The sequence below is a fragment of the Tupaia chinensis genome, unplaced genomic scaffold, assembly GCF_000334495.1.
Source record: "Tupaia chinensis unplaced genomic scaffold, TupChi_1.0 Scaffold146187_1, whole genome shotgun sequence".
NCBI lineage: Eukaryota > Metazoa > Chordata > Mammalia > Scandentia > Tupaiidae > Tupaia > Tupaia belangeri.
Genome location: NW_006206042.1, coordinates 2,021,450 through 2,093,538, shown reverse-complemented (window position 1 = coordinate 2,093,538; position 72,089 = coordinate 2,021,450). Strand labels below are relative to the sequence as shown.

General features: G+C 39.3%; 2 protein-coding genes and 1 pseudogene across 2 annotated transcripts; 1 reads left to right on the top strand and 2 right to left on the bottom strand.

The window, feature by feature from the left end:
* Nucleotides 1-26,887: 26,887 nt before the first annotated feature.
* On the top strand, nt 26,888-34,778 carry FCER1A (Fc epsilon receptor Ia). Its single transcript, XM_014584294.2, has 5 exons — nt 26,888-27,040; nt 27,463-27,483; nt 29,447-29,701; nt 32,402-32,689; nt 34,430-34,778. Exons 1-5 carry the CDS (start codon nt 26,986-26,988, stop codon nt 34,615-34,617), a joined length of 807 nt encoding a protein of 268 aa, XP_014439780.1. The 5' UTR covers nt 26,888-26,985; the 3' UTR covers nt 34,618-34,778.
* A 998-nt stretch (nt 34,779-35,776) lies between these two features.
* On the bottom strand, nt 35,777-37,041 carry LOC102467905 (nucleophosmin-like; annotated as a pseudogene).
* Nucleotides 37,042-42,269: 5,228 nt separating this feature from the next.
* Nucleotides 42,270-43,142, bottom strand: LOC102503252 (olfactory receptor 10J3). Its single transcript, XM_014584295.1, has one exon. It carries the CDS (start codon nt 43,140-43,142, stop codon nt 42,270-42,272), a length of 873 nt encoding a protein of 290 aa, XP_014439781.1.
* Between the last annotated feature and the right edge of the window lie 28,947 nt (nt 43,143-72,089).

Below are 72,089 nucleotides of genomic sequence, written 5' to 3'. Positions count from 1 at the left end.
AAGTTTCTTTCATCCATTATGATTGAGTTCAACTAATGAATTAGGAATGAGCAGAATTAGAATTCAAAACTGTATTCTCTAATTCTGAGTCGAGTGAGTTTTTTCTTACATCCAATGGGAAAAGAAAACACTGTGCACCTCTGACTGGTTTGTGGTATGTGGGTACAGTCAGGATCCGGCAAGCCTGCGCCTCGGAACAGCAGGGCTGTGAGACGGAAGGAGCAGGCCATTGGAGGGATGGTGCCAGTGAACTGCAGCAAATCTCTCCGTGATTTTCTAAGCAGAAAAAAAAAAAAAAAAAAAAACCTTAAATTCAAATTTAAATATTAAAAGCTAATTGAACAATATCTCAGGAGATAATAGCCTGATTCCCTATTCAAATTTATTCCTTCAAGCTTTTATTAGTATCACTTGATCATTTCTTTTGCTCTTCAGGTTTTTGCCATAGGATGTGCGCATTCACTGGAGAGACAGAGAGAAAGAAAGTGAGAAATCACCCCACATGAGGATGGCCACACTGCAAAACGTTCTCCTCATTCTCCTCTTGGGATTTTGGGCCAGATCCAGGACTCAAACCACAGTCAACCATGTGGGAGACCAGTGCCTACTTAGTGACTCCTTTACTTAATCATTTGATAAGTTTTGTCTAAGTCAATTTTTCATTAGAGGTTGAGAAACAGTGCTTTCTTAAACATATCATTTTTCTGTTCAATGGAATTCTTTTGTGCAGAAGTTTCTTTCATCCATTATGATTGAGTTCAACTAATGAATTAGGAATGAGCAGAATTAGAATTCAAAACTGTATTCTCTAATTCTGAGTCGAGTGAGTTTTTTCTTACATCCAATGGGAAAAGAAAACACTGTGCACCTCTGACTGGTTTGTGGTATGTGGGTACAGTCAGGATCCGGCAAGCCTGCGCCTCGGAACAGCAGGGCTGTGAGACGGAAGGAGCAGGCCATTGGAGGGATGGTGCCAGTGAACTGCAGCAAATCTCTCCGTGATTTTCTAAGCAGAAAAAAAAAAAAAAAAAAAAGCCTTAGAAATAGGGGCAAATGATGGTGCCTTGAAGAGAATACAGTAATAATGCACAATTTAAAACCTGCAACTGGCCACAAATTTTGAGTAACACATTTCGAAAAAATCCATGTAGCCACGTACACAGTCATGAATGTACTGTACAGAATCCAGTCATTGGTTATTTCTGAAAGACCTGGAGTTTTGTTCACAAAGACACTGTGAAAGGCAGGGCAGAGGAGATATCCTCCTCTTCAGTCATGCGAGTGATGTAAGGAGTACCTATAGATCAGAATATAAGAAATTTTTATAAGAAATTTAATAATATGAAATCATACTATACAAACTTTTTTTTTCTTTTTGCCAAAGGTGTGTACAATTACTGGAGAGATACAGAGAGAGAGAGAGGGAGAGAGAGAGTGGGAAAGTGATAAATCACTCCTTATGGGGTAAATATAAGAAATTTCAGTTCCTTTTCATTTTTTGACTTTACCATATGGTGTTTGCAGTTAATTTACGTGGTAGCACAGGAGAAAGGAGGTCAGAAGGCCCTATCTTTCTCATATTTTACATATTCTAGGAGGGCTGACAAGTCATCAGTCATAAAGAGAAAATATTCTATGATACTAATTACCATAGGAGTTAATCGAAGAGTATGTCCTGAGTGTGTTTTCCTAAGTGCAGGTGCAAAGACAAGGTTGGTGGTTCCCACGAAGGAGAAAGAAGTGGAGATAGAGTTGTCCAGGCCCATCCTGGTGGCAACCAGCAGCGAACTGAACTGCAGCACCGGAAGACACATGGCCTACCACATTTTCGCCAAGTTGACTTGAAAACATGCTGGGTATGTGGTCCTGTGCAAAGATCCTGACAAACTGAGGGGGCTGGGGAAGGGGGATTGTGGTGTGGTGAGACCCTGTCATTAGTGCTTCTCTCTCTCATATGCACATACATGCTATCACAAATAAAATTAATAAACTTAGTGACCAGCAGATGGCATAATGGCTATGTCGCTGGACTCCCATGTAGTCAACTGCGGTTTGAGTCCCAGACCCACTGACTTAAACTCATGCCAGATGCATGTGCGTGCGTGCCCAAGGTCCCGAGAGGAGAACGGAGGAGAAGGGATTGTGGCATGGCCATCCCCCTGGGGGGTGATTTCTCGCTTTCTCTCTCTCTCTGTCTTTCTGGCGAGCGCACGTGTCCTGTAGCAAAAACCTCTGCAAATAAATAAATAAATAAATAAATAAATAAATAAAATTAATAAACTTAAAAGGAAAAAGAGTTACTGAACATCCTTTAGTCCTCCTCAACAGAAAATTTTGTTTGTTCGAAATACTTGTCTCTAAGGAAGGGAATGATGACTTATGAGGCAGCAACATCCCGACAGAAGTAATTAATGAGTTAATACTCATCAATTTCTCTAGTAAATATATATTTTTTAAGATCTAAACATGCCCTGTCAAAGCACCAGGTAAAGGGAAGTTTATCAAATGCATGCAGTCACCAACTTCAGTGAGCATGGGATGAAAAGTCAAATAAGGGAAGATGCGGTTTTCTACATTGTGATGCATGCTCTGATAGCTTCAGAACAAGTAATACTGGGACAATAAATAACTTCCTGGCATGTATTTTATACACTAATTGCTTATATCCACCAGGAAGCAAAAGCCAAGTGGAGATGACTGGTCCAAAAAAATCTTTTCTTTTTTTTTTTGAAAGGATAGGGCGTGTGCACTCACCAGAAATAGAGAGAGAAATGGAGAGACAGTAAGTGAGAAATCACCCCCTGGGGGGATGGCCATGCCACAATCCCTTCTCCTCCATTCTCCTCTCGGGATCTCAGGTACACACGCACACGCGCCTGGCGTAAATTTAAGTCACCAGGTCCGGGACTCAACTACATGGGAGTCCAGCGACATAGCCATTATGCCAACTACTGGTCCCTGGTCTAAGAAATCTTTAGAGAGAAAAAAAATTCAACAGGAAAAATTAACAAATTAGGAAGGTTAGAATGTCTTTTCTGAATTTTCCATCAAAAAATTTAAATTCTATGAAATAACAGAGCTACTAAACTGCTTTATATTCTACTTAAAAATAGCTCCTAAAGATGTAGTCTTGTTTCATAGTGGTTGCACTATATCAAAGCTTTTTAAAGTGCAAACCAGTTCTTCTCTGTATAAAAAGGAAACGCTGTGTTCCTTAATGAACCGATTTGTACAGAGCCTTTGTTGCCAACTGTAATTCCAGCCATCACACATGATTCTGTTCCGGGGTGGCAACAGTCCCTGGGAAGGTAAACTTCTCCCTGCTAGTTGACCCCTTTTTCTTTGGCTGTAGCTGATGACAATATAAAATGTTCTTAATTTTTATGTTCTTTTTTTGGGGAAAAAAAAGAATTAGCACTCTGAGTTATTTTGTTAGTTTGACTAGTATCTCAGAGATTGATCTGGCTTAGTAGCTTTCTCTGAGATTTGGGGCTTATATGGCTGCAAGACAGGCCCTGGTCATGGGGGGATACACCAAGATTTTTCTAGTGGCTGGATTCATAGGTCTGGTCTTGGTTCATTCTGTTCCTATTGGGTAACTGATACATTCAACCTTGTTAATCATGCTTCATCCTGAAACTCTCTTTGGCATTGATTGTGTGACAATTTCCGTGATTTTTCTGGTATTTCTACTGGAGAGGTGCTTAGCAAGTGTGGTCCTTCAGCTGATAACGTGCCTCTGTCACCCTGCTCTTTCATGGGGGTGAGGAGTGTTGTCTAAACTGGAGACTTGTTGCAGAAATGTCGCAAAACACACTGCCATGAAACCAAGCAACACACTGCGAGTAGGAGGCCTCAAGTTTATTAGCCAGTGGACCCAGAGGAGTTCAGAATCCAGACATCTGGGCCCAAGTAGGGGAGGATAGGAGGTTATGTAGGAACTGGTTTGAAGGAGGGTAGGTACATGAATCTGGGGTGATGGGCGTGGCAAGGGAGGAGAGCCTGCAAAAGCTCGCTAGACAACTGGTTTTCTTAGTTTTGGGAACCTTCTCTAGTTCAAAGACCACATCACCACATCCTATAGAGACCGGCAGTCTGTCTTGCAAGCAGCTTTCAAACAATAAGTAGTGTCTAGTTAGATAGCAAAGAGGGTTCCATACCATGCCCCCCTTGATGCCCTTAGTTTCCTTTAGGGCATCACAGCAGTCACATTCTCTGGAATTTCCCAGCTCAGGCAGGAGCAGTCAATGGGCAGTTTTTCTTGTGGGTTCTCTGTAAGTAACACGAGGCCATGGAATGGTGTTTGTTGACTTATGATGATCTCAATGAGCCTTGGCACCAGGCTCCTGACACAGCATCCTACTGTGGTGAAGACCTCAGTCCCTATTATAAGGGAAGTTAAAATTGAGGCTGCCATGCTTTTCTATTTTCCAAACCTTCCTTCCAGCCAATCAGTGAGCAGATCGCTTACATCTGTATTTTTCCAACTTACATGCTAGGGTGTAAGCCCCTGCAAGGCCTTAATGATTGTGCCATCTGGGGCAGTACTGTTTGGAATAAAGATGCAGCATTTTCCCCCCAGCAGGATGCAAATTCTACCTTTTTCAGCTAACATCATATCTAAGGCCATTTGATTTTCCCAGGCCATCTGGCTTGTGGCATCTAATTGTGTAGCTAGTCCTTGGAGGGCATCTCTAGTATAGTTGATAAATCTCTGCTGACTGTAACAGATGCAATTGATCCACTCTACATTTTTATTGATTGTTGATCACCAAGAGAGTATTGATTCAAATCCAACAGCTATTTAATTTCTTTCTTTGAATTCATTAGGGACCCCAATTGAATCTATGTAGATATTTGAATCAAAATATCAAAGACGCTTCGAGAGCCCTCCTGCCATGTTTATAAATGCAATGAAAAGCTAGAGTGAATGGAACTGTCAATTGTACCAATACATAGGTCCCAGACCAATTGGATGGTAGCAACTTCTCAGATTTTTCTTTCTATAATACCACCAGACATTCTCCTAAGGAGAACAGGAAGTACCACCCCATATAATTAGTCAGACAGGATATGGTCCTTCACTGACAGCTGCCCAGGTTGCTACCCAGAGTGGCATCCAACTTTTCACAACCATTTCCCAAAGCACAGATATTGAATGGTGGTGAGTTCCGCCCTGTCCCCGTTTGCCCCCCCATGACAGGTAAAGGAGCATCAGTGGAAACTGTTTCCTATCCCCAGTTGTTTGGAGCCATAAAGGCCAGGCCCACAGCTAGAATTAAAGTAATTGTGGCAAGGGAGGCTATAATCAGAAGGCTTTTACAACTTATTTGGGTGTATGCTCTGTCTTGGAGCGGTGTACCCCCAATCTTCTGCCATGTGTGGCTCGGTCAGCCCCCAGAGTGACCAGACAGGGCCGTAGATTCCTCAGGCTTCTGCCGTGCATTGACTACTCAGCTTCCGGAGTGACTAGAGTAGGGCTGTTGTTTCCTTGTCTCTGAAGCATCATTTGGAGAGGCCTCTCTTGGTCAATTATATGGACCATGGCCCAGTGGGGTCCATGGAAGCAGTCCTGGATCTGATGTGGTGGAGACACAGGGTAACTTTAATGGAGTAGGAGTAACCAGCGCCATGTGAGGCCCCATCCAGACTGGTAGGAGGGGCTCTTCTTTTCCAATTTTTTGTACTCAGTGTTATCTATAATATATTTTTTCATGTATTTGCTCTAAAGCAGTTTACAAACATTTTCTACACTGGACTAACTACTCGTGACAAAAATGTACCCTCACAATTTAATTTTTTTTTTTTAACCAAAGTATCTTAATTTTTTCTGAATAGTTTGGATGCATTATTATTTCTCTCATTTTAACATTCATTTTTTAATATCCAGAAATATTTACTTATTTAAAAACACAGTTGTTTACGTTATCCTCCTTAAAACAAGATGTCAAAGTATATACACTTAAAATTCTACTTAATAACTAATGCTTCAATATTTAGAAATAACTCAAGTATTTCATTAATATTACTTCATTTTTCATTTAACAGACAAGTTCAATTACAAACCTTTACACCATTTTCATTTATCCAATTTTTAACCATTGCTTTGAGTTCCTTACAAAAGGCAAAGCTATTTATTTAAGGTGCTTCCTTTGAAGAAAAGCAAAACCAAGATAGTCCTATATTAGGGGGTTTCATATTATTTAAAGACTGAATTACCAGACACAGATTTCCCCAATGTTTCCCAAGTTTTTTGCACCCTAAGCTTCTACGGGGCACCCAGACTGGCCATGACGTGCGGCACTATATGTTGAAGAGCACGCCCCAGAGCGTGCCAGTATAGGGACAAGTCGACTCTCCTATTTGTCGAGAGTCTCCTTTCGGTTTAGAAATGACAAGGGGAGGACACGCAAGCAGAATTTCCAAAAGCAAGCAGCCAGATCATCCAGGACTGTGGCAGAGTCAGAAGTGAACCGAAGGTAACAAATCCAACCATTCTGTTCCTGCTTCCTGGTGTAGTTTAGCTAGGTTGGTCTTAATCCAGTTCATGTGCTCAATTTCCCCTGAACTCTGTGGATGGTAGGCAGTGTGGATTTTTCATTTAATTTCCAAGGTTTTCCCCACCATTGGAATGATTTCAGAGACAAAGTCAGATCGTATAGTTAGCAGCAGCCTGCTCTGGGGGATAATTTCCCTGAGCAATGCCTTGGCTACTTCCTGAACCTTTTCTGTTCTGTGGGGAATGCCTTAGCCCACTCTGAGAAGGTGCAGACTAGCATTAGCAGACGTTGGTAGCCTCGATATGGCCTGACTTTAGTGAAGTCTATGCCTAGGTTCTCATAAAGGGAGGTTCCTATAACCTGGACTCCAGGTGGCTGACTTGGCCTCTGCTGGGCATGGTCCCTGGTGCAGGTTACATATCTGCTGCAGATGGGGCTGCACAGGGTGGGGAGCTCTGGCACAACAGAACTCTAGTTGCTGGTACAGACGCCTCCCCTGGCCAGGTCTATTAATTTCCTCTCTTGCCACATGGTCAGCCAACCTGTTTGCTATTATTTTCCTTTTTTTCCCCTTATGAGTGTACTTTTAGAAACAACCTTAACCTCTGATTTAAACAGAAATTATTTAAGGTCAACTTAATTCTTATTAGTCACTTTAAGGGTTACCTGAGCCTTGTCTAGTGAGATCGTCAGATGTCTCAGGGGAGCCATTGGGGTCTCAAGTCCCATTAATCCTCAGTTTCAAAGGCTAGCATGGACTTTAGCAGCTCAGGGGCACAGGGTTCTTTTAGATATACAGAAAATCCTCCCTCCCAGTGTTTCCCTCCTTGCAACAGTGATGCAAGGCAGACATAGGGAGGGTATCCCCTCAAAGAGCCGACCACACAGACGTCTGTCTGTCTGGCTGTGTTCCTCTCGGAAGCTGTAAATGCCCTTTAGCTTTGGAAAGGCAGCATTAATCCCTAATCTGGACTCAGCACACAGAGAGAGACGAGGTCTCCCAGTGCCAAGCATTGCTGGGAGCCATAGGAGGTCACCATGGAACTGCAGGTGAGAAACCATTCAGACCCTATAGTCCACAGACCATGAATCTACAAACACTAACACACACACACACACACACACACACACACTCACATAGACAGACACTCTGTAATTTATGACAATATCCCCCCACACACACTCTAGGAAGTTCTAACTGGTGGTCTCTACTCAGAGACAGAGACTGTGGGAGGCCAGATAGTCTCTACTCAGAAACCTTAAGAGGTGATCAAGTTCTGCATCCATCCACATGGGATGGGCCCGCCTGGGGCCCGAGTCTCTAGGTATCTCACCTAGTGCCAGATGCCTCTGCCAGTGAGTTGGTCCATCTCTCTTTTGAGTCCAGTTGGAGTTGGTTGTCATGGGATGTCAGGGGCTCCCCCAGTGAAGAAGACCTGAGAAAAGATCAGGTGACACCGCCTCATTCTACTCTGGGACCCTTCCATCCCAGCAGGTCTCCTCCCCAGACCCAATGGCTCAAAGGGCCAGCACAGTTGGCTTCCTGGTCAGGGAACCAGAAATGTTGCAGAAATGTTGCAAAACAGAGCACTGAGAAACCAAGAGCCACTCTAAGAGTAGGAGAACTCAAGTTATTATGCTGGTGGACTGAGAGGAGTTCAGAATCCAAACATCTAGGCCCCAAGTAGGGGAGGGTAGGAGGTTATATAGGTACTGGGTTGAAGAAGGATAGGTACGTGAATCTGGGGTGATGTTTGTTGCAAAACAGGAAACACTGCAAAAGCTTGCTAGACAACTGGTTTTCTTAGTTTTTGGAACCTTCTCTAGCTCAAAGACCACATCACCACATCCTATAGTGAGAAAGCAACCCCCCACCCTCCTCACCAGGGTGGATGGCCACACTGCAATCCTTTCTCCTCCACTGTCCTCTCAGCAATCTGTCTTGCAAGCAGCTTTCAAACAATAAAGTAGTGTCTAGTTAGATAGCAAAGCAGGTTCCATATCAGACTCAGTGAGCCTGGGCTTGTCAAGAGAGCTTCTACTGCACTGTTATCATTTAGTATGTGATTAACCTAAATATCCAAATTAACTCCCACTCATTATCACATCACTCTGATTTAATTCTCTGCTTGTTATTAGCTGGTATGTTTTGTGCATTTGACTGTTCACTTCTTCTTTGGCTTTCTCCACACATTAGACTATATAATCCTTAAAGGCACTTGGTTGTGGTTCCTTTGCTCAGTCTTAAATCGTCAACCAAAGCAATAACAAGAACACAACAACAGGAGTGTCTTAATTTAGTTTTGTGTTTACCACTAGTTAATTACATGTATATATATATATATGTGTGTGTGTGTGTGTGTGTCTGTGTGTGTGTGTGTGTGTAACTTGCAGAAACTATTCTGGGGGTGCAGATGTCTCTACTCTAAAATGAAGAAATGTAAATAAGTCATACGTAAGGTTATTTGCTATCAATTGTTTAGATTTTTATTATATATTTCTATACTTTAGGACTTATGATAAAAACTGATCAGGAAACTGAAAAGAACACCTCTCTCCCAAGTCACTTCTAACAAATGTCCCATGGTCATCATCAATCCTACTATCCTTCCACTATTCTGCTTTCAACTCCTTTCTTTTTCTGACTTCCACTGTCCAATCTATCACCACCTCCTCCTGCTTTCCTTTTCACCTCTGTCAGCTTTGAGACTGAAGCACAGAAGGCGAATTTCTATATACCCTGAACTGTTAACCCAACAAGCCAGGTGGGAGCTGAAGGACTTATCAATCAGGCAGCAGGAGTCACTGTTCTTTGGGAACTGTCCAAGGCTGTACTGTCCCAGAAACTGAACTGATTCTACCTGAAGTCCTACAGTCCCTGTTCCAGAAAACAGGCAGATGTTAGACCTGAGAGGACCTTCGAGCACATGTAGTACAACCCTTTCATTTCACAGACACAACTGTTTTGAAGAATCCTAATAGGAGGTATAGACATAAGATTATGAATTGTTTTAAATAACTATTTCTGTGGTCCTGTTCTTCTTGGGCAGCAGGCTTCCTTAATGACATCTTAGACCAATTCATAACTTTTTCATTAAAAAAAAGTCTATAGGGAACATGTATTCAGTGTGCGGAGACAGAAAAAAGAGAGGAAAAGTGAGAAAGCAACCCCCACACTGCAATCGTTTCTTCTCCACTGTCCTCTCAGGATTTTGGGTATGCACGTATCTGTGACTGGCATGTTTTTCAAGCTGACATGTATGGGACATGAGCCATGCATTTAGCCATGTGGGATCCAGCTGCTTTAACCACCACATCACTGGCTGGCTCTAATTCACAATTTTTTAATCGCATTGTGTTACTATTGGGTCTTCAGAAATGTCATAACATATTCTTCTGTTTTTCTATGCAAAAATGTGTTATGACTTTTTGATGATCCAATACAACAGTCTCAATGCAATTATTTTCTTTTGTATTTATTTATTTATAACATTAGTGAGAGATAGAGAGACAAAGAGAGCACACTCAATAGGGTCTTGACACTGCCATCCACTTCCAATTTTATCCTACCCTGGATCACAGGCACCCATGTGCTCAGTATTCTCAATTGGTCTCCAGATGAAAACTCAGAACCTTCCCGTGTGGGTCAGCCTCACAGAGCGTAGTGTCTTATCTCTGTATCCCATCATTGGAGTTATTAAATACAAGCCTGGCCTCTTCAAAATTAAATTTATATTCTGTTTAAAATTCTCTCTGGACTCTAGTATTCCCTACTCCTCACGTGTCACCAAGCGTAGGATACGTTTATGACTCCAGTGGCTTGATATGTGTTGGGAGTTGAAGTATGGTGATCACATAACGCTTTGCCTTCCCAACATTGATCCTTTTCTCTTTTTTTTTCTTTTTTCTTTTTCTCCTTTTTTTATTTTATTTTTTTCCTTTTCTTTCTTTAGGTATTTGCCATAAGATGCATGCGCTTGTTGGGAAGAGAGACAGACAGAGGGAAGTGAGAAATCACCCCCAAGGGGCATGGTCATGCCACAATCCCTTCTTTCCCATTCCACTCTCCTCTCCGGATTTGGGGCATGCATGCGCATGTGTCCAGTGTGAGTTTCAAGTCAGCAGGTCTGGGAATCAAACCACAGTTGGATACGTGGGAGACCAACATCTCATCCACCACACCACTCGCCAGTCTAATCCTTTTCTTATTGGAAAGAGAGAGAATGAAGAATAAAGTGGCTCTCCACAGTTTAGCAGCTGTTAGTGCCTTGTGTTTTTCTCACTGCCATTCCTGTATGTGAATACCACCTCATAACTGGAGGTGAGGCTGTAGTGGTGATCCTTTTTTCTCTTGCCATTATTTCTCTAGTACTGTGGATTGTTCTTCTCATTTGTCAGTTGTTCAAATGTCGATGCTTTCATGGAACCTATGTCCTGTCCTGCACAGCTATAAGGAAGTCCTATCCATCTAAGGCTCCTTAAATGTGTGGCTCCTCAGCCCTCATTGCAGGTAGCTCACTCCACAGCATTTGCTGTTAGAGTCCCCATCACTTACAGAGACCTTTTAAAAGGGGAAAGGAAAAATGGCTTCAGCCTTTGTCACTTTTTTTTGTTACACCCACATGTGGGACACTTCTAATAAGTGCTACACAAAATGGTGACAATATAAGCTAACTCCTAACACCTCTCTCCCAGGCCATGACATCTTCCCTTTCTCTCCCTGCAAGCTCTAGTAGTATTAGATCCTCGGCCATTATGATGTCTCATAAATCTTAACACAAATAATGGCCATGAGTTCTCATCATATTGCAGGGAATGGTTCAATAATCCCAGCTCTGTGGCAGAAGTGTCGAGGCACCATGTCTAGGATCTTGGACGTTTATCTAAGTTTCGAATCCTGGCTTTGCCATTTCGTAGTTATATGATCTGAACCTTTCTGCTTCATGAAAAGCAAGGATGCTAATAGAACCAACTTCATAGGTTTCCTGTGACTATTAAATGGGATAATGCACCATGCCTGATATGGAGTAACCATCTGATATACACTAACAACGATTTTTGTTGCTGTTCTGTATTTATTAATCTTGTTGGAATACATCACACTTTCCCCACTATTATGTCTGTCTGTGGAAATCTAGTTTTTGAAAGTCAATGTGGTTAGAAAGAATCCCCTGTTGGTTTATCTTTGTATCTTACTCCGTATATTGTTATGCACATAGTGGCTTTTGTTTGGTTGGTTGGCTTTTGCTGTAGGGCATGTGTATACATTGGAGGGAAGGAGAAGGAAAGTGAGAAATAGCTCCCTGAAGGAGGATGATCATGCTGCAGTCCCTTCTCCTCCATTCTTCTCTCAGGATTTTGAGTAGGCACATACATGCATTGAGCATGATTTTCAAGCCACTGGTCTAGGATTTGAACCACACAGGAGGCCATGTGGAATCCATTGCCTTCTGCTGGCCACCGTAGTAGCTGTTTAACTACCATGTCATCTGCTGGCCACCATAGTAGCTGTTTAACAAGACAAGAAATGCACTACAATTTCTCTGACACAATGCAATTTTTGAAATGTAAATTAACCCATTTTGTATTGGAAAACCAAGGAATCATGTCAACGCAATGTAAAAGTCAGTTCAAACGAGATTTTTTTCCTAGCAAGTTAATGTTTTGTACTACCAAGGAACAGCAGCTGAACACAAATCATACTAACACAGTGGAACACATCAAGAAATAGAGAACCCTACAAAATGACCATTCGCTTCAAGGTTTTCTTCTTGGCTTTGCCTGTACTACAAATCTGTCTTGAGACTGTTCTTCATACATTTTTTTTTCTGACTTTTGTCTATTTTATCTTTGTCATCTTCTTTCATCAACCTTTCAAAAAGACCAAGTCCTGTATCTACTGTTGATTTTGTCCATTTATTAGAAATTTAGCACATCACTTTAACTGTTTAATTTAGTAGTAATGCTACTGGTTTTGTTTGTGCTCTGGTTGTAGATTTTGCACAATCTGCCACAAGCTTTTTTTTTTTTTTCTCAAGACTTGTTATTCTTAGCAAGTATTTTTGTAAAATGCAAGGACTTTTTAAAAAATACATATAACATGCTATGGTAGAAACACCTGTGTTATGCTCAAGGAATATTAATTAAAACAAATGAGTAGAAACCACTTTTTCCTTCTTGCTTACACAAAGACTTAACTCTTTCTGTTATCTAGCTTTTTCTCCCCTTATTCTCTCTCTGCTTACTGGTCTCTTCCCATTAACGAACCAATACAATCTGGAATCTCCAACAAAATACAAGCCCTCCTTCGTCCCCATCTTCCTATACTACCATCCTGTAGAGGAACTCCACAGTTGTCTGTCTACACATGGTGTCTCTTTTTTCTGATGTTTTACTCTCTTTTCAGCCCACTTCAGTCTGGCTTCCACACTCACCACTCCAATGAAATGGCCATGGTTAATGGTTGTTTAATTTTCTTTTCTTTTCCAAAGAAAAATTTTAATCCTATATTATCACTTCTCCCAACAAGATTTAATATAATCGACCATTCCCTCTATAATTTCAAACTTTCTTTTTGGTGTTAACACCAAACTTTCTTTTTGGTGTTATTTACACAATTATTCGTGATTCCTCCTACCCCTAGCTTTTTCTTCTTGTCTCCTGGATTTCTTTTCCCCTCCTTTTCCCCATCTTTAAAATATTGACATTTTCTTAGGGCTCTGTCCTAGGATTCTCTCAGTTATGTCTCCTCTCTGGGCTTCATTGTCATCTTTTGTTGTCTCATAACCATCTCTCAGTATCCACTCAAAATAATCTGTATCCCACATGACAATTTGCGTATACACATATCATTTATATATACATGAAAACCTTCAAACTGTTTTAAAGAAGGGGGTATATATTTACACCTGTGTGTGCATGTGTGTGTGTATATATACACAACATATATGTATATTTGTATATATATTCAAATACCTGTGTATGCATATATGTATATACACATATATTTTATACATATACAGATACACCTGTATATGTGTTTATGAATATATATGCATGTACATCTGTGGGTGTTTCTGTGAACTTTTTACTTAAAGCTAGTTGATTGCTTTTCATGACTCTTCACATAAAATCCTGACACTTTACCATGTTCTACCAGGCCCTAATGATCTGCTCCCATCTACATCTCCAGTCCCATTTTATGCCATTGTGTCTTTGCCCACTACATGGGAGTCTACTTTCTTCCCATAATTCCCAGAATTCTCCAAGCTTCTTCGTTATGGGAAACTTTGACTTCTTTGTTACAAGGACTATGAACTTCCCACGACTTGAAATATTCCTGTTCCAGCTTTTGGCCAGTCCATCCTATCTCATGCTTTAAGTCTCTGCTTAAACGTCATTGGAAGTCGTTCCTTAACCACCGTCTCTGTAATAGGTTGCTCTTGTACTTCAGTACAGTGACATCATTTCCTATTTTTCTTTTTCTTTTTGAGAGAGTATGTGTGCTCCTGAGAGAGAAACACACAGAGAGGGAAAGTTAAAAAGCACCCCCATGGGAGGTGGTCATGCCACATGTCTCTCTTATTCATTTCTGCCCCCTTTCTAGATTTTAGGCATGGGCTCCTGGAGTATTTTTCAAGCCACTGGATCTAGAACTTGATCCCTGTGGTTGGCCGTGTAGAATCCACCTGCCTTAACTACCAGGACACTGGCTTACCCTATTATTTACTTTTTATAAGCTTTGGCTACAAACTGTTACTATTTTAAATTGTTTTATTTATTTACTGACTATTTTTGAAATGGTTTTATTTGCTTACTTACTCATTTTCGATCTTTTCCAATAGTTTATTTCACCAGGAAAAAAGATCTTGTCTATCTAGTTCTTTTTTGTATCATCAGCAAGTAACAGAGTGCTTGGCCATAAATACTTGTTGAACAAGTAAAGAAATGAATCTATATGATGAATAATGTTCTTGGGTTGAAACTACATTTCCACACTGGGTCTAATGGTGGAAATATCAAGAATCAGATCTGTATCTATAGTTAAGCCATTTTTATATTTGACCATAGAAATTCTAGTGCAGGGATTGCTCGTTTGGAAAAGTATGTTGTATAAAAGAGTATTAATAAGCTTCAAGACTTAGTTTGCTCATTCTGGGAAATTAGAGAATATAATTAACCAAACCTCTATCAGTAAGTTATGTTCAACTGCTAACTTTAATGAGGTAGCCTTTGGTAATTCTGCATAGCTTTTTTTTTTTTCCCCCTAAAGATGGGATTAATATCATGACATTATTGAAATATATAGTAAATTGTTATAAGTCCAATTTAGGATTGAGAATATAAAAAAATATTTATTCCTATTTACTATTACACATCACCTCTAATTAACTGTTGCCTCTCACAGTCTGTGAATAAAGGATTTTCTTCATATTTCTGAAAGGTGGCTATGTACTAGCTGTGAATAAGAGAGTAGCTTTGTGTTTTGCAGCCCGTATTATGGTGGGCTTTGTGTTGGTTCATTCTTCTCTCCAAAGTTCTTTATCAGAACAGCCTGAAGTCACATTCATAGGTGCAACTTGATGCAGTTGATGGCCCCTGGATGCAATTGTAAATTGTAAATAAAAATGGGAATATAGGCACTAAAATCAAGTGGCAATTTTTGGTTATGAAATGGTCATTTAAATGATCCATTATATTTATATTTGTTTACTTAATCACCAACCAAAATACACATATTTTCTCTAAAAAAAATGTATAAACACTTGATTATGAAAAACACCAGACTATGGGAATGGCTACTAAAACATTCCAAACTTGACTCCACATCTATTTTTAATATTTAGTCCAATGTTTTGTCAGCCCATGAATTTTAATTATTTTTTGAGAGGTTTTTGCTATAGGATGTGTGCGCTTGCCAGAAAGACAGAGAGAAACAGAGAGACAGAAAGCGAGAAATCACCCCCCAGGGGGAGGATGGCCACACCACAAGCCCTTCTCCTCCATTCTCCTCTTGGGATCTTGGGCATGTATGCACACACACCCAGCGTGAGTTTAAGCTGCCGGGTCAGGAACTCGAACCGCTGTCGACTCCATGAGAGTCCAGTGACATAGCCATTATACCAACTGCTGGTCCCTGAATTTTAATTTCTGATAAGATACACTGTATTCATCTATTTTCATGAACATCCAAGGTAAATTGTATGTGTTGCCTGTTTTGAAGGAAGGAAAGAAAAAGCTGTGGGGTATATTCCTGGAAACTCCTATTTTAAGGACCCCTTATTCCACTTTCCTCTGACCCTTTCCTTTCATCCAAATCTAGACCAGTGGTTTTCAATTCTATCAAATCCCAATTTATAGCATGCATTTTCTTTACATCCTGATAAGAAATCCATAGGTTATGATAAGGCCAAATGAAAGCTAAACTTCATGACCCTCATTTGCATAAAGAAGTCATATGTTTTTATAAAATTTACAAAATGAAGATATTTTCGCCACATTAGGGTAAGATCATTCTAACCACACACCCCAACTCCGATGTTTCACCTGCCATCTTTCCTTTTCTATGGGCAACATGACAGAAACTCAGGCAGTTCTGGAGACTCAACTGAGAACTCAAGTTCAGTTATAAACAAGTTTCGTTCTGCTTTAGTGTAATAGATGTATGTAGTTTGCAGTCAGTTCCAGATATAGAAATATATTAGGAGCCATTCTAGAGTAGGGATGAGTGCCAGGAAAACTCTGCCAATGAGCCTACGAGTTCTCCTGCCTTCAGGACACAAAAACAGAGGGTACAGGTCATGTAGAGCATGGACATATCCCCTCCATGGGCTGTGGAGGACAACCAAGGTCAAACTATCTGGACTCAGAAACTAATCTTGTTAAACATTTCTTCCAAGAGTCAGATGTGTGTAAAATGGTTAGCAGAGGATTTGTTTCTTTTCCATGTCTAATGAAAATGAAAGTTCTCTCCCATCAGGAGTATACTCAATAATGTAGAATACAAAACTGTAAACATACCACGATGTTTTTGCCTTTTGTGACAGAAATCAAACACTACACAATTTATTGGAATTCTTGTGTTTATAAGGCATATACAAGTAGCAAGACTACAAATAGTGAGAATACTGCATGAAAAATTGCATTTTCTATGCACTCCAACTATCAAAAATAGGGAACAAATGCTGATCAATACTGTTAGGAAAAAAAAATTGTATTTCTAGTTTCTACATAAAAATATTACCGTATCACTTCTCGATAAATAGAAAATCACATATTATGTAGTAAGGATATGTAGAAAAAGAAAAGTGTTATAGTGTAGGGTCTTGCAACAAATTAACTGGTTTTTTTTTGCAATTTTATAATCTTCTTATCCCTTCTGTAAGAAAATAGCCTAAGTGATTCATTTTCAAGAATAGCTTAATAAAAGTTGTTCAATTTTAATGGCTTGCAGATGTGACAACCCCAGAAAGGACACATTCCTAGAAAGTTCCTGAACAAATGAAACCCCAAAAACAACAGATCACTCTTGAGAAATGACTTCTCAGGATGGTGGCTAGTCACCAGCCCTTTGCTCCTTTTGACTTCCTGGGTCTTCCCCCTCCTCAGGACTTCTGGCAGATGTTTTTTGAGGACTTGTCCTGTCAGACAAGAGAGGAAAGGGGACAATAAATGCTTTATATGAGAGTAACGGAACTTGGGTGACATCTGGGAAGATTGTACACCACACAGTACTCAGCCAAAGAACAACTGGGGGAGGGAGGGATTGCACACTAGGGAATAAATTGCTATTGTTTTGTACCTGCCCCTCAGGCATGGGATTTTGCAAGATTGCCATTAAAGTCTCACTTCCTCGTACCTCTGTCTCTGTGTCCATTCCTAGGCTTTGGATGGATGAGCGTGTTTTCCACAGCTCTCAGCTTTTACATTTTGTAATTTGTTCTGGATTTCTTTTTTGTTCTAAATCATCAGTTATTCTAACACCTAATATTGAGTTCATAATTTTCTATGATTTTTTTTTTTAAGGAGAGTCCCTCAAATTGGGTACATTTCAAGTCTCTGAAACACAATCTACCTCTGCTACCAACATATAATATGTATGTAAAGTTACCAGCTTTAATATAAAAAAGACATAAAATAAAGCAATTTTATAATAATAATAAAAAAAAAGTCCATGATGAATGTAAGCACTACGAATGTGGCCTCGTGTGAGGACAGGGTATCAATGATACAAATATCATTGGTGATCTTAACTTTTTGAAACACTGAAGAAGTCAAAGATGCTGTTCCAGGAAAAGCAGAGACTAACCTCCCCTTAACAGCCAAGGTAGTTTCTTTTCTGTAAAATCTAGTGCATGTGAAAAAGTGCAAAAAAAGCTTTCACATTTATTTGTCAAAGTGAAGCTCAAGGCTCAAATATTGGGTTGTCAGGAAAGGCATGACCCATTTTTGCATAGCAAAATACGTCATGACTTTCTGATGACGTGATAATTATAAAATAATCAGCCGGATATTTGGAAGATGTGCAGAAGCAAGACAATTCTTCAGTATACAAAGCTGCTCTGTCTGTCACAGGGTTGCTACTAATGTTAAAACTATCCTGTGCCTGTTACTGTGACAAGCAACCCACAAGACACACATACACACAGTCCTACTTCCTTAAGTCCTTCTGCAGGCGATTACACGTAGAGACTCAGAATGCCTGCCTGCCCATCCTCTTTCCCCAGCTCCCACTCACACCCATTTTCATCCACTAGAAACTCTCCTGTCACAGTGGTGGTTAGCCAGGGTCCTGAAAGATTAGGGCTTCAAAAGTTACCTATTAAAATGCAAATGTCCACAGCTGGGCTAAGACCTCTTGTCCTTATCTGCTACCAGCCTAAAGAGATTCCTTTAAGAGAAGGCTGTTTTCACTTTTTAACTCTGTAATTCCCTAAGGAAGCATAAAATAAACCTGACCTATACTACATGTGGCACAAGGTCTGACTCTGCAAAACCGGGATTTCTCTGCCTGGAACCACACGCGGAACTGGTTCTACCCTCTACCCTTTGACCTCCCCTCCACAAGTGGGAGGGCTGTCTTGCTGACATAACTGCTATCCTTTACAGAGTCAGGCTGCATTCTTTGAATTTTGCCTTCTGGACCACCAGGGGCATTATCTAAGGACAGACTAGGAGGATGAGAAGGACTCTGCTGCTCTTGAGTCTAACCAAAGGCTCCTTACAAAATCTTCATAAAAATAATGAATAATTAATATGTAGTGTGGATTACTGCCATGGTCTATTCTAAACATCCCCTGTATTAACTCATTGAATCCTCAGTGACTCCCTTCATGTGGGTACTATTATTGCTACATCTCCACTTGACCAGTGAGGATGCTGAAACAGAGGAATGGAGGAACATGCAAGAGCCACAGAACCAGTAACTCTACAGCCTCCTCGCAGCCCGGACTCCTAATTAATTTGGTACTTAATGTCTTTGAAATATGTATGACTAATGAGTGATTAGTTTTCAGGGTCAGACAGCGACACAGAGGTAAAACATGACATTCTGCCAGGCTGAATCATGTGGGAGGTTCCTGGTTCCCATCTTGGAGTATGTTGGCCACATACATGCCCTGACTCTGTCAGGGATGCCTGTCTCTCTCTTTCTCTCTCTCCTCTGTCTCATTCTCTCAGTCAGAAAAAAATTTAGTAAAACCTTCTTTTATTTCAGTTTTAAAATTTAAAACAGTGTGTGTACTTGCATGCCCAAAACTCTGAGAAAATGGAGAAAAGGAGATTGCAGTGGGACCATGCCACCTGAGAGGTGCTGTCTAGCTTTCTTGCTCTCTCTTTCTCTCTGTCTGTCTCTCTCTGGTAAATGCATATCCCCTATAGCAACAAGTTAATAATAATAAGATTCTGGCATTTTAGAAATAATTTTATCTCAAAGGGCATCACTCCCCTTGAGAATCTTCCTTAGCAGTTTGTAGTACTGGTCTCCCCATTCTAAAAGAAAGATCAGCTCACTTGATGTCTATGCAGGTTGGAAGACATGAGGGCCAGTCTGAAGCTCTATGGATCTCTTAGCTGGAAATGGTGTATGTGTTGTGGGATGGCTTTGATGTCCAGGTCCTTGGTGTTCTGGACAAAGAATTGAATGGAACATGCCAATAGTGAAAACAAAAAATTATTAAGTAAAAGTGAAGGTACACTCCTGAGAGGTAGACACAAGAGAAAAAGTGGCTCAAGGGCCACAGAGCCACATTTTGTGAGGTTTATCATTTTTAAATCTCTAGGTCATGTAAATTGATCATTGGCTGGGCCCACTGATTGTTATCATTTCATTGGCTCTATCAAATGGGGCCAAATCCATTGATTCATCTCATTGGCTATTTCATGTGTCACTTAATCAGCTAGACATCCTCCACTCACTTGCCTACATTACCTTGGGCAGGGAATTTTCTGCCCTGATTGGTTTTTGTTTTTATAAATTATTATTACAGCCACATAAGCTGATGTTCCAGCCTCCTTACCTGCTTCCATTTCCTGGCTTTTTTCCTGCCTTATTTATAAGACAGAGACCTTTGCCTGAACTTATGATTCAGACTGCTCCCTTAACAATGAGATACAAAGATGCCTGTCTATAAGGCATGAGTGGCTCGTTACACTTAATCGAGATCGGAAGCTTGATAGCCCTGATTCCCACCTACACACTATGAGACAGTATAGATTATGCTCAGTCATGGTCTAGCCCTGAGAAGTTTTTTTTAGAGGTTTTTGCCTTAGGGTGAGATAGAGAGAGAGAAAAACAGACACAGTGAAAAGAAAGTGAGAATTCACCCCCTAAGAGGAATGGCCATGCTGTAATCGCTTTTCCTCTTTTCTCCTCCTGGGATCTTGCAGCCCTGATAAATTTGGGGAGAACTTAGAGAAGGGCTGTCTTTGAATTTTATCATTCCAATGATTGTAACACTAGTTAGAAAAGCTTTTCCCAGTCCGTTGAATTTTTATATCCCCTCAGAATATGACCACACCCTGATCCTTTCAACTCCTGGCTTCTGCTGACAGCCTATACTGGGAATCTGGTAGCGGCTGCCCTATAAAAAGTACAGCATAGGGACCAGCAGTTAGCATAATGGCTATGTCGCTGGACTCCCACGTAGTCGTCTGCTGTTTGAGTCCCAGACCCGGTGGCTTAAACTCACACCGGGCGCGTGTGCGTGCGTGCCCAAGATCCCGAGAGGAGAATGGAGGAGAAGGGATTGGGGCGTGGCCATCCCCCCTGGTGGAGGGGGATTTCTCGCTTTCTGTCTCTCTATCTCTCTTTGTCTGTCTGGCGAGCGCACATGCCCTGTAGCAAAAAACTCTCAAAAAAAAAAAAAAGTGCAGCATATTAGCTGTAGCTGAAGCAATCTGTAATATCCATAGAGTATGGTCCCCTTTGGATGATTTCATTATTAAAATCAGGTGCTAGAAATTTGTTCTATAGCTCATCTCCATTTCAATGCTATGTCTGAAAAAGTCCACCTGATTCCCCCTTCCTTGTTAGAGAGAAACTAATCTCTAAAAGTGGAAGGAAAAGGATCATCCTTGACATTATTTCCTGCAGCTCCATTTTTCTTCTCTTCAGGGAAGAATCTCTTTACCCAAGGCTGAGGTCGGTGTAATCCCTATCTCCATCTCTTTTTGGGTGTCATTTTCTCTGGGAGTTCTGGAAGTTTTCATTTATTTCTTTTGGCTTTATTTGGTTTGGACCCAAAGTCGTCAAGACAAAAAGTAAAAAGTAGTAAAGCCAGGCAGTCAGCACGTGCTATAGAGTCTCCTTTCTGAGCAGACTCCCGTTCTGGGGGCAGAAGGAGGAAGATAGAGCTGCTGCCCTCCTGGCCCTAATGATCTAGAGGGGAAAAGCAAGAATTTCTCTGTGTTTTCTCTTCTTGTTAGGCATGTTTATGAAATACATCTAACACACCATTGTCAACAATACTGTGGGACTACAAATCGAGTCACCCTCTGAATCAAGAAAAGAAGCTTATAGAAAAGGAAGTTGGATTAGCGCAATGATTTCCTGTTTATAGATTATGGATTCATGGGAATCCATGGAATTTTTGCCTGGCACTATGCACCTCAATCACAATGTGTAGACTGAGTGAATAAAGATATCTATGTCTGTCTGTCATTTATCTATCTATCTATCATCTATCATCTATCCATCTGTCTGTCTAAGTGCTCTATCTCTTCAGCCAGATTTCCTGAGTTCAAATTGTAACTCTCACACTTAACAACTGCGTGTCCTTGGACATGACGATTAAATACTTTGTGCTTTAGTTTCCTGTTTCTTTTTTTCTCTTTTTAAAAATTTATTCATCTTGAGAGAGATTGAAAGAGAAAGAGAAAGACTTCCTGTAGAGTCTTGCCACACTACAATCCTCCTTCCAGTCTTCCAGCCAGCCTAGATCACTTGCCCCACCCACAGGCAGGCTTGCCATGTTGAGACTGACCACAGAAACAAACTTAGGGCATCCCCATGTGGGTCCAGTATCTCACAGTGGCACCTACCACTTGCACCATCATGGATGGCAGGGCTCATCTTCCTCATTCTTAACCACATAGAGTTAGTAGAAGAAGCAAAACAAATAAGACATGTCGTATACTTGGCCTTCTTCCTGGCCCCCCAGGGAGAGATCAATATTTATTAGCAGATAAATATTTTGTTCTTTCATCATTTTCCTATCCAATTTTATGTGGACCTCATCTAATTTTAGAGTCTTTAGAGAAAGAGGAAGAAGCTAGCTCATTGGTCCTCTTTCTGCTTTCCAGTCTTGGAAATGCAACAAAATCCAAGTCACCATAGAAGCTGAACCCTGATTTTCTCTCTGCCAGCTATGTCCCCAAGCCCAAAAGCTCCTTTCAAAAGCCTTTCACTCTGGGGAACCAGCAGTTAGCGTAATGGCTATGTCGCTGGACTCCCACGTAGTCGACCGCGGTTCGTGTCCCGGACCCGGTGGCTTAAAACTCACGCCGGGCGCGTGTGCGTGCATGCCCAAGATCCCGAGAGGAGAATGGAGGAGAAGGGATTGCGGCGTGACCATCCCCCCTGGGGGATGATTTCTCGCTTTCTGTCTCTATGTCTCTCTCTGTCTGTCTGGCGAGCACACGCACCCTATAGCGAAAATCTCTCAAAAAAAAAAAAGCCTTTCACTCTGGATCTGGCTACGGGGACACTTGGCAGTCCACAGACTCTATGAGTTACACATGGCCATTTTCCCACCATAACAAAATAGAATATATTGGGGCTCAGAAAAGTCATGATGCATTTCCCATGACAAAACACGGAAAAAAATGCATCGTGACTTTTCCCATGACCCAGTAACTTCAGGCTTCTAAGAACAAATGACAAGTCAAAATCTAAGCATCATGCTGCTATTTATGAATTGAACGCACATGTGCCTAGATTAGAAAGCTTGTCGTAACAAATAAGATTAAGGAACACTTTACTGATCTCAGTGAGTGCATGTTCTTGATTTTGACAGACTGGGTACAAGAAATTTGCAGCACACTCCACTCAGGTAGAGGTTATAACAGTTGAAAGCCTTGGGACCAGAAATTGGTGTAATGGTTATAACACTGGACTCCCACATGTGGTTCAAGTCCCAGACCCTGTGGCTTAAAACTCACACTGGACATATGGGCAAGCAATCCCAAAATCCCACAAGGAGAATAGAGGAGAAGGGATTGTGGTGTGGCCATCCTCCCAGAGGGTGGTTTCTCACATTGCGTCTCTGTCTTTCTGGCGAGTGCACATGCCCTATAGCAGAAATCTCTAAAACAAAAATTTAAAAATTAAATTTGAAGGCCTTTTTTTTTTTAACTCCATAAGATAAAAGTTGTGTAGAATTCAATTGATACATGAACCAGTTGTGCTTGGGAGTAGGGAAGAGGGGACAAAGTTAATACTTGATTTTATGCATTTGTTTTGAGTTCTTGTTTTGCCTGCCTGTAGTTACATACTGTAGGAATTAGAATATAGCTTATTCTTTCTTACGTTGATGTTGTTAGTTATTGTTGTTGATTTTGTTTTATTTTATATTTTTAGGGTTGGCCAGATGGGTGGTTTGGTTATTTTTCAAGGTTTAATGAACTGCATTTGTTGAACCTCCTAAATCTCTACTGCTACTGCTACCAGAACACTTCAACGCTGGCCACTATCAAGTTGTAAGGCAAGTGAAGGTGGTTTCTCTAAAATTAGGACTTCATGCTCTCCAAGCTAGGAACTGTACCTTCCTGTGAGTCCCACTCCATTGTTCATCTTGGTAGAAGCTAGCTGGACAGTGTGGAGACTTCGGAGGAAGACTTAAAATAGGTTTTTTGACTCACAGTAGAGTGACTGTCTCTGAAGGATACTTTGACTACAGGATCACTGTCCTAGGAAAAAGAAAACCAAAAATTCCCTGGACAAATTCTCCACAAAGTTGTAAAGCAGAATCAGTCCCTATCTCTTCCAGGGTGGAGGAATTAAAATATCACCCTCCGATAGCACCTCAAAAACCATGCCTTTTTTAATTCCTTCTTTTCTCCTCCAACTCCAAGAAGCAACTTTCTTTGTCCTATTCTTTTTGATGGTACTTTCTTCTAAAGTGCCATGAGAAGACTGAGTTTCTTGGATAAATTATTCTGCCATAAGATACTGGTTATCAAAAAAAAGCAGTCTCTGTAAGTTGCTGATTGCCATAACCCAGTAGAAATTCATATTTTTCCTAAGAGTAATAAAGAATGTTCATAAAGGAAGAAATCTATGTTTATTACCTTTTATATGTCAGATGCTGTGCAAAGTATTCACAAATTTATTATGAAATCTCATAATAATACCATGATCCCTGGGTCTGGCAGTGGGGTAGCAGGAAAATGTGATGACCTGCATGGGAAGGTTCTAGGTTTGCACTGGAGACCACCCTCAGTAAACTGGGCAAGCTCATGCCCGCGATATGGTGCTGGCTGAGGCTGGAATAGACCTCAATGTCAAGATCCTGTAGGGTGGGGGGTGGGCAGCCAGTAGTGGGGTGATTAAGACTGCTAGATCCCTGGGATGAGCAGATGACATGATGATTACATCACTCGCACAAAGTCAACTGCAGTTCATGTTCCAGACTCTCTGGCTTAAAACTCTTGTTGGCCGCATGTGCATGTGCATGCATGCCCAAAATCCCAAGAGGAGGATGAAGGAGGAGGAATTGTGGCTAGTTATCCCTCCTGAGGAGTGACTTATCATTTTCAGTCTGTCTTTCTCTGCCTCTCCTATAGCAAAATTCTATTAACAAACACACACACACACACACACACACACACACACGAAGAAGACAATTGAATCTCATGTGGCCAACTGCATAGTTGAAGTAGTCCTAGACCTGGTGGCTTGTAAAACATGCTGTGCACACATGTGTGTCCAAAATTCAAAATTAGCAAAGGAAGGAGAAATGGAGAAGGTATTGTGGTGTGGCCATTTCCCACGGAGGGGATTCTTTTTCACCTTCCTTGCCTTTCTCTCCCTCCTCTTTCCAGTCCCTTATACCCCATATTCCCATGAATACACATGCCCTCTGGCAAATTAAAAAAAAATTTTAAAGAGAGTGATCCTATTTGAGAGCTCTGCTACTCTCTCTCTTCTTTTTTTTTTCTTTTTTTTCTTTATTTTTTTTTTATTTCATTTTCTTTTATACATTCAATCACATTATTATTTGGCTTACAAAGTGGATATTTCAACGGGTGAACATTTCTCCCTAGTACAGTTGATAAAACTACAAAATATCTTCAACAGATAAGACCAAATTCCTTTGTGCCATTAATGCTTTGCCTTTGGCTTTCTTTCTCATGGAAGATTTATAAATAAAATTTTCAAAAAAGAAGCCATGATCTGGAAGCCATTATGATTTCTATTTTGTAGGAGAATCTTAATCACATGGATGTTAGGAATACTTAGATCTCTAAACACAAACAACTTGCACTTTTCATGATAACTTGCTGCTCTCTTTAAGATCAACCACTAAAATATTGCATGTCTTGGAACACATCTATTAACCTGAAGCTTTCTTTTTAGTAATCTTTTTGTCTCTATCTCAGCTAATTGTATTAAAGTTGGAAATTTTGTTTAGATCTTTATGTGGAGGTATTTTTGTCTTTAATTCAAGAGATTTAATTTAATAGTCCATGAGGAAGAGCATGGCATGGTAGAAGGGTCCCTCCATTACTTCAGCTGTGAAATGGATTTAAGCAGTCATCCCTGCTACTTCAGAGTTGTGGCAAAAACAGAATACTGCATGTGGAACAAAAAAGTACTTTACAAATGGGAAACCACTGTTGATACTTATGGAGTTCTCAGCTCCAATATCATCATCAATATTAGGTTTTGGAATATGGTGGCCAACTCTGACCAAGAGCTGAAGAACAAGAAGACTTAATCAAATTGTCCTGCAGAGGAGAAGTGAAGTGTTCTTAAAGCGAAAGAGATAATCATACTAGAAGATTATAAAATTAAGAAAGGAAAAAGTTGTGAAAGAAAATAAATGTGATATGGCCTAGATTCCACACAAGAGATATTGCACATCTGCTTTCTGAGTTCTGGGTCAGAGCAGAACCCAGTGGAAGAGAAAGAGTCACTGAAAAAATCTTCAACTTGGCTAGTCAGATAGTGGCTCATCAGTGAATTAGATGAAAATTTGTGGATTTGTGGACCAATAGCACAGCAGGAAATTAAGTAATAAGAGGGTTGGCAGCTCCGGTAAAACTGAAAAGAATTTTAGTGATTGCTAACCATACACCCAAACATGTACAAACAGCATATCATAATGATTACAAGTTTAACTCTGGGGTTGACTTTCAGGTGTTTGAGTCCAAGATTAGCCATTTACTAGATGATACCCTAAGACAGGTTACTTAAGCTATCAAAAATCTAGTTTTCCTAGCCATAAAGTATACACAGTGAGTATACCTACTTCATAGGACTATGGTGAGCACTGAAGGAAGTATCAGATATATATATTTAGCATAGTACCTAGAGGGCATATTGTAATTATTCAGCAATGAATTATTGTTATTTCATTCTTCTTTCCCTGTACCCCACTTTTGTAAATTGCAAACGAAATAGTTGTTCATCAATTGACAGTTTAAGAAACTCGGCGACTGCATTCCTAGGCCTACGCCTCTCTCCCACCATATTCCAGCTATGTACATGAAAGTAGAATGGAGAGCAGGATAAGGGTAAGGGGGTAAAGATAACATTGCCCAATTCAGCACCACCCTGAATATTATCTCCAGAGAAAGAGGCGCATGCTCAGCTGATGAGTTAACCAGATACGGTACAGAAAACATTTCCTTCTTCTTTTTGGTTTCAAGTCTAGTTTTGAGACCAGAGTTCTCTCCAGACCAGTCAGTACTTATTCTTTTTTAAGACCAGTTTTGAACGCAGAGATCTCTCCAACTCAGTCAACACCTGGAGACCACAGAAGAAATGCCTACTCCCGTGGGAGGTCCTGCCCTGCTGTGGATGGCATTGCTGCTGTTCTGTAAGTAAACATTCAGCTACCCCTGCTGGAGGGGACACAATGGATCTGGAGCAACTGGGTGGGAACTTTGGCCACTTGGATGGTGACATTTCCTGAGACATGTGCAAACCAGGGGGCATTTACTGGGGACTCTGTAGGGGAGACAAGCTGGAAAGCAGAGACAACCAGGCTGAGCAAACACCTAAGGGAAGCCACACTGAAATTCTGGTTCCTTGCAATCACTCTGGCATCTCCCAGAGTGAAAGATTTCTAGTAAAGGAGAGAAGGAAAAGGGAAGCTCTTTGTCTCGCTGTGTCAGAGAAGATAGTTGGCCATTAAAATTCCATAAATGTAGATCTCATCCGCACACCCAGAGCGTTAGTCCTCTAGAGTCCCAAGAGACTAAGGAAAGGCACTAACTTATCCTCTCTGGACTTTTGCAGCTCTGGATGGTGAGTTAGCAGGTAAGTTCTTTGTCCTTGTTACCTCGGTGTCTCAATGTGTCTGGGCTTCACTCTCTCCTCATTGTTCGGCTCTATCACATCACTTCTGCTTAGTTCTTTTCCTTTGATTTGCCTGAGAAATGTGCGCTTGCCAGAGAGAGACAAAGAAATAGAGAGGAAGCGCCATCCATGGGGTCTAGTCATGTGACAATCCCTTCTCCATCCTTTTGGGATTTGGGGCACATGCACATATACATTCAAATGTGTTTTTTTTTCTTTTTCTGGAGAGGTTATCGCTATAGGATGCGTGCGCTCACCAGAAAGACAGAGACAGAGAGACAGAAAGCGAGAAATCACCCCCCAGGGAGAATGGCCACACTGCATTTCCTTCTCCCTCATTCTCCTCTCAGGATCTTGGGCACGCATGCACATGTGCCCAGTGTGAGTTTAAGCCACCGGGTCCAGGACTCAAACCGTGGTTGACTACATGAGAGTCCAACAGCATAGCCATTACGCTAACTGCTGGTCTCATTCAAGTTTGTTTTTCAAGACTCAATTGGGACTCTAATCACATGGTCATCTGGTCAGCCATGTGGGATCCATTTCTCTAAATCGCCAGGCTATAGGCTGGCCCCACTTCTGCTTTCTAATGGGTATACACCTGCTTCTCTCTCGCCAACCCCTTACGATCTCTACCTTGCCTTGCCTTCCTTCTTTTCCCTCCTCCAAAAGCTCGTCACATACCATTTCCTGCTTGTAAGTCGTCCCCTTCTCTGTGTAAGCCAACAACCACATCTGTGGCCCATCCCGATGTCTCAGCCTCTCTCCCAGGTACTTTTGTTTGCTCTCATTCGGTTTTTGTGGTATTTATTATTGTTATTATGATAGCTATTTTATAATTGAGAATGCTGGAATTCAGATTAAGTGATTTGTCTGAAGTTACACAGCCAACAAGGGCCTAGATTCCAACAGAGGTCCCATGGGTTTAAGTCCAGCTCTTTTGTCTATGTCGCCCTTTTGTCATCATTACATAGCCACTTTCTTGCTTTTCATTCAAATGTGTGCCACTTCCCTTTGTTCCTGGAAGCCGTCCAAGACAGACTGACCTGGTGTTTCTCGCTGCCTTCCAGAATGACATGTATTTTGCATTCCATGTACACTCACAATGAAACAGTCACAAAAATTTAGTGCTAATTTAGTGCTTGGAAAGATCTTATAATTCATCTAGTCTTATACTTTTATCCATCCATTATTGAATCATTCATTCATTCATTTGATAAATATTTAATGAACACTTACTATGTACCAATCAGCTGCGCTGGACAAGGGCAGAGCAAGACAGATATTGTCTCTGCTTGAAAAGAGATCATAATCTTCATTAACAGATACTGAAATTAAAATTTAGAGAATTAGAATTATCCCAAGCCACATAGTAAATTGATTTATTTGTTTCTTTTTAAATCTCCTGCGTTATGTTCTGCCTTTCTCCTTAGGTTGGGAGCTCCCTGGGGTTACACCACCATTTTCTTCATCCTTTAGTCCTTCCTCTGAGAGTCTTAAGACAGTCTTTCTACCAGTAGCATAAAGATAAGCTGACCATTGATTGTTTGTCACTGATTATTGATATGTTTGCCTTTTTTTTTTTTTTTGAGAGATTTTTGCTATAAGGGCGCGTGCACTCGCCAGACAGACAGAGAGAGACATAGAGACAGAAAGCGAGAAATCACCCCCCAGGGGGGATGGTCATGCCACAATCCCTTCTCCTCCATTCTCCTCTCGGGATCTTGGGCATGCACCCACACGCGCCCGGCGTGAGTTTTAAGCCACCGGGTCCAGGACGTGAACAGCGGTCGACTACGTGGGAGTCCAGCGACATAGCCATTACGCTAACTGCTGGTTCCCTATGTTTGCCTTTTTGATCCTGGACAGTTTTCCATGATCTTTTTTCCCTCTCTACCTCTTTCCATATTTTATCTTCTTAAAGCCCTCCAGAAAACGGTCATATCCTTGAATCCCCCATGGAATAGAATATTTAGAGGAGAGAATGTCACGCTAACATGCAAGGGGAGGAAGTTCTCTGAAGTCAACTCCACTAAGTGGACTCACAATGGCACCGTTTTAGAAGTGACTTCAACAACTTTGGACATCGTGGCTGCCACAGTTAATGACAGTGGGGAATACAGATGTCAGCATCAAAAACATAACAAGAGCCCACCTGTGTACCTGGAAATTTTCAGTGGTAAGTTCCAGGGATATGGAAATATAGTCCTCTTGTGTGAGACCGGCCAAGGTGAATGCAGGGAGAAAGTGGGTTATTCCGAGGCTTAGGGCACCAGAGTAGAATTCAAGACCTCTCACCCTCTCATCCCTCCATTTCATTTTTTGATCCACACTCCTGCCTACTCTTATACCTTCTTTCAATACGCTGGCCATATCTCAATATTATAACTCCTATTTTTCTGTCTTTTCTGCCTGGAGGCAGTTGTTTATTATGAAAAGAAATGGTACCATGGAGATGGCCATTACACAGGGCTGTGTATCTGGAATTGGGTCAAAGGTTGAATTTGAACATTTTCTCTGCATAAACCGTGTGCCATTTTCTGAATATTTGGTTGTATTCTTCATGATGAAATATACTTTATATATTTTTCCTGTCCTTTACTGTCATTTAATAACAAAAATGATAACAATTTCATCTTTATCACTCTTCCATGGCCAATAATTAGCATAGCATACTTAGATTTATGTGGGTTAATTGGTAAATGTTCAGTGAACAAGCTTGTCATTTCAATTGGATAAATAGGCACTGTTATACTCTACAGTATTCTTGAGTGAAAGAAATGTTTTAACACCCATATGCAAATTTTAAATAAAAACTGAAGTGAGGTAAAATACTGGGTCATCAGAAAAATAATGTTGCATTTTTACATAGAAAATGGGGGCCAGCCAATGGCATGCATAGTGGTTATGTCATTTGACTACTCCCACATTACTGACTGTGGTACAAGTCCTGGACCCGGTGGCTTAAAACTCATGCCAGACACATATGGATGTGTGCCCAAGATCCCAGGAGAAGAATGGAGGAAAAGGGACTGCAGCATGGCCATTCTCCGGGTGGGTGGTAATTTTTCACTTTCCCTGTCATTGTTTCTGTCTCTCTCTCTCTCTTTCCCCAACAAGTGCACATGCCCTAAGGCAAAAACCTCTCAAAGTAAAGAAAAAGAAAAATCTAGAAACATACATCATGACTTTCCCAGCAACTCAATAGCTTCACTATTTTCTTGGAATTGATTCTAGAGAGGTCCTCAAGGGTTGCATTTACATAAAATAGGCTTGCACAAGTTAGCCATATTTCCACCCAGGATTCTCTTTTTGAGAATGCTTCTCAATTCTTACAATAACATTAACCATAGAACCTGATTCATGTCTTTTCATTTTTGATGCATATTTGTTGAGTACCTGCCAACTCTTAGGCACTGTGTGGGCACCGGGGATATAACGCAGAGTCAGACATGGTTTCTGACCTCCTGGAACATAGAGGAATCCAGCACCTTTAAGTGGGGAAGAGGACACTAAATAGGCAATTACACAAATAATTAGTTAAAATTATGATACATATTGGGGCCAACAGGAGTGTGGTGATTGAGATAGTTGAATCCCACATGACAAATTCTGCAGCTGGAGTTCCGGACCCAGAGGCTTGAAAAACATGCCAGAAGTATGTGTATGCATGCCTGCTCCAAATCCCCAGAGGAGACTGGACAGAAGAGATGAAGGGATTGCAGTGTGGCTATACTCCCCAGGGGATGACTTTCCATTTTCTCTCTCTGTCTCTCTCTGGCAAGCATGTGTGCTCTATGGCAAATATCTAAAAAAAAAAAAAAAACAAAATAAAAACTGACACACGTTTTGAAGAAGTTTCAAGGCCAGTTGTGTTTATCAATAGAAATGGGACACTCCTATGAGGTAAGAAAGGACAAACTTGACTTTCTCAAACCAAACTCCCCAGATGTAGTATCTTTATTTCCTCCTTAATGACGAAAATGGAATTCTGAGGCTAGCAGGTGGTGTGGTGTTAAATGTGCTGGATTCCTACATGGCTGAACTGCAGTTTAAGTCTCAAACCTTGTCAACTGAAATTGTCATTTCTGAATGGGTGCCATTGTGGGCCCATTTAGTGAAGGTGACTTCAGGTAGCCTGGTGGCTTGAAACATGCCAGGCACATGTGAGTGAGTGCCCAAAATCCCAAGAGGAGAATAGAGGAGAGAGATTACAGTGCAGCTATGTCTCTGTAGAGTGATTTCTCACTTTCCCTCTCTTTGTCTCTCTCTGTCTCTCTCCAATGAATACAAGCACCCCATGGGAAAAATAAAAAAAAAAAAAAAGGAATTGGGAATTGTGGGTTTCAGGCCTTCCACGTGCATCAGCATATAGTTCTTGGAGACTTAATGGTTCCATACTGGCTTTCAAGACAGGAAAGGATTTATCAAAATAAGAGATAGGATCTAAGAATAGTTTCCCTTTTCCTTTCTTTTAATTTTAATTTTTAATTAATTAATTTATTTCTTCCATGAGAGAGAAGCAGAGAGACAGGCACCCCAAACAGGGTTTCTATGCTGCAGTCCGCCCTCGGTCTCTGCTGGTCTGGATACTGGCACAGGCACACTTGAATATGTATTCACCGTGCTTAAGCAGGTCCTGGGACATAAACTCCGTGCCCTCCTATGTGGGTCCAGGTGCGTTAGCACTGTGCCACTGCCTGGCCCTGTGTTTCCTTTTAACTGATCTTATAAACTGGGATGAAACAATTCATAGTTTCTGATGTACACTCTATGCACAACTTCTTATATTTTCTTTAATTCTAGCTATTATCTATTAGCTCTCTCTCTACCCCTCCCAATTTATTGTTAAAGAAATAATATAACGAATGTTCTTCAGACTGGCTACTCCTTCAGGTCTCTCCTGAGGTGGTGGAGGAGGGTAACGACCTCATCCTCAGGTGCCATGCTTGGAAGAACAGGAACCTCTACAAGGTGACCTATTATAAGAATGACAGAGCTCTCGAGTACTGGTATGAGAACTACAACTTATCCATCCCAAATGCCACATTGGGAGATAGTGGTTCCTATCACTGCACCGGCACCTTTCAGCGTTACAACTTGAAACATCGCTACCCCTGTGATGAATGCTACGCCTCGGAGCCCTTCAGCCTTACTGTAGTAGCAGGTGAGTTGGTAAAGGACATGGAAGGAGTCCATACGAAGAGAAGGAAGAGAAAACATCTGGTCCAAAGTAGCTGCAGCTTATAGACTGGAGACCATTGTGGTACTGTGGATAGAGCCCTGGACTTGCATTGAGGATAGCTGGGTTATAGTATCAGCCTCTGTCGTAGAGTCCTTATTTGTTAAATGGTGATAGTAATTCCTGCTATGAAATTCTTCTGAAGAGGACTGTGGTGAAATTTATGAAGTGGTTTTGTAGACTGTTAAGCATTATTATCCAAGCATAAAAGACTATGATTATAGTTTTGATCTCAAAGTCATCTGAGGCTCCTGGAGTGAACACTTATACAAGGGGTCTTCAAAAAGTTCATAGAAAATGCCTATTATCAAAAGCTATTCATGTTTTTTTTTTTTTTGGCACCCAAATAAACTAGCACTTTAATTTTTTTTTCTGAAATTTTGCAGTCCCCTTGTACTTTTCAAATTTAGAGAGAGTTTCAAAGTGGAAGGAACAAAGAATGTAAAAAAATTGAAGGGCCCATTTCACGTAGGAGCCTGGGAAAGGAAGCCAGAAAGTCAGTGAGCTGGGTGTCTATGTATTGGGGGACAAGGAAATGGGCTTCATGAGGAGAAATTAATCTAGTGGGCTGCCTCTATGAATTATGAGAAAAATTGCTCTTTGCAAACCTTATTGGAAAGTGAGCTGTGAGCTTTTGAAATATTTGCCTTGTAAGGAGGAAGTCAGACCTTTTTTCTTGGAATGTTTTGGTCATACTAATGTCTAAAAAAAGCACAAGGCCAAAAGTCAGAATTAATCACTAGTGGTAGTTCTCTGTTAATCCAAGACCAAAGTGCTATTTTTTAAAATTGTTTTTGGGCTTCTAGTATCTTCATGTATAAAATATGAGGGATCCTTAAAAAGTTCATGAAAAGTGCCTATTATTTCAAGATGTTTCTGCACCAAAATGAATTTGTACTTCAATGATATCTTTTCATGGATATTTGAAGTCCCCTCATAGATTTGGCATAGATACCACTAGAATCACTTGAGGAACTTAACAAATTATTGATGTCTGTCTCACCTCTTGAGGTTCTGATTTAACTGATTTGGAGTGAGGCCCGGGCATCAATATTTTTACAAACTCTTTCAAGTAATCGTACTATATAGCTGGTGTTGAAAACCACTGGTGTACATGACCTTTAAGGGATTTATGGCTGTAATATTCTGAGGCTCTACATAATTCTAGTATAATCACAAAATTCAGAACTATATAAATAGAATAATAATCACAAAATGGTAGAATTGGAAGGCAACTTAATTAGTCCAATCTTTATTATCTTTATTTCACCCACGAGGCATGTAAGAATCGATAACTGATTGATTGAGAAGTAAGGTGCCATTGACCCTGGCCTCACTGTGTCTCCTTTCTGCCCTCAGAATATAAGTGGATGATAGCTGTAGGTGGAGCTATTAGTTCCAAAAAAGGGATCATCTTTTCTATGACCTTTCTCCTTGGGCACCATGACTAGAGGAATTATTAGACAAGGGTTACGGGAAAATACCTAGGACTCCCTCGGATTCTGAGGAGCATTGACTAAGAAACCCGATTTCCTAAGTATTTTCTCTCTGATCCACATCACGCTAAAGACAAAGGATCATGCTAGGGCTTCTTAGAGAGGGTAAAGCTTTGAGCCTCCTTCTTTAACTAATTATATTTCCTGTTGTATCTATGTTCCACTGTAGCTCAGCACAGCAAGAATACCTGGGTACAACTTCTTATCCCATTTTTGGTGTTGATTCTGTTTGCTGTGGACACAGGGTTACTTATCTCCACTCAGCAGCAGTTCATATTTCTCTTGAAGTTTAAGAGAACCAGGAAAGACAAAAAACCTCTCAACCCACAACCAAAGTCAGATTCTCCACAGGACTGATGTCACTGCTCCAGAAACATTTGCAACTGCGATTTCTAGCATCAGCAACTGCTTCACAACTGCCAAACACAGCTTACGCCGTACATAGAAAAATATGTGCTCAGGATTTACAGAACTGCTTCATTAACACAATTGAAACTGGTTAAGTGGCATGTAATGGGAAGTGCTCAATAAACGTTGGTTGAATAAATGAAAGGTTAAATAGATTCATTTATTAGCATTAGTAAAATAGAACTACATTTTTAGTAAAAATAAGTATGAAATTGTGTCACATGATGCTTCTAAGTATCCAAGTCTTCTGATTTTGCTTATTTATTTATTTTTCTTCTATAGGCAACAACCATGAAGCTCTAGATTAGAAATATCCTTTTATAACCATTGTCAGTATAAGCTATGAATGAAAAAGACACTATAGGATACCAGTGATGTTGATTTTAAAAAAAATATGCTTTTTCTTCACCTTACTATCTATGAGCTTCTGGTGGTTGACAAAATCTATGCAGTCTTTAGCCAAGGGACTCTAGGGATGAATTGAGTCTAGGATTCCCCTGTGATTACTTCACACCTCTAGTATCTCAAACTTATCTTGAACTTTTATTTTATATCCCTCTGTATAGCACTTGAAATAATTATTTTGAAGAAATTCCAGAAAACAATAATATTCAGAACCCCAGCTCTTAAAACAGTTAAAATCAGGGCCAACAGGTGATTAAGGCTCTGAATCCCACATGGTCTATCATGGTTCGAGTCCTGGACCTGGCAGCTTGCTTTCTCACTTTCTGTCACTCTCTGGTGAGCACTTGCACCCTGTGGCAAATTTAAAATAATAATAAATAAATAAATAAATAAATAAATAAATAAATAAAATAATTCTTTTTTTAATTGACTACAAAGAGAACAGTGCTACTATATTAAAATATTGAGTTTATTTCACATGTATATTTTTGTCTCCCCACCATTTCCATATCTGACCACCACTACTACTGTGTCCTGTCAAAAAATTCTATACATACTTAAAACCAACCAAAGACTGGAGTTCCATCTTTAAAAAGTAAATAGGCATTTTGGACAGCACATTGTTGGCAAGGAACTTGGACAACATTTATTAAATACAGTAGGGAAAATTCTCACTCTACATTCTAAAAAGGATAGCCACATATCAACTGTCACAGAAATGAAATAAGATGAAAAATTTTAACAAACTGAACTATTTTCTTGAAAAGACTTCCTCCACTGCCAGAGATTTTTTTTTTTTTTTTTTTTTTTGCTATAGAGTGCGTGCGCTTGCCAAACTGACAGAAACAGAGAGACAGAAAGCGAGAAATCACCCCCCCAGGGGGGATGGCCATGCCGCAATCCCTTCTCCTCCATTCTCCTCTCGGGATCTTGGGCACACACACACACACGCACCCGGCATGAGTTTTAAGCCACCAGGTTCGGGACTTGAACCACAGTCGACTACATGGGAGTCTAGTGACATAGCCATTACCTTAATTGCTGGTCCCCCAACTGCCAGAGATTTTGAATAGCCTCCTGGTCAGTTATCCGGAAGCAATTCACATAATTAATGAACTTGGCTTCCACTTTGGGAAGAGAACCACATTTTTCTATACTTGCATGCATTTTTGCTTTAATGTCATCTACAGAACTCGGTGTTTTGGGTGTTTTAGGAGATTTTTCTTGTTTTTTGTTTTGTTTTTGTTTTTATTTTATTTTATTTTGTTTTTATTTATTTAATGATTCTCGGCCTTTTGATCTTAGTGTTGATGTTTTTCCATTCTGGTTTGATTTTTGAGCATTTTTGCCAGGAGTATCTCATATAGATTTCTTCATTGGAGCTTTATCTTCTGTTTCCTTATCTTCAAAATCATCATCATCATCATCATCATCATCATCATCTCCATCGCCATCATCATCTTCATCATGGTCTTGATCGTCATCTTCAACAGCAACAAGTTTTACACTTCCTCTGTGGAACCTTGCTACCACATCCAGGGGCAGATCACTTTCCAGACATACTTAAGAGTTTCACGTCCTCTTCCTCTTCGAACCCTGCATCTTCCTCCACAGTTACTAAGTGTTGTGCCCCAATATGCACAGGCCCTGAACCATACTTCAACATTAAGACCACAGGTGGTGGTATTTCAAAGCCCCCTAGGGAAACCGTTGGCTGTACAGACATTTACAGTGTTGCCAGAGTTACTTTAATTGGACTGCCTTCATAATTCATTGCCTCTGCTTCAACAATGTGCAATTCATCCTTTGTACGAGCCCCTAAACTGACCGTTCTTAAAGATAACTGATGTTCATTTTCATCATTATCTACCTTAAAGTGATTATCTTTGTTGACCTTTAGTTCACAACTAAACAAAATTAGTTCTGGGGACTCAGGAGGCTCATATCCAGGTCCATCAAATCTTCCATGGGGTAGTGGCACACAATTAGTGAAAGAGAAGACAGACAGAGGTAAATGACTATGGCCCCCAAAAACAGCCATGCAGGACAGAATCACTCCAGGGCAATAAATAATTCTTGAAAAAGAAGTCTAAAATCTCAGGCAAAGATACTAGAGAATTTGGGTTTATTATTTTTTCCTTTGTAAAAGAAGTTTGCTATAGGGTATGTGCACTCACTTGAGAGAGACAGAAACAGAGACAAAGGGAAAGATTGAAAGCACCCTCAGGGAGGATGACTATGCCACAATCCCTTATCCTCCATTTTCTTCTGTGGATTTTGGGCACATACGCACACACACCAGGAATGTCTTCCAGGTCTCCAGGTTCAAAACTCAAATTGCACAGTCAGCCATGTGGGATTCTGCTGCCTAAACACCATGCCACCTGTCTGGTCCCACCCTTTAATTTTTTGTCCTCACAATATTTATTAGAGGAAGCACCGGCCTCTCTCAATGAGAGGAGAGGGTTAATTTCTTGTCTCTTATAAAGCTATTCATTAGAAAAAGACTAAACCATACAGGAGTAAACACGGTTCTAAATTACAACTCTTTTACTTTCTATGTTTGTGATTGAGGAAAATATTATATTTCAATGGCTCTTAGTATTTATGTATAAAACAAGAATGGTAAGAGTCATCCTGTCTACTCCCTAAGGTCCTTCTGAGAATTGAATTAGTTATATCTGGAAGATTCTGCGAACTGCAAAGAAAAATAAAAACAAACAAACAAACAAACAAACAAAAAAAAAAACAGGAATTTTTAGCACCAGCCAAATCCAAGTCTTTGCTACCACTAACGCCTACCCCAGCCCTATGCCCATGGAGATGGTTATACTGAGGACTTAGTGTAAGCACTAGGGAAGCGAGGTAATTTATTATTGGTACTGACCACAAATTTATAACAGAGATCAGAAAGCCTATAGTCTACTTATGCTTTATTACAACTAATACTCTAAGGAAGTGTATCCGAGGGGAAAATTTATAAATATCCATGGGACTACAAGTCTCATTTTCTCCAAAGAATATTTCTGGGCCACAAAGAAGAGACAAATTACTGGAGGCTTTTCATTTTTCTTTTTTATACTCCTTTCTTCCTCTCCCTCCTCTTCTCCTTCTTCTTTGTATCTTCTTCATCTCAAAAATCCAATATAACACTCCTTTGAATTTTCCTCCACTTTTTTTTTTCCTAACCATTTTAGAGAGGTAAGAAATAGTCCGATTGGTGAACAGACTTGTCACTTGGCTTCATGTAAATAGGGGCAGTGAGCAGAGAAGAGAGTTCCAAAGCAACAGCCCAGGAGAAGTCCTCCCAAAGTCTCCCTGGTGTAGTTCTGATAAACACCTCCCCAGCCACTCCCAGAGATCTGTTTTACATTGTACCCCGAGGCCACGGTCTTACCACCACATTCACTAACCACTGCTTGCCCCACAATGTTCTATACACTGTATTCCATCATAAACATTGACTAGAGAGCAAGTTAATTCTGTTTCTGAAAAATGTCTGAGGCCAAATGATCCAGAGTTGCAAACTGAGAGGTGTTTATCGTGAGTAGAAAGTCCACCTTGATCAGCTTAAGAAACATCTTCTAAGAGATTGTTTAAGTTCTCAAGTATCACAATCTCCTATACCTCCCTTTCATACTCACTCCAAGAATAAGAGGGCTGTGAGGCCAGTAGATGGCATAATGGTTACATTGTTGGACTCCCACATAGATGACCCATGGTTCAAGTTCCAGATTCTGCAGCTTGAAACTCACTCCAGGTGCATGCCTCAAATCCTAGGAAGACACAGGAGAAGAAGGGATTGCGGTGTGGTCATCTCCCCGGGGGATGATTTCTCACTTTCTGTCTATCTCTCTGGCCAAGGCATGCACCCTATAGCAAAAACCTCTCTTAAAAAAAAAAAATGAGAAGGCTGTAGACATGAAAGTACAGATGGCTGCTAACCAGCTACATAAGTAGACCAAGTTACTTGCCGGTCTCCAAGGTACCATTTCTTCTTTTGCAAAAAGAAGAATTTGTACTGGGTGGTCTCCAAGGTTCCTTTGAGACCAGACACTGTGTCATTCCTTACTTGGGAATCTAGTTCCTCTGTGATTACCTGGGCACAAAGGCTAAGAATGCCTTCACCAAGGAGTACCAGTGTGAATTTTTCCTTCATCCTCACACACTGACCTCTCTCTTCACTGAGTTCTCCGATGTATCTAAATCCCATGTTTGTTTTATATCTGTGTCTACCATTTCTTTCTTCCCATGTTTCTTTTGCTATGAACAAATATGATGTGAATTTCCTCTCCTGTTCCAGAAGGAATGTGGAATACAGAGTTAGGACCTGAATATTTTGTGGGAACCCAAAATATGGCATTTGCATTTTTTTTTTTACTTTAACATATATGTAGCACTTTTTATCTATGTCAGAGAAAGAGTATGCATTATGTAAATGACTGGAATAGAAACAATTCGCCCCAGATTCACTCTTGGGACCTCTTCTGCCACCACTGATCACTTACCAATTTGCTCCAGGCCAGTCCATAGAGCCAAATTTGCTTTCCCATAACTGACCACAACAAATCATCATGACTTTCCAATAGTTAGCGGTTGGTTTTCTGAAAATGAAATAAGTAACTCCTGACTGGTGGTCAAGCAAAGATCAATTTTCTTAGCCACCTCCCGAATGGAGACTCAGACAAAAGATTCATCTTCTTGTATGCTGGGAAGTTTAACACTTAAAAAAAAAGTCTCTGCTTGTTTCTTCTCATTCAGTGGAAAATGGTGACGGTGGAGTGTTTCCATGAACTCAGAGCTGGACGCCTTATGTTGAAGACAGCAGGGGCACCTGTCAGCTTACATGCCTAGATAATTCAGAGAGCAGAGTTGTCTTCCTGGCTTGGGTAATCCACTCAGCTGTGAACAGCTACTTTTGAAACCCAAGTCCCCATCTGGTACTTCATCAACCTCCACAACACCCCTACCACAAATTTTACTCTATAAATGTGCCAAAGATCACTATCAAGTTTACCTGTATATATCACAAAAAGCACCCACACTTTTTGTCTTTTTGAAAATTGGAATGACACAGGCTCACTTTCAGTCCTTCCTATTATTGTCAAGTCTTTCTTATTATTTTCAATTTTTCAAATATCACTGACAGTGGTCAGCATTCTCACTGCAATGTGGGAGCGCTAGGCGACAAGGACACTCACAGTACTGGCAGAGAATTGTTTGCTTGTTTTTTGAAGAGAAAAGAATGACTTTATGTGGATTCTGAGAAAAATCCATAGTTTAATTTTTAATCAGTTTTTTAATAAGATAATTCTGCACTGCTATCAACTTAATTGAGTCACAATAAATTATAACTCAGTAAGTCAAGTGAAACTATTTTTTTTAACTAAAATATAGGAGCCACTAATCTGCCTTTATTAGATTAAGGCTGAAAATTTGGATTCTTCACGTAAACCAGTTGCTGTTTTAGAAGTGGATCTGAAAATGTTCCAGTTGGTATCTCCAGGAAACAGACTCTGAGACAGAGATTCAAATGTGCTGAGTTTATGAAGGAGAGCTCTCAGTGTCTACACCTGGGGGAAGTGAAAGACACAAGACAGAGCAGATAGAGAAGCTGAAATGTGACACAGTCACAGCAAGTATCTTACCATCGCACAGCTGAGTATGCTGGGCTGAGAGAGCCCTCCATACATGTCTTAAAGTGAGGCAATATTCTGAAATAGACTAATCATTTGAGGCAATCTTTCCTTGGAAAAGGAGTGTGACCTTGGAGAAAGTCATTTTTTAGCAAGGACAATTTTTGGACATAGACTAAGCTGAGAGCAGTCAGCTTAATGTTTATGAGGGTCTTGATGAGTGAAGTCTGGGCGGAACACCATAGCACCCACTCAATACAACTTCAGATAAAAGACAGAGTGGCATTGATCATCAGCTCTTTACCCAACAGTTTTGACATAAATTAAGCAAAATTACTAAACATTTTTTTAAAAAATTGTGTTTTGGCTAATCTCACCAAAATGAATGGGCTATATCATTTCTAGACATCTGAATACGAAAGCAAAGATACCTTGTATTCCTGGTCATACTAGCTTTTTTTTTTTTTTCTTTTTATTTTTATTTTGAGGTTTTTGCTATAGGGTGCGTGCACTTGTCAGAAAGATAGAGACAGATAGAAAGTGATAAATCACTGAAAAAAATTTTAAGTCAAGCTTTAGATATAGGTTCATTAATAAACTTTTATTTTCAGAAGTAGTATAGTTAAAGTGCACATGTTTATAAAACTATTTCAGAGTTTAGGTCTATGCTTCAAAAGGAACTATACTTGTGGTTAGCTTCTTCCAGTCTCCAGACTCTTCACACTTGTGTTGAAAGCATAAAAACTGGAGAACTTTTCAGCATGCTCACCCTTCAATCTGAGTTTTCTCATCTGAGCACTTTAGGACTATAGATAACCCATTTCTGTACTCTTTGGAGTCGATACTCTTTTGCTTTCCTACATTTGCACTCCTTATTTCCAGGTCAGTTACAGTAGCTCCAGACATTCAGAAGGCCTGGCTCCAACCCTTTCAAGATCCCCCAGGCTGTAATGAGTTATTCGTAAATAGCAAAGACAGATAACAAGAAAGTCTTCAATGTCCACAGAGATGTGTATGCATATGTGTCTCCACCCCTTCTTGTTAAAATAGTTGTACATATTACTGAAACCCTTAAAACAACAAAGAAGACTTTATGAGGTGCTTTCCAAACCCTTTGCTCACCAGCTGCTTCAAATCCTTCTAGACTTCATGTTAATAAAGTTAATAGAGTGTGTAACTAAAAATATTCTCAGGAAGTGTGTAGTTGTGAGCATGTGTGTTTGAGTGCACCTGGCTAGTGGGGACCCAGGTATCTTCATCCTTCCCCTGAATTTTTAAGCATAGGCCAAGTTCTTTAGCTTGGGAGCACAGAACAGAACTATGACTACCTCATAAGGAAACCTCCAGTATTAGAATTGAACTCAGTTTAGTCTAGTCTTATTGATCCCATACTTAAAGGCACCACTGAAACAGAATTAAAGTTAATACATATTTATATACTCAAAGAAAAGGCCTTCTTCACTGCCTCTCCTCATTAAGGGGACAGAGGCTTTTGCCCCATGGCTCTGTGCAGAGCGTCTTTGACCTCCTTGTTCCTCAGGCTGTACACGACAGGGTTCATTACACGACAGGGTGCAGCAGGGGGGTGATGACAGTGTAGGTCACTGAAATGAGTCTGTCCTGCTCCAGGGAACTCTGGGACTTAGGCTTGAGGTAGATGATGGAAGCACAGCCATAGTGGATGATGACCACCGTGAGGTGGGAGGCGCAGGTGGCAAAGGCCTTCTTTCGACCCTCTGCTGAAGCAATCTTAAGGATGGTGGAGATGATGAGGACATAGGAGATAAAGACCAGACCCATGGGTAGGACAAGGACACAGACACTGACAACAAAGTTGATGATCTCATTGATGGTGGTGTCTGCACAGGCCAACTTCAGCAGGGGTCTCACATCACAGAAGAAGTGAGAGATCAGAAAGGCATCACAGAAGGGTAGGCCGAACACAGATGTTACCTGAATAATGGCCATCCCCAGGCCAATTCCTAGAGACCCAGATGTCAGCTGAATGCAGGTCTTTTTACCCATGATGACTGAATATCGTAGAGGGTTGCAAATAGCCACGTAGCGGTCGTATCCCATGACTGTGAGCAGGAAGCAATTATTGATGCCAAAGGTGAGATAGAAGAAGAGCTGAGTAGCACAACCTTGGATGACAATGGGCTGATGTGGATTCAGGAGGCCAGAAAGCATACGGGGAATGATGGCCACAGTGTAGCAGGTCTCAGAGATGGACAGCATACTCAGGAAGAAGTACATGGGAGTATGGAGGTGACGATCCAGACGAATGATAGTAACAATAACCACATTACCAGAGAGTGTCAGAAAGTACAAAGTTAGAAAGACCACAAAGAAGACAAGCCTGTGCTGCCATCCAAAGCTGGAAAATCCTTCAAAGAGGAACTCAGTCACAAAAGTAGAGTTTGAGCTTGGCATTGAGGTAGGTCTAGGTTTGAAAGAACTGGGCAAAGTAAAGAAAGTTGTGATGAGTTAGCCATGCAGCATGTAGGCTGGACCAATGCCTACAGTAAAGACTGTGTCCATCTCTGAGCAATGCCCCGGATCCCAGGGGTCATCAATATTAAACTCAGAGTTATCACCTCTGTCCACCTCTTCTTTAGGGCTCTATTAGTGTTAAATCTAGGACTCTAGGGTTGAGAGCCAAGATGAAAATGAAAGGAGAAGAAACAAAAGAGATTTGTAGAAACAACTACCTGATTTTGATTTTTATTAGTGGATCACATGATAGTTTTATGTTTAATTTTTTGAAGAAATTCCATGTTGTTTTCCATAATGGCTACACCACTTTATATCCCCACCAATGATGGATGTGTTTAAATTTCTCCACATCCTTGCCAAAACTTATTATCTCTAGATAATAGTTTTGTTATTGTTTTTTTTTTTTTATTTGCTATAGGGACATGTGCTCACTGCAGAGAGACTTAGAGAGAGAGAGAGGGAAACTGAGAAAGCATGCCCCAGGGGAATGGTTACATCACAATCTCTTCTTTCCCATTCTCCTGTCAAGATTTTGTGCATGCATCCACACACACCTGGCATGTTTTTTAACCTGCCAGGACCAGGACTCAAACCATGTAGTTGGTTATGTGGAATCCAGCTATCTTAACCACCATGCCAATGGCTGGCCCCAATAGCTTGTGTTTGTTTGTTTATTAATAGCCATTATAACCATTGTAAGGTGATAGCTCATAATGTTTTTTAACTTGCATTTCCCTGATGATATGTGATGTTGAACATCTTTTCTTCTTTTTTTTTCCCCCAGATTTTTGCCTTAGGGTGTGTGTGCTCACCAGAGAGAGACAGACAGACAGAGACAGTGAAAGGGAAAGTGAGAAAGCACTCCTTGGAGGGGATGGCCATGTAGCCATCCCTTCTTCTCCATTCTCTGCTTGGGATTTCTGTCTTGTATTACACATGTCCAGCATGATTCTCAAGTTGTAGGGGTTAGTGTTCAAACCACAGGTTGGCCATGTTGGAGTCAAGTGCCTTAGCCACTATACCACCTACTGGCCCATCTTTTTATATACTTAAATTGAATTCAGGATCTCAAGGAGCTATCTGTACTCACATGTCTATTGCAGCACTATTCACAATGTCTGAGTTCTGAAAACAACCCAGATGTGCATCAACAGATGAATGGATAAAAAATGTGGGCATATACATAGAACTAAATATTATTCAGTTTTTAAAAAGAAGGAAATTCTGCCATTTGCTTCAAAATGGCTGAAACTGGAGGGTATTATGTCCAATGAAATAGGCCAGGCACAGGAGGAAAAACACTGCATGAGGAAAAATACTGCATGATTCCACTTACACGAGGTAATTAAAATAGCCAAACTCAAAGAAGCAGAGAAAAGAATATTGATTACCAGGGGCTGGAGAAGGGGAGATAGGACATTGTTGTTCAGTTGGTACGAAGTTTAAGCTGTGCAAGGTGAATTAGTTCTAGAGATCTGCTGTATAGTATAATGTCTATAAACAACCTTATTGTATAATGCACTTAAAATTTTGTTAAAAGAGTCAAGCTCAGGTTAAGTGTCTTGCCACAAAATAAAACAAAATACAAAAGGACACAAGGAAATTTTGAAGGTGATAGATACTTCTATTACCTTGATTGTAGTGATAGTTTATATGACAATCAATGCATATGTCCAAACTCATCGAATTGTATAAGTTATTGTATATCAATTATACTTTAATAGAAGTGTTTATAAAGATAAAGTAACAATTACCCAGACATAGAAGTGAGCCTAGGTCAAGGAAAAAGCAGCGATACATCAAATGTGCCCAGCTCTATAGTTTCTCCTCAACTCACTCGTGAATTAGCCCCCAACGAATCCAGTGAAGAGCAGAGACCTAGTGAGAGAGAGAGATAATATCCCAAAGTGATGTCTTCTCCACACTGTCAGCAGCCTTCAATACCAAGTACCCTTAAATATTCCCTACAATATCTTCTCCTCTCCAGAATCCTAGATCTTACTCTTCATTTCCCTCTATTTCTAAAATCCCTGTGATCATGAGAAACTAGAAAAGCAAGCATTTCTATTGTCTATGTCCTAGAGATCTGACAACAATTACCCTCTAAGATCATTAAAAAGGATTTGATAAGATACAACAGGTATTTAGTTCATCTCCTTGAATTCTAGTCACAGGCAGGAAAAGAGATGGAATGGGTCTGAGAATGCCTCAAGTTGGGAATGAATCTTAGTGTGAGAGCAAAGATAATATTTATTTAACTGGAAAAATGACAAGATATCCTAATTTATACTTCAATTATTCATATTCAAGGCTGTATTGGGGATAGTAATGAACTGACTCACCTTCGTTTTGTGTAGTCCCAAATATAGGTAACATGGAAAGTTGTACTGAGGTAGATTGAGCCTTACTCCTGAAGCCCATATCTATTCCCCGTAGAAGTCACCACATTTAATCATTACCTCCATTCAGGAAGCTAAGAACCATTCATATTACCTTCTTTCCTTTTTCTATCCAGAAGACAGTACCTCCTGAAATTCTCTCTTTGTCTGCTTTTGCCATAATTTCTATTAACGCACAACTTCTGACCATTGACATCATTCTCCATGATCCCTGCAACGATTTGCTAACTAAACTCCCTCATTTCAGTTGACCTTTGTCTAATTCTTCCCCTGAATATTTTCATTACACTCTTTAAAAAATCTTCTCATATAACTCTTTTGCATAAATTCCTTCAAGAACTCGTCAAAATTTTAAGCAGAATATTCAAATTCGTTTTAAAATTGAGTATGATAATACCCTATAGATTTCCTGTGAGGATTAAATAAGGTTAATGTATTTGAAAAGTTTGACCTAGCACTTGATCCATAGGAAGCCCTAAATAAACCATAGTTTTATTAGTACTTATTCCTTTTTATTTCCACAAATGAGCCAGCTTCAATTTTTAAGGAAACAGGTGAGGGATAAGAAGTGGAGATGATGAACTTCAGTCTAGCATTTTACTAACAGCCTGTTTCAAGCCTTGACTTTATAAATTGTATCATTTCCCTTCGAATTGTTCATATGGACTTTTTCATGATTTTTAAAACTCATTCTAAGAAGATCGATGGACTGGTATATGTACTATGTTAACACAAGCTGGAATTAGATAGTATATGATTTTCAGTTCTGCCTTCAATTCCCTTTCTGAAGATGCCTAACATTTCTCTTCTCCTTTGGGTCTTAGTAGCCATCCAATTAATATATCTAGGAACAATCTACAGTGACACCTAGATCCCATGCTTGAGTTATAATTGATAGTATAGAGACCATTACTTCAAGTCACAGTTCCCATTACACTTGTATACCTTGACATTTATCTGTGTAAGTTTTTTATAATTTAATGCCATTTTATTGACCAGAAGATCTTACTCATGCCTATGGCCTGGAGTATTTCTGTTTTATTCCTCCTCTGGACCATTAGTCAGCTCTAAATTCCTAACACCCATAAAAAGGTCATTATATGATTGGGGACTCTAGCAGATAGAATCATTAGTAGAAGACTACAGAGTGAAAAAGGAAGATCTCAAACATTGACAAGAGTAGGATTTCTCACTAGGCTCTAGAAAATGTAGGCAAAGAAAAGAAGACGAGCGGTAAAACAAAAAGAAGGAAGGGACAGGTGAACATAAATCTTAAAAATCTAGATAATATCTTTGACTTTGAAGTGTTTACTTCCTTTCCTTGTTTATACGTAACTGACAGTGATGGTACAACATAACCCATCCTTGACCCACCCTAGATGATTGTGCTATTTATTGTTTTCCTTAGAAAAGGAAATTTACCCTATTTTCTGAAATTTCAAAAATATCTCTGCCCTTTGACTTGCTTAAATCAATTTTTTTTCTTGATTTTAACCAAGCACATTTTTTTCTTTAGTAGTTTAATTAATTGAGCAGTCACAAAGTATGAATACTCTCTAGTGTTAGGAAAACAAAGATGACCAAGATGGTCTTTGCTCTAATGAAACAGATAGCATTCGGCGTAGGATCCAATTAAAGGCCAAAGCCCTTCTCTCTACATTTGTCTATCTCTATTTCCAAAATCTTAGAAATTACATTCTTCCCTATGAGAGAACAGCATGCTCTTCTTCTTTAACAGGCTATCACTGGCTTGTGATAAGTGCTGAAATAAACATTTCCACTCTAGCATGCAAGAAAGTGAAACTCACCAAACAGCCTGTTTCTTGGGTCTTCTAGAGAGTTGTATACATGGCTGGGTCACATGCACCACTGGAAATTTTACTTTCTACAATAGTAATGAATTTTTACAGTTTTAAAATGTTTCTCAGATAATTGCTCATTTCTTTTAAATATTATAAAAAACTCATGTACTATCTAACTTTAGATCATGTTGTAGAATTATGCTATTTACCAAATAGTCTCTGAATTTCCTTATCAGAGAGTGACTAATATTGCACTATGCAAGTTTCGATTATGGTTTAATCGAAAATTCCCCCCTCTCTGGAAAATCTTTAGGTATCACCACACATGCAATACCTAAAAGAAACTATTTAGATAAGAAGAAAATAATGCCTTTGTCAGTGTTTCAGTTTCTGAGACTAACGTGAAGGACAGAAATAGTCACATTAAGTTCCTCTAGGGTCTCAGCTCCACCCACTGGAAGGAGCTCATCTTTGTGTCACAAGTAGTAACTCTGGCTTGGGGGTTCTTAATAAGGTACCAAGTTGTCTATCTTAGTAGTTGAGTTTCTCCCCAGGACAGCATTTGCTATTCCCAAGTGATGAATGGCAGAAGACACAACCTAAACAGCAGAGTGCCTAGAGACCTCATTATAGGGAAATCTCATTTCCTAATCCAGAGAATAACATTTTGGAGAATTGAGTTGGCTTAGCTATTAGGGACTATCTCTGGAGTGGAAAGGTGGGCTTCTCTTGTTAGGGTAGCCCAGTTCAAATTTTCTGTCCATTTCTCTGGTGCCGAGGGAAAGGAGCCTAATGCCTTATGGAATGACTTCATTTATGATAAAATAGAAGCAACAGTTGTCAAGTAGGGTTAAGCACACAGAGAGCTGACCTTCAGCAGATGCTCTGATACTTGAAGCCGGTTTAGACTCTCTGGCAGAACCATCCGTCTTGTCTGTGAATTCCATTGTATAAACTTTCATGCTTTTACGTGGATTTATCTCATCTCTGCCCTGTTTGCCACATACTCTACATTCATTTTGGAGTCCTCAGCTCAGTTGGTCTTAAGGCTCAGCCTTGCCAGGTCATCTTAGGTAAACTAAATTCATCTCATTATCCATAGCCCAAATAGATGCTAGTCACTGTCCTTACTCTTAAAATAGGTAAAAGTTGACTCTCAAATGCTACATATTTTTTGTGTTGATCTGAACTTCCTAATTGGGAAGGACTTTCTTTTTTTTTTTTTGAATATTTCATTCAATTTTATTTATTCATTTATTTATTTAATTTGACCAGAGAGAGACAGAGCAAGAGTGAGTGAGAGAGAGAGAGAGAGAGAGAGGGAGAAAGCAAGCCGCCAAGTATGGGACTCAAACCGCAGTCAGTCATGTGGGAGTCCAGTGTCCTTAACCACCATGCCACCTGCCGGCCCCGGGAATGACTTTCAATAGAGGCCTTTTCTTACTCATCTTTTGCTTTCTCAATGTACCTACACCTGTTCCTTTTAAAGACATACTCACTAACACTATGCATTTTAATTATATGCTAGGCACTAAATCATAAATATATTAACTCCTTTAATCCTAACGATACACCTATAAAATAGCACTGTATTTGTTTTTAAGAAGAGAAAATAGGCACAGACATGGCGTGTCATCTTCCCCAGGACGCTGAGCTGATAAATGGAAAACCAGGACTAGAACACAGGAAATCCAACCTCACCAGTGTGCTACATTGGTTAGACCGAATTTGACTTGAAGTTGGGTTCCATGGTGGTATTGTTAGTGGTAGAAACCTAAGAGGATCTCTGGTAATGGTGACAAAGGCAGTAGGCGAGTGATTTGGCTCACTGAGGTTTCAGTTACCTATTTGCCATGAACTTGCTAAGTGTTGAAATTGGTATTTATCTGGCCCTCTGTTTATTCATCTGTGAGTGATGATATGGTAACGTAGTGGTATTTAGTGATAACGATGACAATGATGATGATAATAGTAATCTACCAGGTTTTACCTCCTACTTCACATTGTTTCATGTCATCGTACAATAACATGATGAAGTACTCATATATGTAAATTGTCATAACCTAATTTTACTAATGAAGAGATGAGGCTACATGAGAGAATTGAAACAGGGAACTCCTTACCAGGCTCTTTTTCCTTTGTTACTCTTCAGATCACTATAAAATTGAAGTATATACTTAGCTCTCCTACATCTCTAGAATTATGCTATAAAGGCTATAAGATATGGATATAGCTACTAAATTAGTGAAGAGTGGAGTAGCCAAGATTTCAGAAAGAAAAGATATGCAAAAATGTTATATGAGCATATTTTTTTTTCAGCTTACATTAGGAACTGTATTTTATTATTTGCAGTTTTTGGTCAGCCCGTGTAGTGTCTGGCACCCCTACATACTTTAAGGCTACACTCTACATAAAGTAGTAAAGTTGAAATAAATGAGCAGTTAAAAAAAACTGAAATGAGACTCTAATGAGATTAATTTCTAAGTGAAAATGATCTTGTCCCTAAATTAACTACCTGCCAGGAAACAAAACAAAATCTTCTCTAGAAGAAGGTAATATAATCTAGAGCCTCAATTTGTCTTCATGATTTTTTCACACAGAACAGAAATAGGCAAATTATGGGACCAGCAGTTAGCGTAATGGCTATGTCCCTGGACACCCACGTAGTCGACCGCAGTTCGAGTCCCAGACCCGACGGCCTAAACTCACGCCGGGTGGTGTGCGTTCATGCCCAAGATCCTGAGAGGAGAATGGAGGAGAAGGGATTGCAGCATGACCATCCTCCCGAGGGGTGATTTCTCGCTTTCTGTCTCTCTGTCTCTCTCTGTCTTTCTGGTGAGCGCACGCGCCCTATAGCAAAAACCTCTCCAAATAAATAAATAAATAAATAAATAAATAAATAAATAAATAAACAAACAATAAAAAATAGGCAGCTAGCCCCTCCCAATAGCTTGTGTTTGTTTGTTTATTAATAGCCATTATAACCATTGTAAGGTGATAGCTCATAATGTTTTTTAACTTGCATTTCCCTGATGATATGTGATGTTGAACATCTTTTCTTCTTTTTTTTTCCCCCAGATTTTTGCCTTAGGGTGTGTGTGCTCACCAGAGAGAGACAGACAGACAGAGACAGTGAAAGGGAAAGTGAGAAAGCACTCCTTGGAGGGGATGGCCATGTAGCCATCCCTTCTTCTCCATTCTCTGCTTGGGATTTCTGTCTTGTATTACACATGTCCAGCATGATTCTCAAGTTGTAGGGGTTAGTGTTCAAACCACAGGTTGGCCATGTTGGAGTCAAGTGCCTTAGCCACTATACCACCTACTGGCCCATCTTTTTATATACTTAAATTGAATTCAGGATCTCAAGGAGCTATCTGTACTCACATGTCTATTGCAGCACTATTCACAATGTCTGAGTTCTGAAAACAACCCAGATGTGCATCAACAGATGAATGGATAAAAAATGTGGGCATATACATAGAACTAAATATTATTCAGTTTTTAAAAAGAAGGAAATTCTGCCATTTGCTTCAAAATGGCTGAAACTGGAGGGTATTATGTCCAATGAAATAGGCCAGGCACAGGAGGAAAAACACTGCATGAGGAAAAATACTGCATGATTCCACTTACACGAGGTAATTAAAATAGCCAAACTCAAAGAAGCAGAGAAAAGAATATTGATTACCAGGGGCTGGAGAAGGGGAGATAGGACATTGTTGTTCAGTTGGTACGAAGTTTAAGCTGTGCAAGGTGAATTAGTTCTAGAGATCTGCTGTATAGTATAATGTCTATAAACAACCTTATTGTATAATGCACTTAAAATTTTGTTAAAAGAGTCAAGCTCAGGTTAAGTGTCTTGCCACAAAATAAAACAAAATACAAAAGGACACAAGGAAATTTTGAAGGTGATAGATACTTCTATTACCTTGATTGTAGTGATAGTTTATATGACAATCAATGCATATGTCCAAACTCATCGAATTGTATAAGTTATTGTATATCAATTATACTTTAATAGAAGTGTTTATAAAGATAAAGTAACAATTACCCAGACATAGAAGTGAGCCTAGGTCAAGGAAAAAGCAGCGATACATCAAATGTGCCCAGCTCTATAGTTTCTCCTCAACTCACTCGTGAATTAGCCCCCAACGAATCCAGTGAAGAGCAGAGACCTAGTGAGAGAGAGAGATAATATCCCAAAGTGATGTCTTCTCCACACTGTCAGCAGCCTTCAATACCAAGTACCCTTAAATATTCCCTACAATATCTTCTCCTCTCCAGAATCCTAGATCTTACTCTTCATTTCCCTCTATTTCTAAAATCCCTGTGATCATGAGAAACTAGAAAAGCAAGCATTTCTATTGTCTATGTCCTAGAGATCTGACAACAATTACCCTCTAAGATCATTAAAAAGGATTTGATAAGATACAACAGGTATTTAGTTCATCTCCTTGAATTCTAGTCACAGGCAGGAAAAGAGATGGAATGGGTCTGAGAATGCCTCAAGTTGGGAATGAATCTTAGTGTGAGAGCAAAGATAATATTTATTTAACTGGAAAAATGACAAGATATCCTAATTTATACTTCAATTATTCATATTCAAGGCTGTATTGGGGATAGTAATGAACTGACTCACCTTCGTTTTGTGTAGTCCCAAATATAGGTAACATGGAAAGTTGTACTGAGGTAGATTGAGCCTTACTCCTGAAGCCCATATCTATTCCCCGTAGAAGTCACCACATTTAATCATTACCTCCATTCAGGAAGCTAAGAACCATTCATATTACCTTCTTTCCTTTTTCTATCCAGAAGACAGTACCTCCTGAAATTCTCTCTTTGTCTGCTTTTGCCATAATTTCTATTAACGCACAACTTCTGACCATTGACATCATTCTCCATGATCCCTGCAACGATTTGCTAACTAAACTCCCTCATTTCAGTTGACCTTTGTCTAATTCTTCCCCTGAATATTTTCATTACACTCTTTAAAAAATCTTCTCATATAACTCTTTTGCATAAATTCCTTCAAGAACTCGTCAAAATTTTAAGCAGAATATTCAAATTCGTTTTAAAATTGAGTATGATAATACCCTATAGATTTCCTGTGAGGATTAAATAAGGTTAATGTATTTGAAAAGTTTGACCTAGCACTTGATCCATAGGAAGCCCTAAATAAACCATAGTTTTATTAGTACTTATTCCTTTTTATTTCCACAAATGAGCCAGCTTCAATTTTTAAGGAAACAGGTGAGGGATAAGAAGTGGAGATGATGAACTTCAGTCTAGCATTTTACTAACAGCCTGTTTCAAGCCTTGACTTTATAAATTGTATCATTTCCCTTCGAATTGTTCATATGGACTTTTTCATGATTTTTAAAACTCATTCTAAGAAGATCGATGGACTGGTATATGTACTATGTTAACACAAGCTGGAATTAGATAGTATATGATTTTCAGTTCTGCCTTCAATTCCCTTTCTGAAGATGCCTAACATTTCTCTTCTCCTTTGGGTCTTAGTAGCCATCCAATTAATATATCTAGGAACAATCTACAGTGACACCTAGATCCCATGCTTGAGTTATAATTGATAGTATAGAGACCATTACTTCAAGTCACAGTTCCCATTACACTTGTATACCTTGACATTTATCTGTGTAAGTTTTTTATAATTTAATGCCATTTTATTGACCAGAAGATCTTACTCATGCCTATGGCCTGGAGTATTTCTGTTTTATTCCTCCTCTGGACCATTAGTCAGCTCTAAATTCCTAACACCCATAAAAAGGTCATTATATGATTGGGGACTCTAGCAGATAGAATCATTAGTAGAAGACTACAGAGTGAAAAAGGAAGATCTCAAACATTGACAAGAGTAGGATTTCTCACTAGGCTCTAGAAAATGTAGGCAAAGAAAAGAAGACGAGCGGTAAAACAAAAAGAAGGAAGGGACAGGTGAACATAAATCTTAAAAATCTAGATAATATCTTTGACTTTGAAGTGTTTACTTCCTTTCCTTGTTTATACGTAACTGACAGTGATGGTACAACATAACCCATCCTTGACCCACCCTAGATGATTGTGCTATTTATTGTTTTCCTTAGAAAAGGAAATTTACCCTATTTTCTGAAATTTCAAAAATATCTCTGCCCTTTGACTTGCTTAAATCAATTTTTTTTCTTGATTTTAACCAAGCACATTTTTTTCTTTAGTAGTTTAATTAATTGAGCAGTCACAAAGTATGAATACTCTCTAGTGTTAGGAAAACAAAGATGACCAAGATGGTCTTTGCTCTAATGAAACAGATAGCATTCGGCGTAGGATCCAATTAAAGGCCAAAGCCCTTCTCTCTACATTTGTCTATCTCTATTTCCAAAATCTTAGAAATTACATTCTTCCCTATGAGAGAACAGCATGCTCTTCTTCTTTAACAGGCTATCACTGGCTTGTGATAAGTGCTGAAATAAACATTTCCACTCTAGCATGCAAGAAAGTGAAACTCACCAAACAGCCTGTTTCTTGGGTCTTCTAGAGAGTTGTATACATGGCTGGGTCACATGCACCACTGGAAATTTTACTTTCTACAATAGTAATGAATTTTTACAGTTTTAAAATGTTTCTCAGATAATTGCTCATTTCTTTTAAATATTATAAAAAACTCATGTACTATCTAACTTTAGATCATGTTGTAGAATTATGCTATTTACCAAATAGTCTCTGAATTTCCTTATCAGAGAGTGACTAATATTGCACTATGCAAGTTTCGATTATGGTTTAATCGAAAATTCCCCCCTCTCTGGAAAATCTTTAGGTATCACCACACATGCAATACCTAAAAGAAACTATTTAGATAAGAAGAAAATAATGCCTTTGTCAGTGTTTCAGTTTCTGAGACTAACGTGAAGGACAGAAATAGTCACATTAAGTTCCTCTAGGGTCTCAGCTCCACCCACTGGAAGGAGCTCATCTTTGTGTCACAAGTAGTAACTCTGGCTTGGGGGTTCTTAATAAGGTACCAAGTTGTCTATCTTAGTAGTTGAGTTTCTCCCCAGGACAGCATTTGCTATTCCCAAGTGATGAATGGCAGAAGACACAACCTAAACAGCAGAGTGCCTAGAGACCTCATTATAGGGAAATCTCATTTCCTAATCCAGAGAATAACATTTTGGAGAATTGAGTTGGCTTAGCTATTAGGGACTATCTCTGGAGTGGAAAGGTGGGCTTCTCTTGTTAGGGTAGCCCAGTTCAAATTTTCTGTCCATTTCTCTGGTGCCGAGGGAAAGGAGCCTAATGCCTTATGGAATGACTTCATTTATGATAAAATAGAAGCAACAGTTGTCAAGTAGGGTTAAGCACACAGAGAGCTGACCTTCAGCAGATGCTCTGATACTTGAAGCCGGTTTAGACTCTCTGGCAGAACCATCCGTCTTGTCTGTGAATTCCATTGTATAAACTTTCATGCTTTTACGTGGATTTATCTCATCTCTGCCCTGTTTGCCACATACTCTACATTCATTTTGGAGTCCTCAGCTCAGTTGGTCTTAAGGCTCAGCCTTGCCAGGTCATCTTAGGTAAACTAAATTCATCTCATTATCCATAGCCCAAATAGATGCTAGTCACTGTCCTTACTCTTAAAATAGGTAAAAGTTGACTCTCAAATGCTACATATTTTTTGTGTTGATCTGAACTTCCTAATTGGGAAGGACTTTCTTTTTTTTTTTTTGAATTTTTCATTCAATTTTTTTTATTCTTTTTTTTTTTTAATTTGACCAGAGAGAGACAGAGCAAGAGTGAGTGAGAGAGAGAGAGAGAGAGAGAGGGAGAAAGCAAGCCGCCAAGTTTGGGACTCAAACCGCAGTCAGTCATGTGGGAGTCCAGTGTCCTTAACCACCATGCCACCTGCCGGCCCCGGGAATGACTTTCAATAGAGGCCTTTTCTTACTCATCTTTTGCTTTCTCAATGTACCTACACCTGTTCCTTTTAAAGACATACTCACTAACACTATGCATTTTAATTATATGCTAGGCACTAAATCATAAATATATTAACTCCTTTAATCCTAACGATACACCTATAAAATAGCACTGTATTTGTTTTTAAGAAGAGAAAATAGGCACAGACATGGCGTGTCATCTTCCCCAGGACGCTGAGCTGATAAATGGAAAACCAGGACTAGAACACAGGAAATCCAACCTCACCAGTGTGCTACATTGGTTAGACCGAATTTGACTTGAAGTTGGGTTCCATGGTGGTATTGTTAGTGGTAGAAACCTAAGAGGATCTCTGGTAATGGTGACAAAGGCAGTAGGCGAGTGATTTGGCTCACTGAGGTTTCAGTTACCTATTTGCCATGAACTTGCTAAGTGTTGAAATTGGTATTTATCTGGCCCTCTGTTTATTCATCTGTGAGTGATGATATGGTAACGTAGTGGTATTTAGTGATAACGATGACAATGATGATGATAATAGTAATCTACCAGGTTTTACCTCCTACTTCACATTGTTTCATGTCATCGTACAATAACATGATGAAGTACTCATATATGTAAATTGTCATAACCTAATTTTACTAATGAAGAGATGAGGCTACATGAGAGAATTGAAACAGGGAACTCCTTACCAGGCTCTTTTTCCTTTGTTACTCTTCAGATCCCTATAAAATTGAAGTATATACTTAGCTCTCCTACATCTCTAGAATTATGCTATAAAGGCTATAAGATATGGATATAGCTACTAAATTAGTGAAGAGTGGAGTAGCCAAGATTTCAGAAAGAAAAGATATGCAAAAATGTTATATGAGCATATTTTTTTTTCAGCTTACATTAGGAACTGTATTTTATTATTTGCAGTTTTTGGTCAGCCCGTGTAGTGTCTGGCACCCCTACATACTTTAAGGCTACACTCTACATAAAGTAGTAAAGTTGAAATAAATGAGCAGTTAAAAAAAACTGAAATGAGACTCTCATGAGATTAATTTCTAAGTGAAAATGATCTTGTCCCTAAATTAACTACCTGCCAGGAAACAAAACAAAATCTTCTCTAGAAGAAGGTAATATAATCTAGAGCCTCAATTTGTCTTCATGATTTTTTCACACAGAACAGAAATAGGCAAATTATGGGACCAGCAGTTAGCGTAATGGCTATGTCCCTGGACACCCACGTAGTCGACCGCAGTTCGAGTCCCAGACCCGACGGCCTAAACTCACGCCGGGTGGTGTGCGTTCATGCCCAAGATCCTGAGAGGAGAATGGAGGAGAAGGGATTGCAGCATGACCATCCTCCCGAGGGGTGATTTCTCGCTTTCTGTCTCTCTGTCTCTCTCTGTCTTTCTGGTGAGCGCACGCGCCCTATAGCAAAAACCTCTCCAAATAAATAAATAAATAAATAAATAAATAAATAAATAAACAAACAATAAAAAATAGGCAGCTAGCCCCTGAGCACACTACCTGGTTTTACATAACTTTTAAAATGTTTGATTTTTATATTTAAATGTTAAAAACTAATAAAAAGAAGAAGAATATTTGGTGACATGTGACAATTATATTAAATTCAAATTGCAGTAGCCACAAATAAAGAGTTTGTGAAGTACACTCATTTACTCATTATCTACAGTTGCTTTCATGCTATGGCAGAATTGAACAGTTACAGCAGAGACTTATGGCTACGAATTATGAATTATTTATTATATGGCCCTTCTCAGAAAAAATAAATTAGGGCTCTTCATACAGAGTGTAATAAAATTGTATCAGACATACCAGGACAAAGGATCAAAGGTCTAAAAATCAAGGGGAAAAAAAAGCACTCCATGAAAACAGACCCCTATTAGCGAACTATTTTAAAGTTATAAGAAGTAAGACATAACTTTAAGATCAACACAATTATGGTAGCGATATTCTAAGGTGACCCACAATGAGTCACATCCATGTGTGACCCCCTTTCCTTGAGTGTGGGCAGAACTGTGACTTGCCTCTACTCAACAGAACATGGCAAAGATGATGCAAAGTCACTGCCATGCTTACATTGCGTTGTCCAAGAACTCAGCCTAACAGACTAGGACAAGAAGTAATAGTTCCTCAGTAGCTTTAAAGAAATTACTATGTTTTAACAGGGATCATATGGCAAGGAATGTGGGCAATCTCTAGAAACTGAGAAAAGTTTTATGTGACAGCCAGTAAGAAAACACGTCTTCAAGCTTAGAAACACAAGGACAGAAATTTTGTCAGAGCCACATGTGTTTGGAGGTGGATATCAAGCTCCAGGAAGGAAAACAGCTTGTCTGACCCTTCAATTCATGAGATTCTGAGCAGAGATGCCAGCTACTACATACAGCCTGACCAAGAGAAATCATTAAATCATAAGTGTGAGTTGTTTAAAGTTCCTAAATTTATGATAATTTTTATACATGCAATACAAAACTAGAACCACTATTGTACTAAAGAAAATAGATAACAAATTATGGAATTGCAGAAGAAAATGGGAAAGTATTATTTAAACAAATAAACAGAAACATCAGAAATAAAGAAAAAAGAAATTGAAACTAAACACTTAATGGAATGATTTAACAATATCAGAAACAACTGGGAATAAAAGCCAGTGACTTAAAGGATAAATAAGTAGGAAATATTCAGACTGCAGCACAAAGGAAAAATGAATACAGTAAGAATAAAATAGCCTTTAGTAGCATGCAGAAACTGTGAAAAGGTCTAGCATATGTGCAATCGGAGTACCAGATTGATAGACAAGATGGAATGTATCAGAGGCAATATACAAAGAAACAGTAGTCATGAACTTGCTGTACTTGAGGAAACCATCAAGATGCAAACTCAGAAATTGCCCTGAGTTATAAGCAGAAAAAATACACATACACCCACACACAAATTGCATATAGTAGGGATATCATGTACAACAACTAAAAGATAAAGATGAAAAAAAAGTCTCAAAATCAGTCAGAGAAAAAAGATACAGTATTTAGAAAGAATGGTAATAAAGGTAGTACAATCATTTGTTCCTAAAATAGACACTTGTATGAATGGCCACAGGAGGGTTTAACTGTCTCTTACTCTCAATCAGTGAAATTGACCTTCCTGTGAAGAGGCGGGAATAAAAAAAAAGATGAGAAGGCCCTATGGAGTTTTAATTAATTAACTCACATATAATTATACTAAACCTACATAGGAATAAAAAACATATTCTGAGTTACCAATTTCAGTTGGGGTGACCTCGGAGAACAAAAAAAAATCCTCCGAAAACTACAAGCCAAGACATAACAAGTAGAAGCAACTTAAAATCAATTGACCCAATAATATTGATCAATGGAACCAGTTACCCTAGGGATAACAGCGCAATCCTTTTCTAGAGTTCATATCTCCAATAGGGTTTACGACCTCGATATCATTAACTGCTCTCTTAATAATAATAATGGAAAACAAAAATCAATGAAACAATATTTGAAATGCTGAAAAAAAAAGTAACTGCCAAACTAAAATTCTATTCTTAGAGGAAATATCCTTGAAAAATGAAAGCAAAACAAAAATAGTTTCTGAAATGCAAACAACAGATGAGAAATCATAACAAGCAGATCTGATTTAAAAGAAACACAGAAAAGATTTTATCAGGTGGAAGGAAAATTTATCCTGAATAGGAGCAACAATGAAAATAACCAAGATGAATAAAAGATAATAGGAAAGAGAGATACATGAGGAAGCATAAATTAATATTTATTATACATAGGGGACACAGGTGCTGTGGTGGTTAAGCTCTGGACTCCCATGTGACCCAACTGTGGTTCAAGTCTCAGACCCAGCAGCTTAAAACTCAGCTCGAAACTCATGGGTACATGTGGTTGCATGCCCAAAATCCCAAGAGGAGAATGGAAGAGAAGGGACTGATGCATTGCCATACCCCCAGGAGGTGATTTCTTGCTTTCTGTCTCTCTGTCTCTCTAGTAAGTACAAGCACCCTATAGCAAAAACCTTTCAAAAAATATTATTATATAAAATAGTAACTATATGTCTTATAGATTTAAAAATATTTATAAAATTAAAATACATAATGATAAAAACACAAAAATGAACATAAATCAAGGTTTTATACAGTCTTTATGTTGTCCTTGAACTGTAGTCTCAAAAATAACCAGTAAGGAGCCAGAAGATGGCATAGCAGTAACATTGCTGAACTCCCTCATGGCTCACAGAGATTTGAGTGCCAGACCGGTGACTTGAAACTCCTGCTGGGCACATACAGGTGCATGCCCAAGATCCCGGGAGGAGAATGGAGGAGAAGGGATTGTAGCAGGGTCAGTCTTCCTGAGGGATGATTCCTCAAGTTTCCTCTTACCGTCTCTGTCTTTCTCTCCAGCAAGTGCTTGCACCCTAAGGCAAACAAACCTCTAAATAATAAATAAATTTTAAAAGCATTAAGATAATGTGTAACAAATTAACAAAAAGGAAAATAATTTTAAAACTACTTGATTAAATCAAATTAAGGTAAAAGATATAAGTGAAGGTATACAAAAAAGATGGACAAAATAGAAAACAGATATTAACATGGTGTATTTCAACACAAACATCAGTAATTTCATTAACTGTAAAAGAAATATCAATCCGGCTAGTACACAAAAATTGTCAAACTGGATAGGTAAGCCAGTATTTTGTTTACAAGAAAGAACTTAATTATCAGGACCCACAAGGATATAAAACAAAGGAATGGAAAAATACATTATGCAAACACTAACCAAAAGAAAGCTATTGTTTTAGGTTAATATCAGAAAAGAAAGAACTCAATTTTTTAAAATTTGTCACAACTTATTTTGTGACTTGACATATGTTATTGCCTATAGAATATTCCATATATATTTTTAAGTATGCATTCTCTTTCTTTGGTTTGGAGTTTTTCATAAATGTCAGATCAAATGGGTTGATAGTATTTATTTTTCTATGTACTTACAGATTTTCTTTTCTTTTTAAAGAATTACTTATTTATTTCATTTTACTCATTATTTTTTAATTTGGCTAGAGAAAGAGAAAGTGAGAAAGCAAGCTGCCAGCTCTAAGACTTGAACTACAGTTGGCCATGTGAGTGTCTAGTACCTTAACCACCAGACCAGCTGCTGGCCCCTACTTACAGATTTTCTGCTGTCATAAATTATTGAAATTAAAAATCACTGAATTCAGAACCAGCAGATGGCGTAATGGTTACGTAGCTGGACTCCCACATAGTTGATTGTGGTTTGAGTCCCAGACCTGGCGGCTTAAATTCATGACAGGTGCATGTTTGTGCATGCCCAAGATCCCAAGAGGAGAATGGAGGAGAAGTAACCGTGGTGTGGCCATCCCCCCTAGGGGGGTGATTTCGCATTCTGTCACTGTCTCTCTCTGTCTCTGGTGAGCACACATATCCAATAGCAAAAATCTCTCTAAAAAATAAAAATCACTAAACTCTCCAACTATATTTTTTAAATAGCCTATTTCCCCTTTGAATTTGGCCATTTTTTGCTTCATGAATTTTGGGTACCTGTTATAATTTTATATCTTTCTTACATATTGACTCTCTTACAATAAAATATATTTCTCTGTCTCATTTCATGTCCAAAAGTCCATTTTTCTAGGATATTAATATAGCCACTTATGGTCACTATTTACATGATATAACTATTTATAGCCTTTACATTTCAAAGTATTTATGTCTTTGATTCTAAAGTGTCTTTCCTTTCTCTTCTGATCAGATTATTTAATCTATTATTTTTAAAATAATTATCTTATTTAATTTTATTTTTTATTACTATTAGTTTTAATTTGACCAGAGAGAGATAGAAAGTGAGAAAACAAGCCATCAGGTCCAGGATTCAAACCATGGTCAGCTATGTGGGAGTCCAGTGCCTTAACCACTATGCCATGCCATCTACTAGTCTGAATCCATTAATTTTTAATATAATTACTGATATGATTGTATTAATCCTTCATTTCGCTACTTGTTCTATGTTTCGTATCTTTTCTATTCTTTATTCTCTCTTTATTGCCTTCTTTTTGTCAAATAACTATTTTTATTGTACTGTTTCAATTCATCTGTTGATTTTAAAGCTATATTTTTTAGTAGTTATTCTAGAAACTACACTATGCAGTTCTCTAGCTTGCAGATTGTAGATCGTGGGACTTCTCAGCCTTCATCATCATGCGAGCCAATTTCCAAAATGTATGTAGGCTCTATTTCTCTGGAGATATGAGCAGAACTTCTGGTTTTCTGTATTTTTTCGTTTAAGTATATGTTACTGCCATAGGCTATTTCCTTTAAGTCGGAAGCATTCCTTTAGTATTTTTTGTAAAGTAGTAGTAGTAATCTTTGTTTAACTGGGTATGCTTCTAGTTTGTCTTCATTTTTGAAAGATATTATTATTACTATGTAAAATTCTTTGCTAAAAATACCTTTTTCCCTTCAGAAATCTGAATGTCATTTCACTGCCTACTGTCCCTGATTTTTTTTTTTTTTTTGGAGAGATTTTCACTGTAGGGCACGTGCGCTCGCCAGACAGACAGAGAGAGACATAGAGACAGAAAGCGAGAAATCACCCCCCAGGGGGGATGGTCACGCTGCAATCCCTTCTCCTCCATTCTCCTCTCGGGATCTTGGGCACGCACGCACACGCGCCCGGCGTGAGTTTTAAGCCACCAGGTCCGGGACACGAACCGCGGTCGACTACGTGGGAGTCCAGCGACATAGCCATTACGCTAACTGCTGGTTCCCTGTCCCTGATTTTTTTTCCTGATAAGTCAGCTATTAATTGTATTGTTTTTTCTTTACATGAAGAGTCACATTTTTTCTGATTTTCCAGATTTTATCTTTGTTTGGCTTTTAGCAATTTGACTCTGATGTGTTTATATATGTATTTATTTGCATTAGGATTCATTGAGCTTCTCCAATCTGCTCATGATATTTTTTAAAATCAAATTTAGAAAGATTTTAGGCATTATTTATTCAAATGTTTTTTCTATCCCTTTATTCCTTTTCTTCTGGAAATCCCATTCTATCTATATTGAAATGTTTGACTTTGTATTATAGGCCTGGGAATTGGGTCAGAGGACAGGATTTTCCTTCATGATAATTCAAGTCAGGATTATGTTAACCAATCCTAAACATTTTAAAATATATTATTAACATTAAGATTATATAGATACATTTTCCATTCTATTTCAGACTTAGAATTACCATGATCAATTAAATAGCACCGAAGAGCTCTGCAAGAAGACATTCTGATTTCTCCTGCTGCATTTCATTAACCACACAGACTCTTCCATCTGATAGGTGCGCGGTGCCCCTTGGTTCTTGACTCATTGGGATTTCATTCTTCATGTTGAAATTGAGTCATTCAATGTCAGAGTTTCATGTATTCAACCACAGACTACAGGGACTAGTCATTATTTCTCTTAAAGTATTTCTAAGATTGGGGCAGCAGACATAGTAGTTAAATCACTGACCCCCTACATGGCTAACCACAGTTCAAGTCCTGGACCTGGTGGCTTGAAATTCACACCAGATGTCTATACCTGTGTGCCCAAGGTCCTGGGAGAAGAATGGAGGAAAAGGAATTGCAACGTAGCCATCCCCTTGGGGGGTAATTTCTCACTTTCCTTCTCACTGTCTCTATCTCTCTCTGGAAGTGCATGTACTCTAAGGTAAAAGTCTCTTAATAAAACAACAACAACATATTTCTATTCATTCTATATTCAACTATCTTTATTCATTCTATATTTTATTCATTAACCACTATGCCATTTTTCTCTTTTTGTTCTGGATAATTTCTGTGGATTGATTTTCTTTTTATTCTCTTCTTCTTCTCTTTTTTTTTTTAGAGAGACAGGGAGAAATCACTAGAGAGAGAGACAGAAAGAGAGAAATCACTAGAGAGACAGCGAGATGGAAAGAGAGAAATCATCTCTTTTGAGGGGATGGCCACACCACCATCCCTTCTCCTCCATTCTCCAGACAGGAACTTAGGCACAGCGCACATGCACCAAGTGTGAGTTTTAAGTCGCCAGGGTCTGGGACTCGAATTGCGGTCAACTATGTGGGAGTTCACCGACATAACCATTACACCATCTGCTGATCCTGCTAAATCTCATTTACAGTGGGTTCATTCAGAACCTATTTATTTATTTATTTATTTATTTGAGGATGTTTTTGCCTTAGGGTGACCACACCACCATCCCTTCTCCTCCATTCTCCAGACAGGAACTTAGGCACAGCGCACATGCACCAAGTGTGAGTTTTAAGTCGCCAGGGTCTGGGACTCGAATTGCGGTCAACTATGTGGGAGTTCACCGACATAACCATTACACCATCTGCTGATCCTGCTAAATCTCATTTACAGTGGGTTCATTCAGAACCTATTTATTTATTTATTTATTTATTTGAGGATGTTTTTGCCTTAGGGTGAGTGTGCTCATCAGAGAGAGAGAGAGACAGAGACAGAGACAGTGAGAGGGAAAGTGAGAAATCACCCCCCCCCCAGCGGGAGAGACATGCCACAGTCTCTTCTCTTCCATTCTCCTCCCAGGATCTTGAACATACATGCACATGTGCCTGGCATGAGTTTCAAGCCACCGGGTGGTCGGCCATGTGTGAGTCCAATGATGTAACCGCTATGCCATCTGCTGGCTCCTTAGAACCAATTTTTACTGACTATTTCTTTCCCCTGAGTTTCGGTCTCAATTTTCTCTTTCTTTACAGGTCTTAAAATATTTGGTTGAAAACAGAGCCCATTGCAGCAACTCTGGAGTTTGTTTAGTATTTTCAAATGTCATTGATGCTGTCCCTTTTTGTGTTAGGTTCTTCAACTTAAATGCAGAAGCTGCTGTATAAGGGTGCTAATACCTCTGTCTTTAATTATCTTATGTGTTTGAACCTGGCTTCTAGGGTTTTCCCTGTGTCTACATAGCTTAGTGGTTTGCCAATGATTTGGGCAGAGATTTTGTGCAAACACCTGGCGCTTTAAGGCTCCAGCTTCTGCCAATCAACCGTGTGAAGCCGAGGCACACATTCAAAGTTCTAGCCAGTTCTCAGGTCTCACGTGGATTTTTCTTTCAGTCAGGCTCTCCGATGTCCTTTGTGCACTGTCTCGACGCAGCCAGATGTTTGAGAAATAGCTCATCTCTGGCTTTCTTATATTCAGGGTCTCCCAGTTACCTTTATGACTTATTTGCTGCTTGCCCAGAATAAAGTTCCCACATCAGAATAGCAGAGCTGTAGGTTTTCCTGATCCATTCCCAACACTGAGCTGGGAAGGTTGCAGAGTTTCATTCAGTTTTCATCCCAAATATAGACTGCCTCTACACTGACACATATCCTAGGATACTAAAGACAGTTTAGTATGAAGGCTCATTGCTGTCAATTTAAAAATGGAATTTTGTCTTGAATTTATTCCACAGTGGGCCCAGTGATTCCTGAACACATGCGAGTTTAGTTTCCCATTTCCAAATGTATTATTTTAAATAGACATCTTTGGAACATATTCCGTTTCAGATATTATACATCAGCTCATTTTCCTGAGTAGCCCATGATGCCTTGAGCTCTGAATTGGGCCCAGAACAAGAGGTGGTTCTGAAGGTAGTCCAGAATACAGTATAAGCTGCCCCATGGAACTTTACTGTAGGCAAAAAGAGGTTATTTTTTTATAACGATTTATATGCATTTCTATCTGTGGCAACGTTTGAGGGTCTGTCTCAAGTGGACATGACCACCCTTCATCTAAGGGCTGTATCTGGCTTTATTTTGTCAGCTATGATAGGACCAACACAGTGCACACCCTTCTGATTTCTGTAAAATGCCACATTTTCTTTGGAAAAGTTTTGGAGAAATGACTCCTAACTCAAGGTTAGGACTGCTAAAGGACGGTATCTTAGCCATTTACTCTAGGATGCCCTTCAAGATTTTTTTTTTTTTTTCACCATAGGGCATGTGCACTTGCCAAGAGAGTTAGAGAAAGTGAGAAAGATGAGGGAATGGCCATGCCACAACCCCTTTTCTTACATTCTTCTTTAAGGATTTGGAGCACACATGCACATGCACCCAGCATGTTTATCAAGTTGCCAGACCCAAGATTCAAACTGCAGAGTTAACCATGTGGAATCCAGTGCCTTAACCTCTATGCCACCCGCTGACCCTTCATGAATTGGTTTTATGGGTTCTAGTAAGCCAAGATTATCTGTATGCTTACTATTCTAGTTCCACCCTTTATCATATTTCCGCTGGAGAACTGCAATCACCTCCTAATTATCTTTTCTCCTTCAGACTTGCTCATCTTCAATTCATTCTCCATAATTCAATTAGATCTTTTGAAATTCACATCTGATTGTGCTATTCACCTCTTAAAAGCTTTGCTGGCTCCACTTCAGCTTTAAAATAAGCTTGAAATGATACAAGGCTCTATATGACATCATTTCATCACCTTGTAGCATCTTCTCCCTCCCCACCACCCCACCTCTGGTACTCTACACACAATCCGGCCTTCTTTTACTTATTGGAATAAGTTTTTTATCAGTAGACTATCAAATCTTTCACTCAGGCTCTACCTTCAGTTTTCTTCCCTAACCTTTATTTACATAACCCACATTCATATTTAGGATTCCAGCGCAACCATAATTTCTTAGGAAATTATTTAAAGAATTCCCAGACTGACACACCTGCCCCCTTAGTTGTATGCTTTCATAGCACCTTACATTTTTGCCTGGTACATTTGCTTTTGTTTGTAATAATGTATTTATTTGTGGGATTATGTGTGCGATATATACCTGGTTGGGTATGCTGTATACTAGACCTAGTCAGGGAGATAGCAAGAGAGAAAAATCCATCCCACTATCTACTGGAAGCATGAACATGGTAGATAGCTCCACATGCCTTGAGGAAAGGACACCCTCTAATTAATTACAGAAATGCCCTGTATGCTTGCCAAGTAGTGCACATGAGCTGTATCTACCCAAAAAAAAGTCTTGTCTAATTTGTGCAAAGATATCAGTGGGTGCTTCAGCTCTGTATGCCTCCCTCCTTGATGGCGTGAGAGCAAACATCATGACTGTCGTGTCATGCTTGCAACCCCAATACGCGGCATTCTGCTGGTACACAAGTAGATGTTCATCAATATTTGTTGATTTAATAAATGGAGAAATGATCCTCAGACACAGAATAATAGACAATTATTTCTGTTCATTGATTTGTTAACAAAACACATTTTGGTTTAGAAAAAAGCTAAAAGCTGCCCCTGTGAATTAATAATCAAAGGCAAAGGGTTTTGTTCTACTAATTGCCCAAAGTCCTAATCAGGCCTGGGAGACAGAGCCTCAAACATTTTCTGCTGTTCCCAGTGCTCTGGAACGATTCTTAAGGCAAAGTCCCCAGAGTCCTGAGGCAGGTGAATCTGCTCCACAATCAGGAGTAAACAGAGTTCCTGGATTTAAGTTTCACGAGCTTTCAACTCCTCTGGCCAAGAAGGCTCTCCCAGGCCAGGGAAGTCGATGCTCTTGGGCCTTGAATCAGTCACCATACTCGGAGCTTCCACCTGACACTCAGAAAACGTTGGCTTTCTAAGCTTGGCATCTTTCATTTCTTCTACAAAGGCCTCTTGGAGATAATCCTGTCTCAGTAACCTCTCCCCATCCAAAAAAAAAAAGTTCAGATACACCAGCTCCTAAGAAAATTTCTCTCATCTCCTTTGCCAAGTTTGCAAGAAGTAAGTGGTTATTATTAGGAGAAAAAATGAGGAGAATTGGCTCTAAATTTTCTGATTTTCTTTCTTTTGATTTTCTGATGTTTTTTCTTGATATTAGTTTTGTATTTTTTCCCCATATCTACACATTGGTTGACCGAGATGTGGTGCCTATAAGGTGAAATACGATATTCTCATAAATTTTATTTTTAAATAGTGGGATAATCTGAACATTATGGAGGAGATATTAACTAAAACAAAGTATATGATCGCAGAGTGGTCTTCTACGACTGAGGTTTTGGTATCTCTTGAGTTATTATGACTGAGGGCTAGACAATTTTCAAACAGCTGTTGTCTCCTTCTCTAATCTGAACATCTTACCTGAATATTCGTTTTTTTTTTTTAAGAGAGTTTTTTTTTGCTATAGGATACGTGTTCTCGCCATTATGACAGAGACAGACAGAGAGATAGAAAGTGAAAAATCACCTCCCAGGGGAGATGGTCACGCCGCAATCCCTTCTCCTCCATTCTCCTCTCGGGATCTTGGGCACGCACCCACATGCGCCTGGCGTGAGTTTAAGCCACTGGGTCCGGGACTTGAACCACGGTAGACTACATGGGAGTCCAATGACATAGCCATTACGCTAACTACTGGTCCCCTGAATATTCATTGAGTAGAGCTTTGACTCAGTTAAAATGTGTGGGATTTGGATATCTGTGTTTCACACTGGATCAATTGCTAAATATATGAGCTTGACAAATAACCCTTTGAATTTTGAATTCTCCATCTGTAAAATAGAAGTGTTTTATTAACAGGCTATCATACAGTGTATTTTAAACAAATATTATTTATTTGTTTGTTTGTTCATTTTAGAAAGATTGTTGCTATAGGATGTGTGTGCGCTCCAGAAAGACAGAGACAGAAAATGAGAAATTACCTTCAAGTGGGTTGGTCACACTGTAATCTCTTCTCCTCCATTCTCCTCTCTGGATTTTGGGCATGTATACGACGTGAGTTTTTTAAGCTGCCAGGTCTGGGACTTGAACCACAGTTGACTACATGGGAGTCCAGTAACGTAACCATTACGCTATCTGCTAGATCCATCTACATTTTTTTTTCTAATTATCTCAACCACTTAGAGTACAAAGGCTCATTTTACAAGAGGGCTTCAAAGTGTTTATGGAAATAGGAGTACAAGTTTATATTGATGCATAACATTTTTGAAATCCATGCATGTTTTTTTTTCAAAATTAGCATTTTTTCCCCATGAACTTATTGAAGACCTTCTTCTATTGTTCCATCACTATTGAAGGTCTATATATTATTTTTACCTGCTTACATAGGTAAAATGCTCAGCCCTGGGTCAAATTACAGGTCTGGTCCCTATTCAGCAATTTAACATGGGAACATCCAGATCCCTACTTCCAGAACAATGTGTGCCAGAACATGTGTGTGTGAGCGTGTGTGAGCGTGTGTGAGTGTGTGTGTGTGTGTGTGTGTGTGTGTGTGTATTCTATGAATATAAATTGGTTTGGAGCTGGAGACTCTAAACAGATAGAGGGTAGACTCACAGCAGAGCAAAACAAGTGGAAAGACACAGCAGAGCAAAACAAGTGGAAAGAACACCATTTCCCCGTGAACCTTGCCCTCCCACCATATTCTGGCAGCTATGTTGAGAAAGCTAAGACAACTGGGCAACACTTATGTCCATGCCCCTGCTCTTCAGAGACAGTAAAACAACCCAGAATAACATACACTGCTTCTTTTGTACTCCTAAAGAAGGTTCATTCGGTTCTGAGCTTCAGTGTTGTATACATCAGCATCTTGGCTGAGATAGAAAAATTTTCTTCTTCCAGGGCTGAGGTTTTTCAATAGCAAAGGCGTCAGCATGCAGTGTCAAGAGAGCTGGATTCTGAATTAGCTCTACCATGAACCAAATGTGCCGTATTAGACAATTCTTTTATCCTTTGGGGGATTAAGTTTGCTCACATATGTGTCCCATGATTATTTTTTAAGTAATAGATATATTATTATTTTGAAGGATAAAGGAAACTCAAAAATGCTAAGTATTTATATGAATTTCTACCATCTTTTTAGAGAAAAGAGCCGTTCACCAAAATGCAGATAGAGGATTGGAAAACTAGCTCAAGATAAATCATCTAGTCTCTTCCCAACAGTTATGGTTTGCCAGCATTTAGTTCATCCATCTGTCTTTTCCTACATTGTCCTCTCATGTCTTTTCTTTCTGATAGCCTCCCAGCTTCTGCAACTCAGTGAATTCTGTAGATTTTATCCTTCCTTATCTATTTGTATGCCAGTTTTCCTGTGTGTGTGTGTGTGTGTGTGTGTGTGTGTGTGTGTGTGTATATATATATATATATACACAGAATTTTTATTTTTGCTTGGTGCTTCATATGCTCCTTATGTTTCTAACATCCCTGAAGGAAGAGACCATATTTTCTAGCCCTCTCTGCCTTCTAGTTCTAGAGTCTAGATTCTCATTTAATACTTTATTCTTGGGTTCTGTATGCTGAAGGTAGTGCTCTTTGTATGTCTAGCAGAGGTGTGGGTCTCCTTTATTATTCTTGAAGTATTTTCAGAACACTCCTTCATTTGTCAGTTTATTACCACAGTGATCAAAACCCTAAAATATGACAATTGAGCAAGGCTATGCAACTGTAGAATTGAATGTGTATAATTTGTGATATCAAAAGTTTAAAATGTAGCTGAAAAGTCAGATAATAAATAATTGCAATTGAATTTGACAAGTGCCATCATAGAATCAATGAGTGCTGGAACTGGCAGGTGGCATGGTGGTCAAAGTCTCCAGACTCCCACATGGCCAACCATGGTTTGATTCTCAGACCTGGCGGCTTGTGTTCTCACTTTCTCTCTCGCGCTCTCGCTCTATCCCCCAAATTTAAGTATATAAATAAATAAAGTTAAATAAAATAATTCTTTTTTAAAAAAGAAAAGAATCAATGAGTGCAAAGAAAGCCAAGATGGAGAACCAGCAGTTGGCATAATGGCTATGTTGCTGGACTCCCATGTAGTCGAACGTGTTTCAAGTGCCAGACCCAGTGGCTTAAACTCAGTCTGGGAGCTTGTGCATGCATGCCCAAGATCCTGAGACGAGAATGAAGGAGAAGGGATTGTGGTGTGGCCAACCCCCCAGGGGTTGATTTCTTGCTTTCTGTCTCTCTATCTCTCTCTGTCTTTCTGGCGAGCACATGCACCCTATAACAATAATCTCTCCAAAAACAAACAAACAAACAAACAACACAAGATGGGAGGAATACCTACCTAAAAAGATGGTAGTGAGGATGAAAATGAGTGTATACCCCATCCATTCCATAAGTAATATGTGTTCATTATGAACTCCTTGGAAAATGCAAGAGACAGTAGAAAGTCATCCATAATTGCACCATGCAGAATCATGCACTATTAACACTTAAGTCATTTCTATTCACTTTGTTCCTATGCTTATTTTCATATAATTGAGATCATTCCATGTATATCATGTTCTGCAGTTCCACTTACTTTTGTTGAGTTATAAAATTTTTATATACATCATTTAAAAAACTGTAATATGTATTTTTGAATAGTATTGTATTTGTTCCTGTTTACAAATGTCACATATATTTATATATGTATTAATAGTCTTTGTTTTCTATGCATACATATTCATATATATGAGATATAGATCTGTTTTCTTTATAACATGGATCATATGCTCTATACCATTTTGTAATATTCCTTCCATTTAACAATATCGTGAACATTTTTCTTAATGTATAACATTAAACATTTTGCTGTAAAATAGGCTATGTGTTGAAAAAAGACTATGAAATGAATGCACATTTTTAAAAAGAATAGCAAACACCTAGGTACTCTCAACTCAGACTAAGAAAGAGAACATCACCATAAATCCAGAAACCTCACACATGTTCCTTTCAAATACTTTGAATATATGCCAGGTAGCCACTATCATGAATTTAAGCTTAAAGCATTGTCATATTTTAAAAAGTAGATTATCCTGCCTTCTTTTCAACATTAAATAAGCAAAACACACATACCATATATTCATTTTGGAACCAGAGTAGTTTGTGTCTGTTAGTCAACAGTATGAGTTTGATATTCATTTATGTTGTTTCATGAAAATAAAATTAGTCCCTTTAATGATCTTTAACAAGAGTCAGTAAATGTTTTCTGAAAAAAAAAAAAAAAAAGAAAAAAAACTAGTGGGACCAGCAGATAGTATATAGGTTATGTCACTTGACTCCCACATAATCAATGGCTCTTCTAGTCCTAAACCTGGTGGCTTAAAACTCATGCTGGGAGACCAGCAGATGGAGTAATGGTTCCATTGCTGGACACCCATGCAGTCAACCACAGTTGGAGTCCTGGACCCAGTGACTTAAAACTCACGCCAGGCATGTGTGAGTGAGTGCCCAAGATCCTGAGAGAATGGAGGAGAAGGGATTGTGGCATGGCCATCTCCTCTGGGAGGTGATTTCTCACTTTCTGTCCCTCTTTCTCTCCAGTGAGCATATGCATCCTATACCAAAAATCTCTCTCTTTAAAAAGAAAAAAAAAAGACTATTTAGTAAACATTTTCAGTCTTTGCGGACCCTGCAGTCTTTATTGCAACAACTCACTTTTGTTAATGTAGTGAGGAAGCAGTCATACACAACATACAAATGAATAGATATGGTTGTGATCTAATAAAGTTCATTTACAAAACACATGCCTGACCTGTGGGTCTGCAGTGTGTTCACTCCTGCTCTATACTAACTTACTCAATGAGCTACACTATTTTATCCTCAGAGTTTACTTCAATTTCAATATCCCTTCTACATTTGGAGAACATTGGATTTGTTTCAGCTTATTTTTCTGTCATCAACAAAGCTGCTATAGATTTTTTTTCATTTTTCTCTTTAATTTTTCTAAAAATAAATATGTAGTGCTGGAATTACTTATTCATAGGACAC

What these genes read in the sequence shown, in the direction of transcription:
- LOC102503252 (XM_014584295.1), bottom strand. Translation starts at nt 43,142, where the DNA reads ATGCCAAGCTCAAACTCTACTTTTGTGACTGAGTTCCTCTTTGAAGGA.
- FCER1A (XM_014584294.2), top strand. Translation starts at nt 26,986, where the DNA reads ATGCCTACTCCCGTGGGAGGTCCTGCCCTGCTGTGGATGGCATTGCTG. An exon ending in GATGGCATTGCTGCTGTTCT is followed by an intron (nt 27,041 to 27,462) that starts GTAAGTAAACAT and finishes GGACTTTTGCAG; the next exon opens with CTCTGGATGGTGAGTTAGCA. An exon ending in GTACCTGGAAATTTTCAGTG is followed by an intron (nt 29,702 to 32,401) that starts GTAAGTTCCAGG and finishes AATGTTCTTCAG; the next exon opens with ACTGGCTACTCCTTCAGGTC.